The sequence below is a fragment of the Rhineura floridana genome, chromosome 7 (assembly GCF_030035675.1).
Source record: "Rhineura floridana isolate rRhiFlo1 chromosome 7, rRhiFlo1.hap2, whole genome shotgun sequence".
NCBI lineage: Eukaryota > Metazoa > Chordata > Lepidosauria > Squamata > Rhineuridae > Rhineura > Rhineura floridana.
The window spans coordinates 143153215-143224824 of NC_084486.1; the positions used below are offsets into that span (position 1 = coordinate 143153215).

At 43.8% G+C, this 71610-nt stretch overlaps 2 protein-coding genes and 1 long non-coding RNA gene across 3 annotated transcripts; 1 reads left to right on the forward strand and 2 right to left on the reverse strand.

Moving 5' to 3' along the window:
* Positions 1-384: 384 nt before the first annotated feature.
* Positions 385-15526, reverse strand: FETUB (fetuin B). Its single transcript, XM_061637420.1, has 7 exons — positions 15230-15526; positions 13746-13856; positions 12164-12251; positions 10264-10430; positions 8866-8979; positions 7117-7206; positions 385-2159 (listed from the first exon to the last, which is right to left on the reverse strand). The coding sequence occupies exons 1-7, from the start codon at positions 15458-15460 to the stop codon at positions 1545-1547; spliced, it is 1416 nt and encodes a 471-aa protein (XP_061493404.1). The 5' UTR covers positions 15461-15526; the 3' UTR covers positions 385-1544.
* Positions 13750-31443, forward strand: LOC133389545 (uncharacterized). The gene is made up of 3 exons (XR_009764128.1): positions 13750-13920; positions 14300-14395; positions 30692-31443. It is a non-coding gene; the product is annotated as an uncharacterized LOC133389545 (long non-coding RNA).
* AHSG (alpha 2-HS glycoprotein) lies at positions 29221-46262 on the reverse strand. Its single transcript, XM_061637421.1, has 7 exons — positions 45982-46262; positions 42526-42636; positions 39037-39121; positions 37095-37261; positions 34803-34913; positions 31017-31130; positions 29221-30223 (listed from the first exon to the last, which is right to left on the reverse strand). Exons 1-7 carry the CDS (start codon positions 46198-46200, stop codon positions 29969-29971), a joined length of 1062 nt encoding a protein of 353 aa, XP_061493405.1. The 5' UTR covers positions 46201-46262; the 3' UTR covers positions 29221-29968.
* Between the last annotated feature and the right edge of the window lie 25348 nt (positions 46263-71610).

Sequence of the window (71610 nt, forward strand, 5' to 3'; positions counted from 1 at the left end):
TAAACTGGTGGAACTTACACTGGCATAAGTCCTCAGAAAAGGGGAGTTGTGGAGAAAGGGTAGGGGCAGGACAGGGCAAGGAGAGACTTATACTCTGTTTAGTTTGGTCATGTGACCTGGGGTCTAATCCTCAAAACTCGGGCCCATGCTCAGCTGGCAGTAACCCCTCCCAGAGCCTCCTGAATGGAGTTTGGAATAGGGACAATTACACTGGTGTAAGTTACACTGGTCTAATTTACATTAGCTTTCTACAGTTAGGATTGCCCGATAAACTGCCCCAAACACACTTTTGCAGTTAACATTTTGAGGACTAGAAGCTTGCTTTGTTTCAGCAATAACTGAAAAGCTCCGGTTTCTGAAATAGCCACTAGAGAGACAATAACATCACATCACTTTTTTATTGAATGTTTGTAAAGTTCCTTCCAGTACAGAAAATAGTTGCTATTCTCACATTCACAAGGAGGAGGAGTTCTTGGGTGAACAAAGGAAGGAAGGAAGGAAGGAAGGAAGGAAGGAAGGAATTCTCCAACCACCGTGTTGTTTATATTCATGAAACAATTCTCTTCTACTGGTTGTAAATATGTACAGTCGAGCTCCAGCTCACCCTGAGAACAATCTGGGCTTTTCCAGTGTTCCAACTGGGACACTAAAAAGCTCCCAAGCCCAAGTATTTAGCCGGGCTCCCCCCTTCACTACCAGCCATTTCTCCTCTCCCTACCTTCCCCCAGCATAAAATGTCTTACGTTGAGGAAGTGGGAGAGGATAGCAAATGACGCACAGATTGACATTTCCTGTTGGGGATCATCACTGGACATGTACTCTGAAAACTTCGGGAGGGGGGGAAGCAGGACAGGGAGGACTGGGAATCAGCAGGAGCTGGGTGCAAATCTCATTTCAAGATGGGACGATCTTGAGCACGGAGAATTTTGAGCACCCTCTACTTAATGTTTTATGCCAGGCCAAGTTGGTAGTTCTAGGCTGATGAGCTTCCCCATTGCCCTTCAGTGTTTTGCTCCTGATAAAATCTGGCAAGGCTTGGAGCGCTCAAAGGGCCAGACTAGATGGGATGTGGGAAGCCACATTTGTCCGTCCTTATGTAGAGTGAAGGGTAGGGAGGTCATTTTGACAATCAAAGGTGCAGAAGGGTGAGGGGAGTTAAAACCTGACCTCTCTGCATCTTACTTCTCTGCACTCTGTTGCAACGGGCACTTTTCTCCCAATCCAGCTCACTTATGATGCTTTGGTTTATACACAAACAGGGCAGACACATGAATAACAATTGCCATGTCTACTTTGGTCCAAACAGCACATGAAGAGCGCTAGAGGGAACTCATTTGGTAAAGCATTCGTGGAAATCACTATTAACGTTTGTACTGCAGAGATACACCTGGTACCTTTTGTGTCAATTAGTATGCTGCATAACCCAATGGGAGATTGTTACCTTTTGTGGTGGGAGATTCCAAGAACTAGAATATCCTTCTTTCCTTCCTTCAAAAATCCTCTCTCATGCAGTGAGGGTACAGCACCACATGTTGACTAGCCTTTCAGTGCTCTACATTAACCAAAGTTTGGGACTTTTTGGGCAAATTCACTAGAGGCCTTCCAGGCAGCTCAAGGCCAAAAATGGTTACTGTGCTGTCTCCTGGGCATGTATCTGATCCTGAAAACCCAACGGGGAATGGAGGGATGCCTGGCCTAGCTGGCTTGGTCAAGCTTGGCTTCCCCGATTGTGTATCTCCCTCCTTGGGAGAACCATGTATATCAGGGAGGCTGGGTTTAGTGTTTGGTGGTGTCACCTGCACTACAGGAGGGACAGGTTTCCCATCTAATTGCTCAGATTCAATTTCTGGCAGGGAGTGGAGAGACACGTGTGTGTTTGAAGGAGGAAGTACAATCACTCGGCCCACTGTTTCTTTCATGTCTGGTGGAGCCGGGTGCTCTTGTGAGTGGTTCCCGTGATGTCTGTGATGGCCATAGTGTTTGCTGTGATGTCTGTGATGTCCACGATGGTGGGGGCGGTGACGGTGACGGTGATGGTGATGGCGGTGTCCATATCCTTTCTTGTGATGCTCATCTTCATGACTTTCATCATCACCGTGGTGTCCCTCATGCCCAGATGTAGGTGCAGGTTCTGGATTCTGTTCATCAGTGACAAGTGGCTAATGGGAGAATAATGTACGGATTGCTCACAATGGGGTGTATGAGTGAGGGCTCAGGGCACACAAATCTTTCAACTTCAGTTTCTCCCAGATCCTATTTTTTTTCTATTCTTAAGTTCACTTCTGCATATTGCTGCATCAGTTTGCGATAAACTGTCATGAAAATTCATCAACAAGTTACTGCACATTTTCCCTAATACATAGATCTTCATAAGCAAGTTCCCCTAATAGAAGACATTTTTGTATGTTATCTTCACTAATATGCATGTTTCCCCTCTAATATACACATTGATCAGTATATTACATTTATCAGTATATCAGTATAATTTAGAGGATTGCAAACTGTGAAAGACAGCTGAGTTTTAACGGGCATATTGTTTAGGAAAGTGCAAATTTGGTAGCTTTGCATTAAAATGCAGACTGAATTTCTTCCCATTCTGGAATGAGGACCTGAGCGCATGCAGCAGTGGCTATTGTGGGAATAGGTTTCAGCACCTCAGACTGCTCCTTGAAAGTTCGGACTAAAACTCGGAGTGGATTCCACTGACATGGAGCCACCAGCCACCACTGCATAGGAAGCTGCCTTATAGTGAGCTAGACAGCTGGTCCATCTAGCTTAGTATGTCATTGGGTCTCCAGGATTTCAGACAGGGGCCATACTCAGCCCTATTTGGAGATGCTGGGGATTGAACCTGGGCTCTTTGGCATGCAAAGCAGGTGTTCTATCACTGAACTACAGCCATCATTATTTATATTAAGCTGCTGGGAGAGGTTATGCAAGGATTTTGGCTGATATCTCACAGACATCCATCATTGTCAATGGAGCTCCAAGCAACCTCTCTGCCATGCAGCGACTGTCATTGGCTGAAGCAAATGTGTGGGCTGAGTAAGACACGCCTGGCCATGGTCATTCACACCCTGGTAACAGCCAGGATTAAGTCCTGAAATTTATTTATTTATTTATTTTGTTTCATTTATAAACCGCCCATAGCTAATAGCTCTCTGGGTGGTGTACAAAACAGGATAAAATACAGGAATATTACAATAAATAATAATCTAAATGCATTAGATAGGGGGCTACATTTGCAGAAACTGCAGCTAATGCACCATATTCTACTACTTCTTTAAGTTTTTCTGGTCAGTCACTCTTCTTTGGGTGCTTCCACCACCTGAAGTGAAGTGGGTGGCAACTAGGGAGAGGTCTTTTGTAGGGTCAGTGCTCTGTTTGTGGCATATCAGCACCAGAGAGCTTCCCCTGATGCCAGCATTGGTATCTTTTTAGCACCAGGTAAAGAAGTTCTCCTGGGACTTTTAGGATTATATTACCTGCCTTTCATGCAAAGGTCCCAGGGCAGGTTACAACAATTTCTAAACACATAATTAAAAATAGTTAAGAACAACCCAAACAATATCACAGAAAACACGGCTTTCAGTGGATATTCTTATTAGGTGTTTTTGTTGTTGCCTGATTTTGTATAGGTTTTATATGCTATTTATTTACAGTCACACCTGAAAACCAATTGGCTGAAGTCATTGAAATGCACTAAATATGGGTTGTTATTCACTAATAGGCAAAAAACCTTGCGGTTTAAGAACGTACCTATAGCCCACAGCTGTTCTATCAAACTTTAAAAAGCAGAGAAATTGGGCAGCTATCGTGAATGCACCAGGGGAGCAGGAGACCTGAACTCCTCTCTGAGATATTGTAGTGCCCTACAGATTTGTCACAATGCAAACACAATTTGGGTTGGTCTTTCACAGTCCAATCCTCTTCCTGTGTAGCTTGGAAGAATGTGGTAACATGTGCCTCTGAGCATATGGGGAGTGGTGGCAACACCTGCCATCTCCAAAGATAGAGAATTATATTTTTGTATGTTTGCTGGTGTTCTTCTTACTTTGCTTCTTTCCTGTGTTATTAATGTTTCTACAGACAATCTACACTAGAAAATTTTATTTCCCTCATTATTCATCCCAGAAATCTGTGTCAAATTTATTTATATTAATTTCAAAGCCTTTTTATTGGTCAGTGTCATATGACGGTGAAGACAGCCTTTTGTGTTTCAAATTGGAGGTTATGTTCTATTTCTATTTTGGGTGCATTAACAGTGGAATCTGGACCTGCAGTTTGATGAAAAATCAGACTGATTCCAATATGTTGCTACTTCAGCAAAGACTCTAGCTGTTGGAAAAAAGAGGATGCATGTATTCAGCCTGCTATGTTTAAACCACTTCATTTAAGGCAAGGTGGGCACAATCAATTAATAATGTAGAGCACACCTAGCATTTTGCTAGAATATATTTCACCTACCACTGTTTTATCTTGGGCAAATTGAGACACTCCTGAGGTCCACTAGAGACTATTCTGCAGAAGTCAGTGCCATTATTCCACAATTATGTTTGGAGTTTTTTTAGTATAAATTTTACAAAGAGTTGCTGTACTTCACATATTCACAGAAATAGAAACAAAAGAAAATGATTTCCTATAGGAAACTTCACTAAAATTGCAAAGGAAATCAGACATATTCAAAGTGACCATCTGAACTATATCAACTGTCTTAATAATGTTGCTTCCTCCCTGCTAAAACAAGATCAGCACAGCACATGTCTTCTTTCTACTATTTGGGCTGATTGCAGGTGTTGCCACCACTCACCATAAGCTCAGAGGCACATGTTACCAAATTCTTCCAAGCTACACAGGAAGTGGATTGGACTGTGAAAGACCAACCCAAGTGGTGTTTGCATTTTGACCAATTTGTAGGGCACTACAATATCTCAGAGAGGAGTTCAGGTCTCCTGCTCCCCTGGTGCATTCACTATAGCTGCCCAATTTCTCTGCTTTTTAAAGTTTGATAGAATAGCTGTGGGCTATAGGTACGTTCTTAAACCGCAAGGTTTTTTGCCTATTAGTGAATTTCCCTGCTTTTTAATCCAGGAGGTAAGAAATGGGATCCTGTGCAAGTTTGCTGAGAATGGATGGATCATTTGCATGCTTATTGAGTTCAATGGGATTTACTCCCCTACAATCATGCTTAGGATAGGTGAAACTGACCACAGAGGATGGGGAGGGGAGGAGGAGGGAGAGGGAGGGGAGGAAATGCAGAGGGGAGGACTGGGAGGGGAGTAGGCAGGAGGGGAGGGGAGGAGAAGGACAGGTTTGATCATTTGCATGTTTATTAAATTCAGTGCGATTTACTCCCATGCAATCATGCTTAGGATAGGTAAAACTGACCGGGGGGGAGGGCGGGCGGGCTGGAGTGGGCAGGGGAGGAGGAAGGGAGAGGAGAGAAGAGGGGAAAAGCAGGTCTGATCATTTGCATGCTCATTTTCAATGGGATTTACTCCTATGCAATCTTGGTTAGGATAGGAAAAACTGACCATGGGGCAGGAGGAATGGGAGTGGGAAGAAGTGTATTGGAGGGGGGCAAAGGAAGGGGGAGGGAGGGCAGGTTTGATCATTTGCATGCTTATAGAGTTCAATGGTATTTACTTCCATGCAACCATGTTTAAGATAGGTAAAACTGACCATGGGGAGGAAGAAGGGGAGGGGGAGGGGAGGAGTGGGAAGGGGAAAGAGGGGATTGAAAGGGGATGGGGAGGGAGGGGCAAAGGAAGGGGGAGGGAAGGGGCAAGAGGAGGGGACAGGAGGGAGGAGAAGGGAGGATGGGTTTGATCATTTGCATACTTTTTGAGTTCAATGGGATTTATTTCTATGCAATCATGTTTGAAAATGGAAATGGACTGCCTTCAAGTCAATCCCCACCTATGGCGACCCTTTGAATAGGGTTTTCATGGTAAACGGTATTCAGAGGTGATTTCACCATTGCCTTCCTCTGAGGCTGAGAGGCAGTGACTGGCCCAAGGTTGCCCAGTGAGCTTCATGGCTGTGTGGGGATTTGAACCCTGGTCTCCCAGGTCATAGTCCAACACTGATCCAGGGAAGGGGCAGGGAGTGGGAGGGAAGGAGATTGGGTGGGTGGGCACTGGGCAGAAGGTAAGCTCTTTTCCTTTCCAAAAGGAAAACATTGTAAACAGAATCATTCTTTTTCAGTCTTTCCCCCACCTTTTTATTCTACAGCAGGCACATGTTGCCTCCCACCCAAATTTAAACCAAAGCTTTCCCTGGCCACATCCACACCAGATCTTTATTTCACTTTGGACAGTCATGGCTTCTCTCAAAGAATCCTGGGAAGTGTAGTTACTGAAGGGTGCTGAGAGTTGCTAGGAGACGCCCTGTTCTTCTCACAGACCTTCAATCAGAGTGGCTGACTGTTAAACCATTCCCTCAGGGGAATAGGAGTCTCTTAGCACCTTTCACAAACTACACTTCCCAGGATTCTTTGAGGGAAGCCATGACTGTCTCACATGAAATCAAAGTCTGGTGTGGGTGGGGCCCCCTGATTAGCTAAGCTCAGCAGCTGTGAGGCTTTTAGACCTCTGACAGTTGGTTCTTACTGAGCATGCTCCGCGTTATCATTGGGTTCTAGCCAAAATTTATTAAATTAATTAAAAATCAGCCAGGCATTTTTTCAACTTTTCAACTGCAGAAGATGAAGGTCAGAGTATGAGGCAAGGTCAGTATTAGGATTACAGGTACTCTGTGAATATGGCTGATTTGTTATGGATTTCAACAGATTATGAGAACTCTCAGAGAAAAAAGTCCAAAAGGGCTCTGAGGTTTTCCGCCTCTCTTTTTATACTTTGAACTGTCTATTCTCTGTGACTGTTTTGTGTATTGCCATGAAAATTGACAGGGTTGTTAAGCAAGCATTTCTGAGTTCAGGACTATATGTTTTGTAAGGTTTTGTTTTGAAATGAGCTTATGAGAAGCCTCAGAATGGCATGGGGGGCATTTTCAATTTAACATTGCGGAATGTGAAAAATCCCTGCTGGCTATAGTATACAGCCACTCTCGTGGCTGTATAATTTCCTGCAAATAATGTCGGACTCAGCAACATACCTCTGGGGGGTAGAGGTCACATTGTACTGTGACAAACTTCTGATTTTCTATCTGGCTGTTTACCACAGAGCCTTTACACAGTCCTGTCTCCTACAGAAAAAAACACAGAACCCTCCATCAGCAAAGTATGAACAGTAAAACTCAGGTCATCCTAAACTTAAGGTTCTACAACCTAAACAGTGGTGGGGAACCTTTTCCTCCCAGACGGCTGCATTCCTTCGGGGATAACATGTTGGGGGTGGGGTGGGAGTAGGATGACCTCATGTCAGTGGTGGGCAGGGCTGGAGCTAAAAGTGGGCATGGCCAGAGCAAGAAGGGTGTATGGCCATCCACACTCTCACCCTTTCTCACCCACATACTGACCTGCACCATCCTCACGCATCCATTCACACTCATACATAAAGACACTATCCATTAATTTGCTTCTCATAGACACACCTCGTTGCAATTTGCATTGAAGAAAAAACCACCCACTCGCTCTTTCCTTGCACGCACGCACGCACACACACACAGAGAGAGAGGATACTGAGACTGGAAGAACATGCTGGGAAAAAGGTGTGTTCCAGCCTTTTCCAACCTTTGGGTTCCCAGATGTTGCTGTACAACAATTCCCATCACTCCTGACCATTGGCTGACTGGGGCTGATGGGAGTTGTAGTCCAACAACATCTGAGGACCAAGTTCGGGAAAGGCTGCTTTAACCTTTCTAATGGGAGAAAATAGATCTGGGGATGGGTATTTAGAAAATACTGATTGCAATGGGCAAGCGATCAATACATTTTTAATGTTCCATCTACTGCAACCCATAAAAAAAAAAATAACACAAATATTAAAATTTCAAACCCTGCCACTAAATAGGTGTAGGCTACAGGGACACAGAGCAAGCAAACTTTAGACCAAATTCAGTTGCATGCCCCTTGCTGCTATCCTCTCACCCCAAGATTTAATTTCTGCTAAGAAGCTAAAATCTTCCAACAGGGATAGTGAAACTCGTGTCCTCCAGTTGTTGTTGAACTCCAAGTCCCAGCAGCCTCTGCCAGTCTGGCCAATGGTCAGAGATAATGGGAGCTGGAGTCCAACAACTTTTGAAGGGCCACAGGTTCCCCATCCCTGCCTAAAACATCAGGGAAAAACTGTAAGGCTTAGCAACCCCATGTATAAGTCCAGCTGTGCCATATGAGTTCCGGCAGAAAGTCTGTGCTTAGGTGAAAATCCAGGGCATGAATAGGGACTTTGGATTTTTCAGGGGTGGTTCTGTCTGTGCTGCATAATCAGCCAGTGGAATACGTTTTTGGAGAATAAAAGGAATGGTGCAAAAAAAAAAAAAGGCAGGGCAAGTTCTGGAGAAGAGAAGACTGAAGGGAGATATGATAGCACTCTTCCAGTACTTGAAAGGTTGCCACACAGAGGAGGGCAGGGATCTCTTCTCGATCGTCCCAAAGTGCAGGACACAGAATAATGGGCTCAAGTTGCAGGAAGCCAGATTTCAACTGAACATCAAGACAAACTTCCTAACTGTTAGAGACGTACAACAAGGGAACCAATTACCTAGAGAGGTAGTGGGCTCTCCGACACTGGAGGTGTTCAAGAGGCTGCTGGACAGCCAGCTGTTGGGAATGCTTTGATTTGGATTCCTGCACTGAGCAGGGGGTTGGACTTGATGGCCTTATAGGCCCCTTCCAACTCTACTATTCTATGATTCTAAGTTTCTAGAAAGGTGAATTTCTGTGCAATACAAATTCATACTCACTGCAATTTCAGGTGGGAGGAGTGGGCACTTGGAGATGTCTGGCACAGGATTGGTTTTGGTACAGGATGTCTCCTGGATGGCATATTCCACAAAGTTTGAAGGACCAACCACCCACTGCAAACAAGGGAACCAGTGATAGTTTAGAGCAGTCTGTGTCATGTGGAAGAGGTACATGCCATGCTCCTCAAAAACTTGGTGTGGGGTAACCAATGTGGGGTGACCTTGAAGTTAGTAGACTTCAAGTCTCATCAGCTCCAACCACCTTGGCCAATGGTCAGGGGTGGCGGGAGTTGTAATCCCAACACCACATTGGAGGGCACCACATTGGCTACTCCTGTCCTAATGTCCAAAGCCCTTTTTAAAGTGTCCAAATGGACACCCAGTCCTAGTTTTTGGACACCCAGTGGACACAAATGGACACATAAAATGTAATCAATGAACCAAGAACACAAATTCAGATTGGAAGACACTAAAACACTGACCAGATGTATGAAATTTTAGTGAAACTGAATAGAAACAGTAGAATGCATTATAGAATAATTCTTAGGGTTATTACAAATCACCAGTCTTTCTGAAAAACGTCGTAACAAAATATCTCTCCCTGTACACTGTGATGTCTGGTTCTCTGTATCTTGATTCATTTTTTTCATAAGAATTCTGCTACAACAGGGTGTGAATCATAAACAACAGTTTTTAATTTTAATTTGGTTTTTAATTCATGTATTCACTGGTTGGTGGGCTGGCTAGTAAGAATTTTGCTAGGCTAGTAACTTGTGTAAATGCATTTGCAAGGCTGTATTCACTCCTTTTGTTTTTAGTTTGAACCACTCTCACCTCAATCCAAATGTCAGGGCTTGTTTATGGTAGAGAGAGGGAGCAAGCCATTTGAATGGAAAAATGGACACCCAATAACAATTGCTTAAAAAATGACCTGCTAATGTCCAAAAAAGCTTGAAATCCTGGTGCATGGACGTTGGGAAGTGGGTAAAAAGTGACCACAAAATTAACTGTGGCTAATAGACAACCACAAGGCCTTATCCCCATCAAGTAATCTGTTCTGTAAAGCATGGAGGTCCTGTATCACACCTTTCCTTTAAATCAGGTATGGGGATTCTGCAGTCCTCCACATGCTATTGGACTCCAACATCCATCACAGCTCCAGCTCCCAGCCATATTGGCCAATGGTCCGGGATGATGGGACTTGTAGTCCAGCAACATCTGGAAGGCCACAGGTTTCCCTCTCCTGCTTTAAAAGCAGAGCTTGGAAAAGTTCCTTTTTTGAACTACAGCCCCCATCAGTCCCAGCCAGCATGGCCACTGGATTGGGCTGATGGGAGTTGTAGTTCAAAAAAGGAACTTTTCCAAGCTCTGTTTAAAAGTGACCAACCCCAACCTTACCTGTGATCGTGCTTTGGTGACATTGAGGATGGCAAAATAATGAGCATGATTGCTTTCTGAGTTGAACTTGACAAGGCTCTCAGCAGCTGTCTCCAGAAACCTGGCTTCACTTGGGTCCCCGGGAACTGGGCAATCAGGACATACTTTTACAATAGCACTTGATGAAACTGTTTCGAAAACAAACAAACACATGCTAATATCAGCCAGAGTTTTCGGGATGTACAGTTAAAATTTACTGTTTGCATGCCCATACAGTTGAACTGATGGGCAAACTGAAGTGTAGATGCCTCCCCACATTTTAAAAACAAAACAAATACAAATATACTTCTTTGGTCACTTCTGGACATCCTGTTTATGAAGCATTCATCCTGATTTGTTTGCACAAGGTTTGTAGGGAGGTTAGAAATACTGGCTGTTTACTAAGCATTCATTCTGATTTGTTCATGGGGAGGGTTATATGATATCTTTAGGAATGGAAGGATCTGTCCATTTCAGTTCTCTCAGTTTCTCATTTTTCGAGTCTTAAATTAGGTTCCCCATATTTCTGCAAATTCCTTCTCATAAGCACATTTTGGTTTGTAGTTTTGACTAATGTACACCTTCTTGCAAGCAATTTCTCCCAATTACAGTGCATTTTGTTATGTTGTTTTCACGAATATTTTCATATTTATGCACACTTTCCCCTAGCATATGTTTTTTTTAAAAAAAATGCTTGGTTGGAGAACTGCATCACAAAATTCGGGTAAGAGTGAATTTCAAAAGACACCTGTGTTTCGGTTCTCATAATATTTTGGAAAGTGGAAATCTGACAAATTCTGCTTTAAATGCAAACTGAACTGAATTTCTCCCCCTAGATGTCATACCCCTAGATGTCATATCAAGCAGTTGTTATCCCATACTTTAGAGTGCATTTTTATATCACTTTCCTTACTGCAAAAAGTCTGGATTTTGTTTGGAAGCGGGCTTGTTGCACAATAGCACCAAATCCATTTTAACTGTGCAACCTAAGTTTCCTGGCATGCAATTAAATCCCACTCGCAAAATAGTGACAATCTGGAAGCACCCTTTCTGTCATAGGGATTCCAGAGATTCTCCGGTCCAAAGAATCAGTCAGGTTCACAGTTGCTTAGCTACAGTGGTGCTATAGGATCAAGCCCCTGTTCCATTTTTTTTTAATTAGCTTTGCTCATCCCCCAAGCCTCTATATTCAGAACTAAAAGAAAAGTTTCTTTTTTTCATTACCTAGGGATACAAAGGTTTATCAGGAGGACAATACTACATGTTAACAATAATGCATTTTACAAATCTGGTTTTTTTTAAATTGCAGCCACTGGGGGTGATGGGGAGCCAATGGCACCTTCCCCTCTGTGGCACTGTGGTATTGATCCTGATCCCCCACCCCCAACATGACTGCATCATCATGCATGATGTTAATGTATTAATAAGCTAATATAATGCAGCTTAGCATACAATAATGAAATGCTGCTTTAAAAAATCCAAATATATTGCTTCATTTTAAAATTCCAAGTAGAATTTCAGTCTGTGATTCTCCTTCAAAAATGGTTTTGCAGCTTTTAACAGAGTGGTTAATTGTAATACAGAAGGTGAATTGTATTTCTAGCTCTATCAGGCTAAGCTGGTCAACTGAAACTGTTCAAAATGTGTAGCTCATGACATCAGCTCAATAGCTGGAATTCAGGGATCAGATCAAGAGCGCTCTGCTTGTGAAAAGGAGTATATTTATTGGTATAGTTTAGGACCAGCAGTACCTAATACAGCTGCATTTTAACGTGCATGGCAAATCTTTAAAACTGTAATGGTAATGAGAGTATGTGCATTTGTCTGAATGTATGAATTTCCTTGCAAACCTTTATTTGAGCTAATGTATAGAAATACATACGTGGGCGTAAAACGCAATCATAGTTATGCAGATGAGAAATGTCCCCGTTCTTGCTGGCATAAACTGCTGTTTTGCACTGTCCGTACACCTGGAACAATAGAAATGCAGCTGATATTTATAGAACAAAAAGTTTGGCCAAAACTTGCATGTCACCTAAGCTAGGAGCCTTCATCTTTTGCAAGACCCCACCTGCGGTGCAGAATCTCCTCTCCCTCTCCCCAAACCTTGTTTTATTCTGCATTATTTCTCTCTAACTGATCTATCCTTCTCTCTCTCCTTCTTCTTGTCCATCTTTTTCTTCTTACTCTCTGGGTTCTTCCATATGGGTGATTATTGTGGGATGGGTGATCCTCATGCATGCAAGATTTATTTTTTTTTGCAGTGTTCTCCTACCCACTCCCTTTAATTTGGATTTTACCCTTTCTGGAGAAAATCTGGTACGCAAAACAAAACAAAAACAAACTGTTGCCGATGACCTGTTTGCTATATTTCAGTGACCTGTTTGCAGATTAAGCCCAAGTGGAAGCAACCTCTGGGCAGAATGAGATGTTACAAAAAACCATGCCGCTACTATGCACAGAGCTCCCCTTTATATGGTAAGTGCTGGTTATATAGAAGACATATGGTAAGTGAAGTGAAAGAGGAGGGGGAGTACATGAGCAGTAGAATGCTGAATGATTGGCTGAGCGTTTGAATGGCTGGGAGTATAAATGGAAGAATGACAGTTGAATCTGGGTGGTGAATTGTGAGGTGGATGTTGGAGGTTTGGTGGTGTTTGGAGGTCGGTGTTGTTGAGAGTGAGTCGGAGTTCTGAGGCAATTAGTAAGAAGTCAAGTACATGTCAGAACATATATGAAACCATAAGCTTGTCAACAAAGTAATTAAGTAATCTTGTTATTTCTAATTCTTAATAAATATTTATTGGTTAAATAAAAACCTGATTCCTTCAGCTGGGATACACATACCAGGGGGGATAGCAAGTAACCAAGGCTGAACAGTTGTATCGAATGGTGGCAGCGGCGGATCGGAGGAAAGTGTATCCAGTCGCACAGAGAAACCCAGGGCTATATGCTTCAGTGCAAGAGGCTGCAGGGGGGTTTGGGAATTACCTATACCAATAGACACAAGGTATTGAGATAGCCTGGCAGAGACTAAGGCACAGTCTAAAGGTTATAAGAGATACAGAGTGTTGGGTAGTAAGGCCTAGCAGGGGTATCTTCTGAGAACTGTGCTAGAGCTGTAAAGGGTAAGAAGAAAACCTGACATTCCTGTCTGCTGGTAGCCACAAGTGAGAGCTTCACAGGTGGTGCCGGGGAAGGACGTCACACTCCCCTTTAATCACTTGTTTATTCACACTTTTCAGTGCATTTCCTTGTCACTTTCCTAACCGCAAAAAGTCTGTTTCTTTTTAAATTGGATTTGTTGCACTAGGAGAGAGAGTGCTATCATCCACTTTAACTGCTGAGACCTAAATTTCCTGGTATATACTTGAATCCCTCCTGCAAAATAGTGACAATCTGGAGGCACCCTTACTTTTTAACATGCTCAGTCATTTTCTGAACTGGGCAGATCAAATGCTTACAGTCTCATGACGCGTTCTGAACTCGCAATCCTTCCACAGTTTTCTGCTTAGGACATGGCAGGTGGTTTCCAACACATCCAGGGTGAGATAGAAGACAGAGCCTGCAGCTCCCTACAGATGAGAAGAAGACAAAAACTTTTACAGCACAACATGGAACAGAATTTGAAAAGGCAAGGTGAGCTACCTTCCCACCCGTAACAAAACTTATGGAACGAAGTAAATTAACACCAATATCAACAAAGTTCTATGTAAATTTTGATCACAGCCTTAGAATTGCAGTCTTTTAGGATTTTAAGGAGCAGAGTGGATCCTATACTGAAAATGCCCCCAATGGATGCTTTGGCTTTGGCAACTGTTTATTCAAAACCTATAAAGAAAAAAATCCCACAGATGTCTTAGAAAGTTTATTCCAGAAAAGAATTGCTCTTACGAGTTAAGGTTCTCTTTAAACTTATTCAGCTGGGTTCTGCTCTCCTGGAACATTATGCCCATTGCTGCTTATATAATAACTTGCATGTTCATTTCATTTCCCTCCTCTCTTTAATGTTACTCAGGTTCTCCTCTTTGAAACTGGTGTAATCCTCAGGTGGAGTTCAGCAAATGCTATGCAGACCACAGTTTTCCCTCTGCACAACTGAAGTGATGGGCAGGTAAGTGCTGGAACATGTAGGCAGATCTTGGATGGACTGAAGCAGCAGCAGTCAATGTGGTGTGTACTACAACTCCCATCATTCCTAACTGTTGGCTGTGCTGGCTGGTGCTGATGAGAACTGTAGTCCAAAACATCTAGAGGGCACCACTAGTGCATAGGCAATCCCTGGGTTTGAGCTTCAACTCAGTGGATAAGACAAAAATCTCCCCCTTCCTTTATCTGACATTTGTGAAGATGGAAGTCCCCTACTGCAATGAAGATAACCAAGTCTTGGTGCAAAGTTCAAAGTTCTAGTCTTGGTGTACAAAGCCCTAGACAGCTTGAAAGACCGTCTTATCCCTTATATACCCAGTCAACCACTGCGCTCTGCAGGTGAAGGCCTTCTGCAGATGCCATCTTATCAGGAGGTCCATTCTGCACAACATAGGAAGCAGACCTTTAGTGTAGTGGCACCTTCCCTTTGCAATTCCCTCCCCTTAAATATTAGATAGGCACCATCTCTGTTATCTTTTTGGTGCCTATTAAAGACTTTCCTCTTTCAACAAGCCTTTTAAGTAGAGCCCTTATCCCAGTCTGCGTCTGTGTTGGAATTGCTTTTTAATATGTTTTCAAACTTTTTTTTTAAAAAAAATGTTTTTAACCTTTTTGAAAAAGATGTCTTGAAAGCTTTTTAAAAAATGTTTTAAAAGATGTTTTGTTTTAACGTATTTTAAAGTCTGTTTTTATGATGTTTTAAGTGCTTTTGTTTGCCGCCCTGGGATCCTGCTGGGAGGAAGGGTGGGATATAAATCAAATAATAAATAAATAAGTCAGAATGAGTGTGGCTACTTACCTGTGGAAGTTCACGGGCATCAAAGATTCGCTGGAGACCAAGCACGTAGCCCTCTCTTCGGTGGGAATTGATCCTGTCAAGAGCCTGATCTGCAGCTGTCTTTACTATGGAATTATTACATCCTGGGGACAGTAACTGAATGGGTGGTGGTGGCACTGGTGGCCGAAATGGATGACCGGCTAAGGAACACAATACCTGTATCCCAATCAGAAAGGAAATTAAAAGGTCCATTTTGGAAATGCCTGGGGATCAGGGAGGGAGAGTCTGTAGCTCGTCTGCAAGAGCAGGCTTTGAAAAGGAGTCAGGATTCTTTATATACTTTTGAAGTTAATCACTAATATTTGCTCTTCTGCCTCACACTGACCATCACCTTTAAACCTGGACCCATAAATCGCAAACAATGAGGCAATGATTAGAAGGTTATATGTTGACAGGTTAAAAGTGCTATGTTGAAACCAGCTCTGGGCCCTTGCCCTTGGTTTTAAACTGACCAAACGTCACTGAAAATATGTAGCAATATTAATAACTAACGAATCATTTGCTTATGTTAATGCTGGCTATGAGGCAGGAAACAAGATCTACAGTGCACTCTGATGCATGTTTATTTATGAGTAAGCCCTACTGTTTCCAGTGAGGCTTACTCAGAGGTAAGTGTGTATAGGATTGCAGCCTGAAAGATAAACATTATCATCTAACCAATGTACATTTTATATTTGAATTTCAATGTGTGGTGGTGATATTGAGGGTTGGGAGGGGACACAGTTTGTCACTTCTAAAAGTAGTGTATGTATTTTGTTGTGGACTACTTGGGTGGTAAATGATGTGCACCCAAATCTACGCATGTTTGTTTTGCTTACTCCCAGATAACATAAAGGTGTTAATCTGTACCTGATGTTCTCTGTGTGGTTATATGCAAAATCAAGCATGTGGGCTTGCACAGAGCAGGCTTTGGAACATTGCATTCTAGAGCTCTGGCCAAAGGACTGGCATTCATAGAATCATAATCATAGAATCATAGAGTTGGAAGGGGCCGATAAAGCCATCAAGTCCAACCCCCTGCTCAATGCAGGAATCCAAATCTAAGCATTCTGACAGATGACTGTCCAGCTGCCATTCATATCCCCTCCCCTTGAGAGAGGCCTTTAGCATGGGGTGGGTGCCTTCCAGTGTATTTTTGTTTGACCGCTATGATGAAGAGAGATTTCAGTTAAGACAGCAACCACAGGTTTCCATCAAGCCAGCAAAGGTGGGCTTGTTTCTAGAATTTGAAACGTGGTGAGGAAAGCCTTAAACAGGGATCAATGTATATTGAGAGTGTATGATGCCAGCAAGAGATGGCAATGTTGAAACAGTGAAATGCATAGGCTGATAGCCAGAGCTTGGACAAGTTACTTTTTTAAACTACAACTCCCATCAGCCCCAGCCAGCATGGCCACTGGACTCGGCTGATGGCACTTGTAGTTCAAAAAAGTAACTCTTCCAAGCTCTGCTGATAGCCAGGAAGAGTGAGGCTCCAGGTTCCTCTTTGAATTTTTAGCTTGTGTAGTAAAGAGAGTGGGAGTGTCCCTAATAGGTTTTGCAGGCAATAGATTGCAGTGCAGTTATACACTTTTGCTCAGAAGGAAGCCCCACTGATATCAATGGGGTGAACTCCCAGGTTTGTATGTTTCGTCCGAAACACAGTAAGGCTGCAAACCTACCCCCATTTGCCTGGGATTAAGCCCTATTGAATGCAATAAGATTTTATTCTAAGTAAATATGGGCTGTGTGCACACTACAGTTTCAAGCAATCAATGTGTTCTGTGTGCTGGCATTTTTTTTTTAGCATTGCACACATGACACCAACCCCAATCCAGGCATACCCCATTTCTTTCTATGAGTGAACGTGTTATTTCACAAACTGGTTTTGATGTGAAAACAGATATTTAAATTGAATAGACTTGCACTTCGCACCTCAAAAGTTCAGACTAAAACCTGGATTCCACTGCTCCATTGACATGGAGCCACCAGCCCCCACTGAAATGAAAGCACCTGCGAACAGTACCTGTCTTGATGGGGGTGGTTCTCCTCCATGATGACATCACAGTGGGCGTGCACCACAGCACCACACTTCCTTCCAGCCCTGCAGGACCATTGTTTAGCTTTGGTTTGTTCGTTCACCTACACATTAACTTCTGCTTTACCGATGGGCTACTGCTGGGGCTGGGCAGCGCACTCTTCTTTTTTTAAACCTGATGTTTTGTGAAAGTGTGGTATATCATAGAATCATAGAATTTTAGAGTCGGCAGGGGCCTATAAGGCCATCGAGTCCAACCCCCTGCTCAATGCAGGAATCCAAATCAAAGCATTCCTGACAGATGGCTGTCCAGCTGCCTCTTGAATGCCTCCAGTGTCGGAGAGCCCACTACCTCTCTAGGTAATTGGCTCCATTGTCGTATGGCTCTAACAGTTAGGAAGTTTTTCCTGATGTTCAGTTGAAATCTGGCTTCCTGCAACTTGAGCCCATTATTCTGTGTCCTGCACTCTGGGATGATCAAGAAGAGATCCCGGCCCTCCTCTATGTGGCAACCTTTCATGTACTTGAAGAGTGCTATCATATCTCCTCTCAGTCTTCTCTTCTCAAGGCGAAACACGCCCAGTTGTTTCAGTCTCTCTTCATAGGGCTTTGTTTCCACTCACCTGATTATCCTCATTGCCCTCCTCTGAACCCGTTCCAGTTTGTCTGCATCCTTCTTAAACTGTGGGGTCCAGAACTGGACGCAGTACTCAAGATGAGTATTAGCCATTGCCGAATAGAGGGCAACTAATACTTTATACAATTTGGAAACTAAATGTAAATGTACTGCCTTCAAGTCGATTCTGACTTATGACGACGCTATGAGTAGGGTTTTCATGAGGCTGAGAGGCAGTGACTGGCCCAAGGTCACCCAGTGAGCTTCATGGCTATGTGGGGATTCAAACCCTGGTCTCCCAGGTCGTAGTCCAACACCTATCACACTGTTGGCTCATAGTCAGCTTGTATCAACAACAATCCCAAAATCCTTCTTGCATGTAGTATTGCTGAGCCAAGTATTCCCCCATCTTATAACTGTGCATTTGCTTTCTTTGTCCTAGGTGTAGAACTTTGCACTTATCCCTGCTAAATTTTATTCTGTTGTTTCAGCCCAATGCTGAATGTTTCTATCTTCCAGGGTATTAGCTATTCCAATTTTGTATCATCTGCAAATCTGACAAGCATTCCGTGCACTTCCTCATCCAAGTAATTAATAAAAATGTTGAAGAGCACTGGGCCCAGGACCAAACCCTGCGGTACCCCACTCATTACCTCCCCCTAGTTTGAGAAGAAACCATTGATAAGCTCTCTTTGAGTACGATTCTGTATCTAACTGTGGATCCACCTGATAATTGTTCCATCCAGCCCACATTCAGCTAGTTTGCTAATCAGAATATCATGACAAAAAAGCTTTGTCAAAAGCTTTGCTGAAGTCGAGATATATTATGTCCACAGCATTCCCACAGTCTACCAGGGAGGTTACCCAATCAAAAAATGAGATAAGATTAGTCTGGCGGAATTTGTTCTTCATAAATCTATGTTGGCTTCTAATCACTGCATTGTTTTCAAGGTCCTTACAGATCGACTGCTTTATAATCTGCTCCAGAATTTTCCGAGGGATCTATGTCAGGCTGACTGGTCTGTAGGTCCCCAGTTCCTCCTTTTTGCCCTTTTTGAAGATAGGGACAACATTAGCCCTTCTCCAGTCATCCGGCATTTCAGCCATCCTCCACGATTTTGCAAAGATAATAGACAGTGGTTCTGAGAGTTCTTCAGCCAATTCCTTCAATAAACTAGGATGCAGTTTATTGGGCCCTGTGGATTTGAACTCATTCAAAGTGTTTAGGTATTCCTTGACCATTTGTCTATCAAGCTCAAGCTGCAATCCTAGCCCTTCAACTTTACATTACCCAGGAGGGTCATAGATCCTTTTTGGGGAGAAGACTGAGCCAAAGTAGGAATTGAGTACTTCTGCCTTTTCTTTGTTATATGTAAGCATTTTGCCATCCTCATTGAGTAGCTGTACCACCATTTATTTTCTGTCTTTTACTATGGATGTGCCTGAAGAAAGTTTTTTTGCTGCTTTTGACATATCTTGCTAACCTCAGCTCATTCTCAGCTTTAGCCTTCCTGACGCCATCCCTGCAATCCCGTGCTACCTGTCTGTACTCTTCTTTTGTGGCCTGGCCTTCCTTTCACTTCTGTATGTGTTCTTTTTTGTTTTCAGGTCATCTCTAAGCTTTTTGTGAAGCCACATTGGCTTCTTCTGCTGTCTTCCCCCTTTTTTCCTTGTTGGAATTGTTTGCCATTGCGCTTTTAGAATTTCCTTTTTTAGAAACTCCCACCCATCTTGGGCTCCTTTTCTCATTGGGGTCTGTTGCCACTAGGGTTGCCAGGTCTCCGGTTTTCTGCCGGAGTCTCCGGCAAAAGGGGGCCGTCTCCGGCCTCCGGCTATACTTTCATTAAAGAGGTGGATCTCCGGCTTTTGAGTGACTCCCTCAGGCACGCATGCGTGATTGACACACGCATGCGTGACTGCTGTGGCTGGCCGCCTTCCCGCACCCAGCCTGCACCTATCCGCTTCCAGGAGCCCGGCCCTGGACCGTCCCCTGCCCCACCAGCTCTCCTGAAATCATCTCAGTCTTGGGCAGGCTGGCTGGAGGCGCGGGTGAGGGGCACGCTGGCTGGAGCCGCCCCGGGATGGGGAAGAGGAGGCGCCGCAGGGCTAGTTGCCAGGAGACGCCATACACAAGGGGGCAGCAGGGGGAGGTCTGGCCCGCCTCAGTCCTGCGGGCCTCGCAGGCGCCCGGGTCTGCCTCGCCTGCCTGCAGGGCTGGCAGTCGCGCTCCTGCTGCCCGCCCAGCTGCTCCCTGCCAGATGGGCGATCCCCCCGCCTGTTCGTCCTGTCCCGGCTTCTCCCCCTCGTCGGGCCGATCACCCAAAGGCTCCCCCCCAGAGAATGGCTCTGCTGGCGGCCTCTCTCCGGGCTGGGAGTCTCGCCCGCCATGTCTGGCGGGGATCCGGGCGGGGGCGGACAGGGCGCTCTGCAGGAAGCGGCGGAGTGGTGGGAGGGGCCGGGCAGAGACCGCTGGGCCCTTGGCGTGGCTCCCCCGCGGCAGTCCCCGCGCAGGGTCTTCCTCCGGGTCCCTCACCCAGCACCGCCTCTTCCCAGGGCTTCGGCAAGCCTCGCTCGCCGGGCGGCCGCCGGGTTGGATCCGCCCACTCTTCTCCGCTTGCACCCAAAGATCAGCAAAACCGGTATTTCATAAGAACATTTATTGTGGCAACTTCTTTTTACCTCCAGAATTACAAGAGATATAGGTGTCCCTGGAGAACAATCATGTCTAGTCTTAAATATTGTCTTCTCCCCACCCAGCCACCCACCAGCTCACTCTGGTAGTGCCCCTGATACAAAGAGTGCTGGTTTTTAATGTATATCTATATTTCTACGTTCCTTACATACCCTCAACCATTAGTCCCCAAGGTGGGTTACAGTAGTATCATCATACATACAAATAAAACAATAAACTATTCCTACAAAAGCAGCACAGTGTAGGTTAAATAAAACAGAGATTAAACACAGGCCAGGGTAAAGTGATGTGTCTTTAGCATACGGCAGAAGCTATATAACAAAAATGCTAGACACACCTCTGTAGGGAAGGGAGGGAGTTCCACAATTTAGGGGCAACCAAAGAGAAAGCCCTCTCCTGGGCCACATCATGATATGTTTTCTTGTGGGCATCATTCAGTTCCTTTCCAGGAAAGTAGCTAAAACTAACCCTAAAATAACGAGAAACATGGGCCATTCAGTTCTAACATAGAAGCTGGGATTTCCTGAGCAGTGATTTGAAGTTCTGTGTTATTAGATAGTCAAGGTTTGACTGACTAGGCTACAATATGCACATACATCTATGTGTACAATATGTAAATAAAAGTTGGTATAGCTAGCTGATCTGTCCTTGTTCACCAGTCAAAGGCAAGGATGTTATGTCCCTTTTCCTTTTGTAGCCAAACCATTTCTTCTTAATGGTTGAGTACATGTATAACCAGTATTTAGTTCACTGATTAACTAAAGCAATAAACCTAGTTCAGTTTTTTGACTGTGACTAAAACTTCAGTTTGTCTAAACCAGACTTGCACATATCTGTGGTCTACTAAGCTAAACGCAGCTCACCAGCAAGGTATTATTGCCTGCCAGATGGTTGGCAGCTCTTGGTTTTTGCAGCCTCAGAGATTAGCAAGCAATGTGGTAGGATTTATTGACCTGTTGGGACACACCTTGTGTAGACTCTTGTTTTAAACAAATGCTGATTATCTGAATACTTGCAGATTTATTCATTTCAGTCAACATGACAATGCAATTACCACATTGTGCACATTATACAGCAACAATTTTAATTGTGTGTGTCCTTCAATATTTCCACAGAAGGAGGTTGATAATGGTTGCTTGTACTTTTTGTGTGCGTGGTGCATTGGGAATGATTTCTGGATGACTTTACTCCATACTCTTCATTTGATTCAGCTAGGATATGTTCTATAAATCTGTAAAATTAACTTGGAATAACCTTTCTGAAATAGTGTATATCAGCACGGCTTTTTGAAAGAACTGTTAGTGTTGGAAGGGATGAAAACGGCACCTAGCAGTATTATGTTCCCACCAGCCTCTCAGAAATCAGTGTATGCAATTTAGACCACAGTGATCTATAAATAGAGAACAGGTGCACACAGTAAGAGGCATTTGGAGTTATGCTCTCTGCAGGCCCCAAGCAAATGTTGAAAGGTCTTCTACCAATAAGAAACGCCAAACATTTCCTTTAATAATGCTATATCCTGAATAAATTGGTGCATTAATTCTAATTCAGAAGAGTCATTTGAATTGGCTCTTTATGTTTACTTGTTTTGTTTATTTGGCATAATTGTTCAAAATAAATGGGATAGATGCCATCATGGTTGCTGTCTTGTCTGTCTTGTCAGTCTGGATGCTCCAGACTGAAGGGGGATCCAACTGAAATGACAGAGAGAACCTTGCATTCCTCTTGGAATGTGCGCTCAACATTTTTTCTCATGTTTACCCCCTATTTCCTGGGGAGCTTTTTTTTAACACAAAGAGAGACTAATACAGAGATGATGAATCTTTAAATTGGTTTTTGAAGTTCTGATCCATTAAACAAGAAGCTCGCTATTCAATAACGAGCAATTTTGCTTGGCTTGGGAACAGCGGTTGCCCAGGTTGCAGTGACCTCCCTTAAGGTGTGGCCTGGAAGAGGAAAAGACAAGAGAATCAGCAGTGGACAACTGTGGCGAGAACAACAAGATCAGTGTATTCAGTGAAGGGGGACCACTGAGAGCATCTTGCCCAAGTAGCCCCTATGGATAATTCAGTACAGGTGTTATTGTTGTTTAATACTGCTAAACATGTCTGTAAAGAACAAATTGTCAGCTTCTTCAGGTCTATCAGATCTAAGCATATGGTCACCCTGTTGTGGGAAAGTTCCCATTAAACTGACTCGTGTTGTCTCATTAAGTCTCTAATGTGGCAATTTAAGCGAACAGACCTGATCTTGTTCTGGGTTTTGGACTTCCAGCAGGGGCTTAGACTAGAAGGACTAAAAGGCCCCTTCTAGCTCTGTGATTCTATGCTACATGTAAGTGTGTGTGTGTGTGTGTGTGTGTGTTACACACAAACGCACAGGCACACACACAAGCATACTTTTTTTCTTTGATCAATTTTGCTTAGAAAAAAAGTGTCTTGTTCTTATCAGTTGACTTCCTTTTTTATTCTTTGTATGTACTTAAACAAGCTGGTCTGTTTTAAAAGAAAAGCTTGGTGGTGTTTGTGAGAGCCCACGAAAGAGCAATTTCAGGTAACTGCCACAGCCAAATGGTTAAGAATTGGCCTTATGACATAATGTGTACTGGCTGGTCTCTACAGAATTCCAAACACCATTTCAGACTTAAGGCGGCCATCTATTATCCCAAAGGCAGCCAAAGTAGCATCCTCCAGATATTGTACTAAAACTCCCATGAGCCCTATCCTGCTTGGCCAGCAATCACAATAATGAGAACTGTAGTCCAAAAACTTGACTGCATCTGTTTAATTATATGCATGGAAATGGAAATGGACTGCCTTCAAGTCGATTCCGACTTATGGCTACCCTATGAATAGGGATTTCATGGTAAGCGATATTCAGAGGCGGTTTACCATCTAAGGCTAGTACTCCCCACCTGGCTAGGGCCTGCTCAGCTTGCCACAGCTGCACAAGCCAGTCCCTTCCTTGTCCACAACTGCCAGCTGGGGGAAACTGGGCTCCTTGCGACTATGCACCTTGCCCACAGGTGGCAGGGCACATAACCCCTGAGCCACTCACTGTGGGGGTGATTGTTAGCTGGCCCTTGACATCCAGGAGACACAAGCGGGGATTTGAACTCATAGACTCTGGACTCCCAGCCAGGCTCTCCTCCCACTGTGCTATACCATCTGTTGCATGAGCATACAGTTAACATACAACTGACTTCATAGCACCATGCAGATAACAACTGGCTCATTCTGCATTAGCATAGCTGCTGCAAGCACTCTTAGTTCATTTTTACAAGATAGTTCAACATGCTATCTTGTTCATTAAAAAAATGCATTCATTCCTGACTTTACCTCTTACCACTTCTCCAGGCTGTAAAAAATAAAATAAAACACCTTCCACTTTCCTGTTTTGTATCTTTAATTCAGTTGTTGTTGTTAATGTGCCTTCAAGTCAATTTCAACTTATGGTGACCCTATGAATCAGCGACCCCAATAGCATCTGTCATAAACCACCCTGTTCAGATCTTGTAAGTTCAGGTCTGTGGCTTCCTTTATGGAATCAATCCATCTCTTGTTTGGTCTTCCTCTTTTTCTACTCCCTTCTGTTTTTCCCAGTATTATTGTCTTTTCTAATGAATCTTGTCTTCTCATTATGTGTCCAAAGTGTATGTGTCCAAAGTCAGAGGAAGGCAATGGTAAACCACCTCTGAATACCTCTTACCATGAAAACCCTATTCATAGGGTCACCATAAGTCGGGATCGACTTGAAGGCATTCCATTTCCATTTTCCATCCATACTCCCTAAGATGGTGAGAAGGAATGACCTTGTCACTTCAGCTGGACCTCTTTTAGGTAAGATTTCTATTTTAATTTCCAATCAGAAAATTTTTTTTGGATGGTATGCTGCACGCAAGTGTGGTTGATACAATGTATCATGCTTCATGACATCACTAGGGCCCGCCCTGTGACGTCCCTAGCCCCCCCCCCATTTTCTCAGGTTTTTGAATGGTTCCGACCTGGCAACCCTAGTTGCCACAGAACTGTACTTATCATTGTTCTGAGTTTATTAAAATTGGCATTCCTGAAGTCAAGGGTATGCGTATGGCTACTCTCAGCTTTTGCTTCTGTTAAAATCAAGAATTCAAGTATAGTGTGGTCACATTCTCCCAGAGTTCCCGTAACTGCCACTTCATCCACCAAGCCATCTCTGTTGGTTAGAATCAAACCAAGGATAGCCAATCCTCTAGTTGCTTCCTCCACTTTCTTTAGGAGAAAGGTTATCTTCAACACAAGTTAGGAATTTCATGGAGAGGCCATGTTTGGCAGAATTTGTCTCCCATCAGATATCAGGTTAACTGAAGTCCCCCATTACTACTACATCATGCCTCCTCAAAACATTGGCAATTCACACTGAAGGGAGAGGTAGGTGGGGCATGCATGTGGGCTTCTTGAAGCCCATGCTGTCTGTATTGGGTGTGTGTGCCTGAGAGCTCCCTCTTCACAATCCGTGGCAGGGTGGGGTTGTAGGACACTGCCACAGATCCCGGAATGGGAACACCACGCTCTCACCCTGAGGGGCCCTTCAGAGGCCCCTCTGGGCAGAGCTTGGAAAAGTTACTTTTTTGAACTACAACTCCCATCAGCCCAATCTACTGGCCATGCTGGCTGGGGCTGATGGGAGTTGTCGTTCAAAAAAAGTAACTGTTTCAAGCTCTGCATCTGGGTCATGGGGCTCTCAGCCAGGGTTCAACCTGGCCACCCTCTGGCGCCAGCCCTGATTTTAGTGCTTTTAGTTCTGTTGTATTAATGTTCCTGTTGCTGCTGATTTAATTTATTTTAGTTTTAATACTGTGGTTGGTTTTAATCTGGTTTTGTGTGTGTATGTGTGTTTTATGATTTTATTATTAATTACAGTATTCAAAGAAGCTAAAATGATGAAACTGAGGTTATCATACTTTTGACACATAATGAGAAGACCTGATTCACTAGAAAAGACAATCATGGTGGGAAAAACAGAAGGGAGTAGAAAAAGAGTAAGGCCAAACAAGAGATGGATTGATTCCATAAAGGAAGCCACAGACCTGAACTTACAAGATCTGAACAGGGTGGTTCACGACAGATGCTACTGGAGGTCGCTGATTCATAGGGTCGCCATAAGTCGTAGTCGACTTGGAGGCACATAACAACAAAAACAGTATTCAAATATTGCATATATATTAATAACCATTCTTGTGATTAAGGCCAGAGTTGTTATGTGACTCAAAAGTCCTATTGATTTACAGTAAAATCCTAACCATGTCTTCTCAAAAGTATGTTCTATTGAATTCAATGTGGTTTCTTCCCAGACATGGGGCATTAGCATTGTAGCTTTACTCCCAGAAAAGTGAGCATAGGATTATAGCTTCATACTGGGAAGATTTTCAAAACAGGCTATAAATTAGACAAATAAACTGCCCTCTTCAACAGCCCAGGAAATTTAAACTTGTTTGACTGCTTACAATTAGAAAAATATAATACATTGTATTGGCATCAGAAGCTGCATGTATACTTAAAAAAAAAATTCTGTTCAAAACATTTTTTAAAATAAAATGTATAATATGCTATTTTTGCAATTAAATTAATTTGCTAATTAAAAGAATCTCTGCATATATACTTTTATTATAATCATAACTGAAATTATCTACTGGCATGCCTACTAAGATTCTGCCGTGATCTTCTGTTCTAGATCTCCTGCTAGATTACACACAGAGAAAGGTAGTCTTGCTGCTGCTGAAAGCTATAAACTTATTCAGCTCATGATGTGCAGACAGCAGGAAGATGCAGCTATTTTCAGGACTTGCAATAGGCTGTAGCTACTGCCTGGAGGTCAACAAATCCCTTGTCAATCACAACCGTGACTTCACTTATTGGCTAAAACCTGAAAGTATGGGGATTAAAGGAGCCAGCTACTAGCTCATTTAACAGAAGTTGGGGGTGGGTGGGCTGACATTTTGGTATATCTCTTGAACCAGACCACCCAGGAGCTTAATTTTTTTCAAATGAAAGCTAAGAGTCTAGAGATTGGGGTAACTCAGCCAGACATCCAGAGAGGACTCCAAAAAACTGGAATTTCCAGGTGAAAACCGGAGACCTGGCAATCCTACTCATGCTTGGCTAGATAAAGGATATAGAGGACTATGTGTGTGTAGAAACTACTGTAGAAAGGTAAAATTTACGTGTATTGCCCTGCCCACTTTCCTTCTTGCCTCACACCACTAACATGTGGCCCTTAGGACATTGCCCAGAAGAGAATGCGGCCCTCAAGCTGAAAAAGGTTCTTCTGCCCTGCTTAAGTTCCTTGTTACCAGATGAAGTGAGGTGGGTTGCTACTAGAGACAGAGCTTTCTTGGTAGTGGCACTCCAGTTATGGAATATCCTCCCTAGAGAAGCTTGTCTGGCACTGTCCTTATAGTATTTTGACACCAGAATAATACATTTTTATTCGTCCAAGCTTTTTAAACAAATTGTTTTTTCTAATCTTTCTCGATTTATGTTTTGTGTTTTATTGTATATCCCTGTTAATTGTTTTTCTATTTTATCTAGGAAGAAGGCCATTGTTTATGCTGTTTTTATGGTTTTGTTGTATTTTTCATATTATATTTTATTCTTTTAATTTTTGTAATATATGTTCATGGATGGACATGCAAATTTGGTTAATAAACTAAACTAAACAGGCAATACATGCTAGTCCTGATTATAGGGAGCCCCTTCTCTAGAAACAATCTAGGGAGAGTGCATAGCTCAGCATTAGAGCGTACAGTTTGCATGTTAAAGGTTCCAGCCTGCAGCACTCCAGATGTTTCTGGAGTTCAACTGCCATCATCCCAGATGATTGGTCACAGCAGCCCATCACCACCTGGAGGACCACAGGTTCCCCACTCTTGTCCTGGTGGCATCTGGTTGGCTGACTACTGTTAGAACCAGCATGTTTGGCTTCTGTTTCAATCCAGCAGGGCAATCTTTAGGTTCTTAAAAAGGTATTCAATTTTAGGTACTTGACAGTGAGATGGCTGTTGAGCCACACTCAGTATCAGGCGTAGCCAACGTGGTGACCTCCAGATCTTGTTGGACTATGTGATGTTCCTATATTAATGTATATATGGTAAGTGTTGGTTGTTTAGAAGATATATGGTAAGTGGAGTTAAAGAGGGGGAGTGAATGGGCAGTAGAATGCGAGATGATTGGCTGAGTGTTTAAAATGGCTGAATGTATAAAAGGAAGCGTGAGAGTGGAATCAGGGGGGGAGAAGAGAACTGAGTGGGTTGCTTGGTGGGGTTTGAGAGAGTGGTTTACCAGGAGAGAGTGGAGGAGGGGGGTGGAGTTCGGATTAGTATTGAGTAAAACCATATGCTTATGTGCCTTTAGAAGAAATCTTGTTAATCTTGTTAGCTTTGTTATCTGTAATAAATACTTAATTTGGTTTACCAAAGGCCTGATCCTTGGCTGGGGTTTCACAGACCAGAAGGGAGGGTAAGGTAATGACCAAGGCTGAAGGGGAACTGTAACAAATGGTGGCAGCGGTGAAGAGAATAACAATACCAGTATTCAGAGTCTCTGGGAATACTAGTATTGGGACGTTACTGGTGGTTGCCTAGCAGGGGGATCTGTTGAGATCTGTGCTAGAGCGGGGAGAGAAACCATAAGAGAGAGCGGTCCAGACTGGTGGAGTCCCTGGTGGTGCCTAGTGACAGGCAGTAGCCACGCGCAGGTAGGAACCTGACAGGGAGAGCCAGGGAAGGACGCATCACAGACTACAATCCTCATAATCCGTGACCACTGTCTGGGGCTGATGGGAGTTGGAGTCCAGCAACATTTGGAGGGCACCAAGTGGTGAGCCCTGCTCAATATGATAATGAGAATAGAACAATATTTAAAGAGAAAGAGGCTTCTTAGGGAACAGCCTGCAGAAAAGGCATGGACTTCTCTCTCACTTCCACCAATATGTGTGTTTATCTGGGCCAAGAAAATGAATGCCAACAGATTAAAGCAAATCTTTCAATTTTTGGTTATCTGTGTTGGGCAGTGGTTTTGTTGTTAAAAAATGAGATGATGGTACTCATACCTTGATGAAAGTGCTGTAGGTGCCAGCACAAAATGGTTGCCATAGGCAGCCAGAGAAGAGGTGTGGGTACTCTGTACCAGTGAGTACCATCACAACAAAAACACTGGTGTTGAGTATCCATTTGAGTAATCTCTCTCTCTCTCTCTCTCTCTGTGTATATATATATATATAAAATCCCTTAGGACCTTGTTCCTCTGTGAGTGGATCATGGTAGAACTGTGGATTGTTTTATATCTTATTAGTGTTGTTTCTGTTGATAGCCACCTTTAATTTCTTATAAGAAATAGGCAGCCACTGCCCATTGGAGTACATAGCTCTGGATGAGAGATTAACAGTGTCCCATCTGCATAATATCTTTAAGCTTTTATGGCAGGAGTGGGAAACCTGCAGCATTCCAGATGCTGTCCAGCTATATCTCCCATAATCCCTGACCATTGGACATGCTGACTCAGGGCTGGTGGGAGTTGGAGTCCAGCAACATCTGGAGGGCCCCACCCCTGTATGATGACATCAGAAGTGAAACAAAAAGACAAGGAGGCTTTTGAATTCCACATTTTATTTAGGAAGCACCATTGTTTGGGTTTCACATTACCAGAATAGGGATTTTCCAGCATTGTCCCTGTAGTATGACATCACAGTTTTGGACATCAGGAAAAGAAAAATAATTCCTAGAGAATACACCTGACATATATTACTGGTCACTTCTGTCCAGTGCTGTGTATATTCTTCCCTTTCAAAACAACAGCAGCAGCAACAACAACAAAAACATACCAGCCTAGCGTCTCCACTAAAAAGTGTCATGCATTTGTTACCTGAATAGTACAGCGTGCAAATTAGCGCATTGTTACTGAATTTGCTCAAATGATTCCACTTTCGCTGCCTACGAAGGGTGGGAGACAATGAATTATACACTGGACAGAATCTCCACCCAGGGACTCATGCAAGTCCTTTTCAGCTCTCTTCCTGCTCCTGCATTTTCACCAGCCACTTTCTCTTTGTTTTCCACTTTGCGTCCAGCCATAGGAGCTAAAAACTTGCTTTTAAACCAAAGACGACAGTGGAGCTGGAAGATGCTGAATCTGTAGCAAGCCCTAGAATCTGCACTTGTACAAAGCAAACGGGCACAATACACACAGCCGTTCTGGTAAGAGACAGGCTCTGGATATTTGCTGTAACATAGCGGGAAAGTTTTAACTGGCTTCCAGAATGCAAACTCAGGCTTAGGAGAATATAAAAAGACATTTCATTGACTGTGTGGCTCTGATGGTTTCTCATCCGTGGTCTATCCTACACTTTAAAGAAGCGTATCTTCCCTGGGCAAAATTGGTTCTTTAATTTTCCTGGAAGTGGCACAGCAGCCACGACTGCTCTCTTGACCACAGGGCTTGCTGCAACCACTGGAACTTCAGCAGAGTGAGATTCATGGGACGCATGTGTGCCATTGTGGGAATGGATTAGGTTAAGGACAGTGTGGCCAATTCCAGGCGAAGGAATATTTTTTCCTAAATGATGCTCAGTCAAGTGGACGAAGGCATCTCCAGCCTGGAAAAGAAAACCATTATGAATGAAAGAAAGACAGAAGCTGTCTTCCTGATGATGTTTGGTGGCATGGAAGAACCAAGCAACAGGCAAGGGAGCCAACTGAGAGCAAGAGGTACCAGCAGGAGCATTATTAGGGGGTGACCGGGGGGGGGGCTCTTGTGGTGGTCCCTTTTATCTCATGCCCTTCCCCCCTTTTAAAACTAATATTTTTCTTTGTTTATAGGGCAGCTGAGCACAGTGCTGCTGAGACCCCACTGAGTCACCCCCTTAATTCCTCAGAGACATCTGTACAATTAGCATATACTGATTTCATGCAGATTTGTGTCATGAGCCCATGCCCGGAGTCCTTTAAATACCTAGCCACACCCCTGGGTGCTGGGAGAGAAGTGCAGCAGGACTGGTTATGGGGGTGGACAGCAGCCTGTTTAGATCCAGGACTCAAGAAAGCTTATCTTAATTGCTCCATAGGGAAGCAGAGACGTTGACCTTGCGGTGAGCTGGCTGGGAGCGCTGCTCTGGAAATGCAGGTGGGAGGAAAGATAAAGGAAGCTAACTGGGAAAGCCAAATAATCACAGAGGAATTCCTGAAGTCCGGGCATTGCAGGATCGAGTGCAAGAGGACAAGAGATTCTGGCTCAAGCCTTAAAAGGGCTTCCAAGCTAGCCTCCAAACGTACCTTCAGGCCCTTCCCAATGGATATCAGAGCAAGCCACTTGTTATAAAAAAGATTTTTTAAAGCATGTGTATGCGTTTATGTGAATTGCTGAAATCTATGTTTAATGTTTATACCCACCTGGTGATCATAGATAGTACAGTCCACATGGATATCTTCAGAAGGGGCATTGGCTGCAGCATCGAGAGGACGAGGAAACTTCTGGAGAACGGATGCCTTACAGAATCCAAAATGCTTGAAGAAGATGAAGAAGAAGAAGAAAGCAGTAGAGACATCATGAACGGAAGGCTGGTATCACAGCCATGCAGCATGGTGCAGAAAGTCCCACACATTCCCATCTTCCTCAAATAAACAATCCCCAAAGTGTCAGAACTGGAAAATGACTGGGTAGAGCTGCATCTAAAAACCAGCTTGTTTATCTATCTACATTTTGTTGTTGTTATGTGCCTTCAAGTCGATTACGACTTATGGCGACCCTATGAATCAGTGACCTCCAAGAGCATCTGAATACAAGTGGTTCCTTGGAGATCAACCATCCAAGCACTGACCAGGCCCTAATCTGCTTAGCTTCAGGTTTCAGACCATACACTGGGACCGCATAGATTTCAGTGGGACTATGGAACAGAACTCAGGTCATCTTCTAAATCAGTGGTGAGCAGGAAGCAGGCAGCAGACATTCACTGTACCTTAACCATTAACAGTTGTGAAGAATGCACTCTAGTTTGGTAAATTTAGACCATATAAGTTGACTATAGGGATTGCAGTCCAGAAATTCTCATAGAACACACAAGACTGACATCAGGTCATCCCTGGGCCTACATTGGTGATGAGGAGTGCCTCCACACAGTCAGTATTTTGCGGAAAGGATTCAGGTCAATTCAACTGTTATTAGAGGGCTCATCCAAACCATATTAAAAGCCACATTTTCCTTACTGGAATGTAGTCCAAACCTGATTGCTCTGCACTTTTTTGTAATTGCATCACACTTTCCCCTCATCCATACTTGGAGGAGTGCCCTTTTTTGTTTACAAACTCCCCTACCCTCCTTCTCATTTTGTTGTGGGCTGATTGGCTCAGATCAGAAGGGAGAGGGGTGAGGGAGCTAATGGGAACCCAACAGAAGAAGGAGGCATGAAAGGAGTTAGAACCACCACCTTACGAAACTGTGAGTTAAAGCAACTGGCTTCCCTCCTCAGCAACTGTTTGTAATTGCTGTTTCTCTCCTTTTTGGTGTATCCCTGGTATTGGAAACTACGGATCAAGGGAGGGGAAAGTATGGGAAGGTAGTGAATGGAGAACATCATATGGACCACAGAGTATTAATGGACTTACAAAAAGCTTACTTTTCACAAGAAACGGCTGTATGGATCAGCCCTAAGTTGCACATTTAAAGTGCAGTAAAGTGCTCTTTTTCGCCTTGCGGCAACAAATCCTCTTTAAAAGTAAAACAGACTTTTTGTGATCAGGAAAGTGGTGGAGAAATGCACTAAAAAGTGTGGGGTGAGCACATGCTTAATGGGAAGGCAAATTTATTTATTTTATTTATTTCATTAAACTTATAGACCGCCCCATAGCCGAAGCTCTCTGGGCGGTTCACAAGAACAAGAACAACATTAGAAATACATAAGCATATACAATATAAAAACACAATTTAAAAGTACAAAATATTGAGAATTAAAACACTTCCAATATATACAACATGATTAAAATAATTAAAATGCCTGGGCATTTTATAAGTGCCCTGCGAACAAATATCGGAATGAATGCACATTGCTGTATAACCTTCCCGTTAAAAAACAAAAGCAAAACGCAGAATGAATGCTCAGTGAAGACCAGACATTTCCCAACCTCCTCACAAGGAAACCAGGGTGTATACGCAGGAAAACGGTTGCCTAGAGAAGCCCTAGGGAAAGGAAGTGGTGTGTTTTGCCTTTTGGGCTGCCAAGACATCTACTGGAAGCGGTCATCAAAAGCCTGCATCCCCCTAAGATCAGAGCTTGGAAAAGTAACTTTTTTGAACTACAACTCCCATCAGCCCCAGCCAGCGTGGCCACTGTATTGGGCTGGTGGGAGTTGTAGTTCAAAAAAGTAACTTTTCCAAGCTCTGCCTAAGATGGCCTGCTGCACACTTCTGAGAACCATTATGATGTAAGAAAGCATTGGGATACTTCAAGGGGGTGTTGCAGTCAGGTTTTTACATATTTTTTTTTAAAAGAGGAAATTATTTCCAAAAGGTATTTCCTGGGCCTCCAATACTGAAAAAGGACTCTCTCCCCAAAAGTCACCACCGTTCTTAACGCTGCACAGGTCACTTGGGAAAGGTGCCACCCATGGCTCCTACTAGGAGGAAGGGTGGGATATAAATAAATAAATAAGGGTAGCTCTTACAAAACAGATTTTTCTGGCCCTGAACTCCTTTGACCCTACAGTTTATATCTGCCTGAGTGAATTCTTCATTTGCATGTCTTGCCCCTTCTAAGTAAAGTGGGATTCTGACCTCCAGGAGGCATGCCCAAGAACGTGATGATCCAGATTGAGGAACGAACCTTTAGAAGTTTAATATCCTAGGCTGAGTTTTATTTAGTATACAATGTTTGTGCCTATGCAGGCCACTGGAGATAGTTCTGTAGCGTAAACAGCACTCTTAATTCTTTCACTCCCCACAGCCACTGTTACTCCATAACAGCCTCCCCCAATCTGGTGCCCTCCATTTTTTCGGACTGCAACTCCCATCATTCCTGACCATTGACTCTGCTGATCAGGGCTTTTGGGAGTGTCAGACTAGGACCTGGGAGGCCAGAGTTCAAATCCACACTCAGCCATGAAGCTCATTGGGTGACCTTGGGCCAGTCACAGTCTCTCGGCCTAATCTACTTCAGGACTGTTGTGAAGATAAAACGGAGAGTAGGAGAGCCATGTACAGCACTCTGAGCTCCTTAGAGGAAAGGGAGGACATACATGCCGCGATAAATAATTAAAAGAGCCAGAGTTTGGAGACGGTTGCTCAACATAGCGAGGTTGAAGTGGGGCAGCGAGATGTCCCTCAAAGGTACCTCTTAAAAGCCAGAGTGGTGTAGTGGTTAGAGTGTTGGACTAGGACCTTAGAGACCAGGGTTGGAATCCCCAGTCAGGTACGAAGCTCACTGGGTGACCTTGGGCCAGTCACTAACTCTCAGCCTAACCTACCTCACGGGGTTGTTGTGGGGATTAAATGAGAAGGGGGATGCCACCTTGAGCTCCTTGGAGAAAAGGTAGGGTATAAATAAATAAATAATTTTTTTTTCTGGGCCTGAGCTCCTTTGACCCTAGAGTTTATACGTGCATTTTTTCCTTTTCCTTTTTTTGCAGAGATTTGTAACCATGGATGACAGCAATTTGAGGGCTCTAGTGTCAAATACACTAAATAGTCCTATCTTATTAAAGGGCCAGTACTTCAGTGCTTCCGCACTTTCTTTCAGGATAATCTCATTTCACATGGGGGCATTATTCCCTTTATTTGTGGTGTTTATTTTAAATTATGTGAAAAATTTGTTTGTGTTCGAGACTGCCTGCAGCCTTTTTACAGGGTTGTACTGTTTCCTGTGGCAAGGCAAGAGACCTTTTGTTCCTGAGGCGAACGTTTGTATCTCTAGGAGAGGCCACCTATGCAGCCAAGCAAGGGAGAGCGCCAATCAGGACAGGCCTGCTGCCTTGATTCATCTGATTGGAAGCTGCTAGAAACTTCTACAAGTATCAATAAAGGGGGTGGGGTTCTAGTAGAGAAATATCAATACTACACTTTCCTAAAATACACCACCTTTGAAGTTACTGATAATAAAAGGCTGGCAAGCCTCATTTGTCCCCAAATATTACTAGTCCTGGATTCTGCTTTAAATTCATTGGGACCAGATCAGCGCGCCCACTTACTGCATGTTTGCCTGTCTTCACATGGCAGTTTTCTGCATGGTCGTGAGCTTCTTGAGCTGAGCAGTTAGTGACGGCAATGGCAAACTCCACATGGACACCGACAGGCAGATACTAGGAACAAAGCCATGTACATTTTAGCCATCTCTGTGGTGGAAATAGCAAAACTGAGCAGAAATAGTGATAAAGAATCTCAAGGACATAAACAGCCATTTACAAGAATAGGGCACTTTTGTTCAGTTTGCACCCCCCTATCACCCTATGAGGTTGCCTGTCAGACCAGACCCACTGCTTTCACTGGCGGTGAGGATCAGGGTGAGCAGATGCAAAGGAGGACAGGCTAGATTGCTGTAATGCACTCATTGTCACTGAAGACAGTTCAGCAGCTTCAATGGTTTCAGAAAATGGCTTCCAGTGTTTTTAGTGGAGCTGGTGGTAAATCACTTTACAAGAGTCTTGACCAATTGTTTTGTCTACTAGTTTGTTCTCAGCTCACTTGAAGGTGCTGGCTTTGACTTTTAATCATTGAACAGCTTGCGGCTGGAGTCTCTCAAGAATCACCTTTCCCCAGATGTTCCTCTTCTGAGGCCCTTCCGCAGGTCCCCCCATTATTGGAAGTATGGTGGGTGGGTATTGGAGACAGGGCCTTCTCTCTCGTGGCACTCCACATTTAGAGCCTTGTCCCAAGAAAGATATGCCTTGGCCAGCGGCGGCTGGTGGCTCCACTTCAGTAGAGGAGAGAAATCCGCTCTAGGTTTTAGTCTGAACTTTCAAGTAGCTGTCCACGGTGCTGAAACTTATTCCCAATATAGGTTCAATTCTGTGGACAGCTCCTTGAAAGTTTGGACTCAAACCTGGAGTGGATTTCACTGCCCCACTGACGTAGAGTCACCATCTGCCACTGGCCTCAACTCTTCACTGGTCCCCACTAGCAGCTAGCAAAAATAGTCTGCATATACAGCAAACATTTAAAACACATGACTTTCCCAAAGAATCATGGAAGCTGTAGTTTGTTAAGGGCACTGGGAATTATAGTTCTGTGAAGGGTGAACAACAGTTCTGAGGATTCTTTGGGGAAAGCCGCATGATTTTAATGTATGGCACATATGCAGCCATGGTTTTATTTTGACAAGCTTTTTAAGACTACTGGCTTTAGAAGAAATTGTTGCTGTTTGCTACTTTTTAATTAATTGATGGAAGTTGTTTTTGTTTTAGATTGTTGTCATCGTAATGTTTGCAAGCCACCATTGTTATGTTTTTAGAAACTCTGGCTGGAAATGGTAATAATAAATCTATTTTTTTAAAAAAAACTCTACAAAAAAGGGAATTTCAACAGGTGTGGCACTTCTCACCCTCGCCTTTAATAAACTTCTGCTGAAATTCCCCTCTATAAGTTACAGGAGCCCCTCACCTTCCTCTTTATCTAGGTCCCCTACTTGAGTTTTGCAGACTGTAGACCCTTAAGTGGCCCTGTACTAGAGATGGGCAGATCACACTATTTCTGATCCGTGCATGCATCCATTCATAAGTATGATCTGTCCCGATAAATATACATAATATTTTTTTCTGCACAAACATTTGTAATTTTTAATGTATTTCCCCCCCCCAAAAAGTTTTAGTTTGTATTTTATCCAAAAACACAAATTTTTGTATGTGTTTTCTTCTGAAATCTGTATTCTTATATGCATTTTGGTTTGTTATTGAGCCGAGAATTGCATTACAAAAATTTGGAAATGTGGGAAAATAGAAAGGGTAACTGCCTTCTGATCTGCATAAGTTCTAGAAGTACGTTTCAGATGGACTTGCTTAAAAATGCAGACTGAACAACCTTCTTGACAATAGTGTAGTGGCAAATTCAGAAGTGCAGGCTTCCTCCATGATAGCCATGCCATGCCTCCTCACAGCCATGCCCCTTTCCCACTTTCCCTCTTCTCCCTTGCTCTCCACGTCATCTCTGAGTCTGCACTCCACTACAACAGATATCCCTAGGAGCCATCAGCATGTAAGGGGAGGCTGTGTGCTAGCTACTAAGAAGAGTCTTCTCAGTGGCTGGCTCAACTCCTTTTACTCTGATTGACTCCAATCCGCACAAAAGGACAAGGACTGTTCTCAGTGGCTAATATCCTCCCCTTTCATGCTGATTGGTTCATGTATAGGGACCTGGCTGGGACTCTGCTCCCAAAAGAGTAAGGGGTCTATGACCCTCCTGCTACCCCAGATGACTATACCCCCGCTTTTCAAGCACCCCTACTCTGTGTTCTTTCTGTAATAGGGCAGCACAGCTTTCATACTTACTGTGTGATATCCTCGTGAAACCTCAATAAGTTGGTAGAAGGAGCCATTGGCATTTTCAGCGTTGAACGTGGAGAGTGCTGCATTAGCTGCCTTCACCACTCCCGGGTCATTCAGACGGGACAAAACTGGACAATCAGGACATATTCTCAAAATATCTTCAGCTGAATCTAAGGAAGAAAAAGAGAAAAGCATGCTTTTTTTAAAAAAACAAACACTGGGTAACATTTTATGGCCAGCTATTCCTGAAAGTTTAGGAGAGCCAATCATTTGTTTATACAGGTTGTTGGAGCCTTTTTGTAGTGACAGAAACGAAGGGAGAAGCATTTTATTTAGCTATTACGGTTTTCATCCTGCCCTTCCTCCAAGAACTCAGGGTGGCATGTTTAGTTCCCCACCAGTGTTACCCTCACTGCTGTGAGGTAGGTTGGGCTGAGAGAGTAAGGGAGGCTGGACTATAGGGATGGGGAGAACTCTCCGTTTGGGTTCTCTCAGTCTCTCATTTGTCCAATCTGACATTCAGTTCTCCCCCATTTCAGCAGCAATTTGCAATTTGCTATTTTAAAAATCCTCATGAAAATTCTTCAGCATTTTAGTGTGAATTTCTCCCAATAACCACATTTTTGTAGGTAGTTTTGACCAATGCACACATTTTTGCAAGCCATTTCTTGTCATATAATGCATTCTTGCATGTTGTGTTCACTCATATATTCCCCTAATATGCATTTTTGTAAACATTGGTTGGTGAACTGCATCGCAAAATTTGAATAAGTGTGAATTTTGGAGGATGGTATGTTTCTTTTCTCATATTGTTTCGGAAAGGGGAAACTTGATAGATTTGGCCTTAAATGTGAACTGAATCGAAATCTCACCCATTCCTATTGGGTTGAGAGAGAGTGACAAGCACAAGGTCATTGTTGGAGTCTAACAATATCTGGAGGGCAACATGTTCTTCATCCCTTGTTTGTGCACGTGATTTTGTCTCGATGGGCATTCACACACTTAGGGCCAAATTATGCGTTGTGTTAAATGCATGCTCACATTTAACATATCCCTGTGCTGTTGCCTTTTAAAAGCAAGTGTGGAGGTGCCCAGTCAGGGAGGGGATTTAACACTTGCGCTACCATCTCAAAGAAATCCCCAGCTTTCCTTAGGGACAAATAGCAGCTTCGGAAGCGTGATTTTAGTTGGGATCAGAGTGCCATGTTAATCCCCCTCCATCTGCACAGTGCTCCTGCTTCTAATTGCCCTGGGTGCAACTGCTATTTAAAAAAACTCAGAGCAGGGGTGGGGAACCTGTACAACCCTGGGGGGCATATTCCCTTCTGGGAAGACTTCTGGAGGCCACATGACAGTGGTGGACAGGGTCAGTGGCAAAAGTTAAGGAGTGTGCACCACAAGGCCAGCGAAGGGAGTGTCTTGTGGGAGAGTCCTGGTAAAGAAGGACAGTTGGAGTTTGGGATGAGGAGAAATTGGATTCCATTCACATCTACAGTCAAATGTATCAAACTTGCACTGTCCGAAACAGCATGAGAACCAAATCACAACCATCCTTTGAAATTTGCACTTGTCGAAATGTTGTGATGCAATTCTCCAACCAATGTTCACAAAAATGTACATTTTAGGGAGACGTGTACATAAATATAAACATATGGGGGGAAATACAAAAGGTGTTATATTAAGAGAAATTGATTGCAAAAAGGTGTATATTAGTCAAAAGTGCATTCAAATTTAGGAGAAATTTGCACTAAAATGATGAAGAATTTTCATGAGGATTAAAAAAAAATTGCAGATTTCTGCAGAAAGATGGAGAACTGAATATAAGATTGGAAAAATGAGAAACAGAGAGGACCAAAATTAATAGATCCTTCCATCCATTGCTGGAATATATCTCATTGGCCCCCTATCCATCAGCCCTGGTGACTGAGAACTGTAAAGGGATTACCTGGAGATGAGTGGCATTTGGTGGACACCACCTTTAAGATTCCCTCCACGTCAATCAGTTTGATATCACAGTCTCCTTCAACAGCCTAGAGGTTCAGAAGAAGAGAATTGTAGGTTGCAATACTGGTTAAGATTCTAGCCACGCCCTCTTGTGCAGCATTTAGTTAATAATGTACGTCAGCTGGCCCTTTGCAAATCTGTTGTCCTCCAGATGTTTTGGACTACAACTCCCATCAGTTGTGCTGGCTGGGGCTGATGGAAGCTGAAGTCCAAAACATCTGGAGGAGACCAGGTTTGGCCAAGGCTGATGTACAGCTACTTTTGGTTGTGACACACCATGCTCTGCTTCTCTCAGAAGCTGAATCAAGCAGGGACCAACACCCATGATCAGGCTAGTGAGCAGCCACTCACCTGGGCACCTATGGTGGGCAAGAAATGTTTCTAGGTGAGCAAGCTGTGAAGTTTTTGGTTTTTAAAAAATGTGTTTTTAAATTTGTATATTTGTTTTTAATGTTTCAATGGTTGTAAACTGCCCAGAGAGGTTTGGCTATGGGGCGGTATGCAAATGTAATGAATGAATGAATGAAGAGGCCTTTAGTATGAAAGCTTGCTGTGTAAATTAAAAACAAAAACATTGGTGGGTGTAACTTTAAAAAGTAGACCATGCAAGACTAAAATCAGCACCCTCTTGAAATAATGGTGAAGAGGCCAGTTAAATTCTGGGCAATCCACATGAACATGCATGTTTTATTATTGTTGTTATTAGCTTAAATAAGGATATGATGCACATATTTCAATGTAAAAAGTTAAATAAAAGAGTATTATTAAAGTCTACTAAATGCATATTAATTCATTCATTCACTGCTATAGTTTATCCTTTAACCACAATCTAAAGATTCCAAAGCATCATGTAATTGATTTCAAGTCCTGCATTCCCTAACATTCTCTTCATACACTTAACGAGGGTTCATTTATTTAAATCAGGAGTGGGGAACCTTTTTCAGACCAAGGGCTACATTCCCATCTCAATAATCTTCTGGGGCCACATGCTAGTCATGGGCAGGGCCCAGCAGTGTAGTGGCAAATTTAGAAGTGCAGGGTCCCTTCAAGATAGTCATGCCACACATACCCTCACAGCTGCACCTCCTCACTTGCTTGATTGCTTTCTGTCACCATCTCCACACTCCTCAATCCTTCCAGCACGTGACTTCTCCCACAACAACAATGTCCCTAGTAGCCACTCAGCATGAAAGGGGAGTCTGTTAGTTACTGAGAAAAGTCTTCTCAGTGGCTGACTTGCTTCCTTTCACTCTGATTGGCTCCGATCAGCAGAAAAGGACAAGGAAGCATGTTAGAAGATTCTTCTCAGTGGCTACTACACTCCCCTTTCATGCTAATTGGCTTGTAAGATGCTGGAGAAATAGGGACCCAGTTAGGACCCTTCTCCCAAAAAAGTAGGGGGTCTAAGACCCCCCCCCCCGAGACTCCAGACGACTATATTCCTAGCAGGGCCAGAGGCAAAAGTGGGCAAAGCAATGCGTGCAAATTTTCCTTTTGTATAGTTAACACCCCCCTCTCTAGCCTCCATCTAGGCAACCAAAAGGCATTATCAGAGTTCAAGGAAACATTGCATTCACAAGGAGGGTGTGAATCTGGGTGAGTAAAGAGCATGGCCTAGGGAGAGAAGGCTTGACTGGAAAGGATGTTGGTGGCCTGGGGAGAATCCCAGGGGCCAGACAGTCCTGTAGGGCCTCATTTGGCCCCCAGGCTCTAGCTTCCCATCTAGGGTTGCCAGGTCAGAAGCATCCCAAACCCTGAGATTTGGGGGGCGGGCCCTAGTGATGTCATGTGGTGTGCCTGAGTGATGTCATGGGCGGACCCAAGTGATATCACGGGGTGGGCCCAAGTTATGTCCTTGCCAGGTCCAGCCTCCAAGAGGACTTCTGTGTCTTTAAAAGTTTTGCAGGGGGAAGGGAGAATTCCACCTTGTGGTTTTTCCCATTACAGTGCTGCAAGAAAAGCTGCACTTGGCTGAATTTTCTCTTCTCTGAAAGATACAGGATCATTCTCAGGCCCTGTGCCTGGCAACCCTACTCTACAATAGTAAGTGCCCTGTCATATTATCCAAAGCTGGCTTTAACTTTACAAATAAATAACTATGTTCCATATAGGGTTGCCAGGTTCAGGGCCTGAGACTGAGCCTGGATCTTCAGGAGAAGAGAAAGTCAGCCAAGTGCAGGTGTTCTTGCAACTCTGTAATGGGAAAAACCACAAGGTGGAATTATCCCTTCCCCCTGCACAACTTTAAAAGATACAGAAGACCTCTCGGAGGCTGGGCCTGGCAATCAAGAGGTCATCTGTATCTTTAAGAGTTGTGCAGGGGAAAGGGAGAATTCCACCTTGTGGGTTTTCCCATTACAACGTTGCAAGAGCACCTGCACTTGGCTGACTTTCTCTTCTCCTAAAGATACAGGATCAGTCTCAGGCCAGGAACCTGGCAACCCTAACCCCATATAATAGTTTATTGTCAAAACCAGTTGGTCATTGCAGAACATAAAAAAAATCAGTATTAGTTTCCTACTTAATAAAAGCAGTGATATCTATGTAAGCCCTGCCTAATTGCTTTAAAAAATAGGAACGAAGTGGGAGAGAAAGATTTACAACACAAACACAATTCTTTGCTATGTTCACTCAAAAGTCCAATTAATTTAAAGTGCAATCCTAACCATGTCTACTCTAAAGTAAATCCTGTTGAATTCAGTAGGGTTTCCTCTGGGTATGTGGGATGAGCATTGTAGCTTTACTCCCAGAAAAGCAAGTATTGGATTAAAGCTTCATATTGGGAAGGTTTCAAAACACTGCCATCTTCAACAGTCCAGGAAAATTTAAATTTGTTTGACTCCTGAACATAAGAGAAAAAAAGACTTTTGGTACTATTGAGAGCTATATACTTACTCAATTTATGAGATTGTCAGATAAATAGGAAAAAAACACTAGTTTTCTATCTTTGCAATGGAGTCTAGGTACTGCCTGGAGGTCAACAAATCCCTTGTCAGTCACAACCCTGACTTCACTTATTGGCTACAAACCTGAAAAAGGGGTTAGAGCAGCCAGCTAAGAGATCATTTCACAGAAGTTGCAAGGGGGTGGCATCTGACGTTTTGGTGTATATCTCGTGAACCAGACAACCTAGAAATTTAATTTTCTTTTTAATGAAAGCTGAGAGTCCAGAGATTAAGCTGACTCACCCAGAGACCCAGAGAGGACCCCAAAAATCCAGAGTCTCTGGGTGAAAACTGGACACCTGGCAACCCTATTCCCAGCCCTGTTTTAAATCTTTGTGATTTTCCTTATCCTTATTTATCGTTATCACTAATTCTTTCCATATCTTCCTAACTTAGTTTACTAGTTTTTCAGCCCCCCCCGCATTTAGTGAATAGAATGCATGCTTAAATTCTCGCCAAGGTTAACAAAAAATCAAGACACTCACGTGCTGTGTCTGTGGCCTCACTGAACAATTTACGACAGGGACCGGGCTTATCACAGGGCATTCAGTCTCTAGTAAGTCCAGCTCAAGGAAGATAACCTTTCCAACTGGCCTCTGGGGGAAAAAAGAGATAATTAGCTCCAATTCTGCATTTGTTAATTTCTCTTGCATGATTAAATTTTGGATGTTTTAACGAAGATACATCTAAAACACTCCCATCATATAGGATGCTTCCCAGTGTCAGTTCTGTCCAAAAAGAGAAAACGAAACAGGAAATTCTTCAAAAAGGTACCTAGTATAGCCTCGAGTTTTGGTGTTTCCTTTTTGTCAGACCCAATTCCTTTGAAGGGGGCAAGGCAGGACAAAGGGCAAAGGGAAATCTATCACAGCCTCCTGACCTGCAAGATCACTGGGATCATCTGTAGGAGCAGCTTTGGTTGTCCCCTGAGTTGGTGAGGCTCATTTAGCATCGACACAAAATTGAGCCTTCAGTGTCATCGGCCTGTGTCATCCAGTTCTCTGGAATGCTCTGCCAACAGAAATCCAGCAGTCGCCTTCTGTCTTAACTTTTAAATGCCTGCTGAAAACCTTTCTGGTTAAGGTGTTGGATTACAACGGGAGACCAGGGTTTGAATCCCCACATAGCCATGAAGCTCATTGGGTGACCTTGGGCCAGTCACTGCCTCTCAGCCTCCTGAAAACCCTATTCATAGGGTCGCCATAAGTCGGAATCGACTTGAAGGCTGTACACTTACATTTACAGGCTTATGCAGGCAATTAAGATGTCTTTTTGCAATAGCTGACCTTTGTTTTTATTGTATTTTTAATGTTTTTATTGTGTGGTGGTTGTTTTTTAACTTGCAAACCGCTTTGATGTTTTTAACGAAACAGCGGTATACAAATTTATAAACAAACAAATAAATAAGAGATTAGAGACCTGCTCTGATGTCTTGGCATTATGCAACCTCCTTGTAGATCTGGCTTGCACCTTTCTTCCAAAGCTGGGTGCTAGCAAACAGGCTGAGATTCTGTTGGATTTTCCCCCACCCCACCAGTTGAGGATGTGCTGTGTGGGTTTAAATGGTGGCATGCATTAGGATTTGTGCAAAGATTGTTATGCTGCCCAGGCTAATCTTTCTGGTCTGTATGGTTCAAGTCTTTTGCCAGTGTGGATCAGGTGCATGGATTCAACATATGCTCATTATATGCAAAAGCACTATTTTTGCTAGGATAAGTGGGTGTTTGGAAATGCTTTTAGCATGCTTGCTGGTGAGGCTGGATTTGCCCTGTAGCAGATTATTTTATAGCTCAATGGCACACAGAAGCCTTTGTCCAACTCGCTGATGGGGATGGGGGAGAAATTTGATTCAGTTTGCATTTAAAGCTGAATTTATCAAATTCGCGTTTTCTAAAACAATATGAGAACCAAAACACAGACATCATTCGAAATTCATACTTATTATAATTTTGCGATGCAGTTTGCCAACCAAACAATGTTTAGAAAAATGCATATGTTAGGAGAAAGTGTGCCTAGAAATGGATATATGAGTGAAATTGCATATATTCATTGTATGATGAAAAATGGCTTGCACAGATGTGTACGTTTGTTAAAACTGCATACAAAAATGAGTTTATTAGGAAAAATCTGCAGTAAAATGCTGGTGAATTTTCATGAGGAAACCGCAGATTGCTACAGAAGTGTAGTCCTGAACTGAATTTAAGATTGAAAAAATGAGAGACAGAGAGAACAAAAATAAGCAAATCCCAGGTTGAAAGTGGCTGCTTGAAAATGCCTTTAGTGTTCTTGCTGATGAGGGTGGTTAAATAAATAAATATAGATAACTTTTAATCTTTTTTGTCTATTGCTGTTTTCATTGTTTTTAAAATGTCTTAATTACTTGTTTTTCACTTTTTTATTGATCACGTTAATGTTTTTCTTTTGTAAACCGCTTAGAGGTTTTCTACAAGCAAATGGTATATAAATTTTGTAAAAAAATAAACAATTTGCCTCATTTCAAATTATTTTATAACTCTTTGGCATACAGCACCAGCACCCTTGTCTGAGCTGCTAAACTTTTGTCATGATACCTAAGGATGGAGCCATTTGTGCCAAACATCCACAGTAATTTCCCCATTAATCTAAATTCTTATTTATTCACAATTCACCAACAGTCCAGATCAGTTCAAATACTTAAACCTTTTCAGATTTTTTTTTAAATTTTGAAAAAGATTATTCTTCTTAACACCCCCTCATATACAACATTTAGCGTTTCACTTCTCATTGTTCAAATGTCTGAAGTACTGAGATTTAGGAGCCCTGTTTTTATCAGCTTTCCCCCTCATTTTAAGCTAAATGGGACACAGAGAGGCGTATAGGGCACTCCTACACAAGTAGGCACCTCTGTTCAGGGTTGTCTAGTGAACAGCGTTTCCCAACCTGTGGGTTGCTTGCAACCCGCAAGTGAGTTGTGAAGCCTGTGAAAATGGGCTGCAGGCTTCAGCGTGGGTTTTATTTCCATGTCAGAACACTCCAGTAAGGTACAGGCACTTTTCTTCATGCCACTACTTTTAAAAAGAAAATGGAGTGGGAAGAAGGAGTGGCAGGGATGTCCATGTACTCTCAGGCTGATGCCGCCTGCCAGCAAGCAGTGAACAACACCTGAAGGAAAAAATGGGTGCTCCCTGCCCATGCATGCTCAGGCCACTGCTATTCACCAGCCAACAGGAGGCACCACTTTTGGCCTGTGCTGGGGCTTGCTTTTAAAAAAAATGTTGGGGAGGGAAGGAAGGAGCAGCAGAGGAATCCCTGCATGCTCAGACTGCTGTTGCAGCCAGCCAGGTGGAGCTGGTGGCAAGTGCTTCCTTTGCCCCAAGGGGGAGCTTTTCTGAAGGTGGGATGCTCAAGTAAAGTGTGTGTAACAGAGAGATTTATGTGTGTGTGATTTGTGTGAGACAGGGAGAAATGCAGAGCTTGGGAAAGTTACTTTTTTGAACTACAACTCCCATCAGCCCAATCCAGTGGCCATGATGGCTGGGGCTGATGGGAGTTGTAGTTTAAAAAAAGCAACTGTTCCAAGCTCTGGAGAAATGTATTTGTGGAAGGGGAGTGAGGGAGAGATCTATATGTTGTCTGTGTGCATGTGAAAGAAAGGGATGTGCATATATGTGGGGTTGGGGGGGAAGAGATGCACTTAGGCAGGGAGGGAGAGATCTCTGTGGTGTGTGTTTGTGTGTATGTGAGTGAGAAAGAGAGACAGAGAGGTGCATGTGTCCCTGTGGTCTATACAGATATGGCGAGCACATGCATGTGCTCTGTGTGTATGCGAGAGTGTGATGTGACCACCTTGTATATTTTCCTGATAAAAGGGAATACAACGAGTAAAATGAGACTGTGCAGGCCCTCACTTCCAATGTATTCTCTGGAAATGTGACATATTCCCCCCCCCACAAAGCACTTACCCGTGGATGCACCTTGACATCCTCAATTCTGTTAAGGACATACTTGTATCCGTGAAGATTGTGATTGTTGATATGGTCTACTGCTACGGCTGCTGCGTGTTCCGTCGCAGGGTCACCATCGCAAGGAGGAAACTGTGGGCTGAATGGATTAGGAAGTACAGGCACAGCTATGCATCCCAGGATCTGACCCAGGAGTGCTACAGCTACCAGGAATTTCATGGCTCTGTGTGCAGAAGGTCTAGGAGGTGGATTCTGCTGGAAGGGAGGGTAGAAAGAGCCAAAGCCAAACTCTCCTTTATACAAAGATGCAACAACCCTCCATTTGCATACAAGGAGACCTTCAATATTTGTTCTGAGTCCAAAAAAAGTGACTGCAAAGAAGGGAAAGGGGGAAAGTAAATATGTGGGGGACACAGAGTCAAAGTTTTATTAGATAAGGGGGAAAGTTGCAAAGTGTGCTAAAAAGAAGATGGCATGAGTGAAAAAACAGAAAACCATACCCTCCGTGGATGTGTATTGCTGCACTAAAGGGGAATCATGGGGAATTATGCACTAAACCTGCCCTAAATTATACCGTAGTTATATACAAATGCAATATAAGTGTCACTTGGAAGGCCCCAGTTTGGGACATTTGTCCTAAGAGGCAGGAGATAAATATTTTAACAAATAAAATGATCTTCAAAACTGTGACATAAGAACATAAGAAAAGCCTGCTGGATCAGGCCAGTGGCCCATCTGGTCCACCTCTATTCCTGTTCTTAGAGTGGACAATCAGATGCCCATTATAGGAAGCTCACAAGCAGGCCCTGAGTACAGTAGTGGTATCCTCTGTTGTGACTCCCAGCAACTCATATCCAGAGGCATACTTCTCCGACGGTGGAGGTAGAACATTGCCATCATGGCTAGAACACATTGGTAGCCTTATCCTCCATAAACTTGTCTAGCCCCTTTTTAAAGCCATCTAAGTTGGTGGCCATCAATACATCTTTTTGGAGCAAATTCCATAGTTCAACTATGCTTAAAAACGTAAGAGAAACCCTGCTGAATCAGGCCAGTGGCCCATCTAGTTTAGCATCCTGTTCTCACAGTGGCCAAACAGAATTCTGCAGGAATATCTCGGAGATATTGTTGCAGTCCCCTAGACTGTTGGTACTGGGGGACTTCAACGTTCATGCCGAGACTGCTTTATCTGGGGCGGCTCAGGACTTCATGGCGTCCATGACAACCATGGGGCTGTCTCAGTTTGTTACTGGCCCGACGCATGTGTCGGGACATACCCTTGATTTGATCTTCGCCACTGGGCAGGGAGATGGTGATCTGGAGGTTGGGGATTTTTCATCTACCCCATTGTCATGGACAGATCACCGCTTGCTGAGGTTTAGGCTTACGGCGACCCTTTCCCTCTGCAAGGGTGGGGGACCTATTAAATTGGTCCGCCCCCGGAGACTAATGGATCCTGAGGGTTTCCAAAGGGCTCTAGGGGATTTTCCGACTGAGAAGACTGGCGCTCCTGTTGAAGCCCTGGTTGAACTGTGGAATACGGAGATGACCCGGGCGGTTGACACGATCGCTCCCATGCGCCCCCTCCTATGTAGAGCTCATACAGCCCCATGGTATACCCCGGAGCTGAGAGCGATGAAGCAAGAGAGGAGGAGGCTTGAGTGCAGATGGAGGCGGACTCCTGACGAATGCAATTATGCCTTGGTAAGTGCCTGCTCTAAGCGATATACAGCAGCGGTGAGGGCAGCAAAAAAGAGTTATTTTGCTGTCAGTATTAAGGCATCACTCTCCCGCCCAGTGGAGCTTTTTAAAACTGTACGAGGGCTTTTACATCTTGGCCCTCGGGATACTATAGATTCATCTGTAGCCCGTTGTGATGAGTTCGCTGGACACTTCCAAACTAAGATCGCTTGCATTCGTCGGGACTTAGACTCCAATATTATAGCAGTTGGATTCAATGAAGCATCCAGACCACGGTCTTGTCCTCATTTATTGGATGAGTTTCAGTTGGTGCAGCTTGAGGATGTTGACAAGATCCTTGGACTGGTGCGGGCGACCACGTCTGTGCTGGATCCTTGCCCCTCTTGGCTGGTGAAAGCTGGCAGGACCGGAACCGCCGGCTGGGCCAAGGAGGTAATCAATGCCTCTTTGCAAGAGGGTGTGGTCCCTGACTGCCTAAAAGCGGCGGTAGTGAGACCGCTCCTGAAGAAACCCTCCTTGGACCCAGATAACTTGAACAACTATAGACCTGTGGCGAATGTTCCGTTCCTGGGCAAGGTTCTGGAACGGGTGGTGGCCGGCCAGCTCCAGGGACTCTTGGATGACACTGATTATCTTGATCCATTTCAATCTGGTTTTAGGCCTGGGTTTGGTACCGAAACAGCCTTGGTCGCCCTGTATGATGACCTTTGTCGGGAGAGGGACAGGGGGAGTGTGACCCTGTTGATTCTCCTTGATCTCTCAGCTGCTTTTGATACCATTGACCATGGTATCCTTCTGGGAAGGCTCACGGAGTTGGGAGTTGGGGGTATTGCTTGGCAGTGGCTCCGCTCCTACTTGGTGGGTCGTCAACAGAAGGTAGTGCTTGGGGAACACTGCTCGACACCCTGGACTCTCCATTGTGGAGTCCCACAGGGATCGGTACTGTCCCCCATGCTTTTCAACATCTATATGAAGCCGCTGGGTGCGGTCATCAGGAGTTTTGGAGTGCGTTGTCACCAGTACGCTGATGACATGCAACTCTATTTCTCCTTTGCATCTTCCTCAGGTGAGGCTGTTAACGTACTAAACCGTTGCCTGGCCGCGATAATGGATTGGATGGGAGCTAACAGACTGAAGCTTAATCCAGACAAGACCGAGACGCTGTTAGTGAGTGCCTTCTCTGCCCAGATGGTGGATGTTCACCCTGTTCTGGATGGGGTTACACTCCCCTTGAAAGAACAGGTTCGTAGCTTGGGAGTTCTTTTCGACCCTTCCCTGTCTCTTGAGGCTCAGGTAGCCTCAGTGGCAAGGAATGCTTTCTACCATCTCCGATTGGTAGCCCAGCTACGTCCCTATCTGGACAGTGACGACCTCGCCTCAGTCGTTCATGCTCTGGTAACTTCTAGATTGGACTACTGCAATGCGCTCTACGTTGGGCTGCCCTTGAAGATAGTTCGGAAACTACAGTTAGTCCAGAATGCAGCGGCCAGATTGTTGACGCGGACCAGAAGGTCCGCTCATATAACACCTGTTTTGGCCCGTCTGCACTGGCTTCCGGGCTAAATTCAAAGTGCTGGTTTTGACCTATAAAGCCTTACACGGCATGGGACCGCAATACCTGGTGGAGCACCTCTCCCAATATGAAACTACCCGTACACTGCGCTCAACATCTAAGGCCCTCCTCCGAGTACCATCCCATCAAGAAGCTCGGAGGATGGTGACTAGAAATAGGGCCTTTTCGGTTGTGGCTCCCGAACTGTGGAATGGTTTCCCTGATGAGGTGTGCCTGGCGCCGACACTGCTATCTTTTCGGCGCCAGGTGAAAACCTTTTTATACTCCCAGGCATTTTAAAGTGTATTTTTACAGTATTTTATTACTATGTTGTATTCTGGATGTTGTTTGGTTTTCGTATTGTTTGTGTGTTTTTGTTTCTTGAGTTATTGTATTTATTGTATTTATATATTGTGCTTGCTTTTACCTTTTATGTACACCGCCCAGAGAGCCTTCGGGCTTAGGGCGGTATATAAATTAAATAAAATAAATAAATAAATAAATAAATAAGCGCAACAGCACTCTCCCCTACAGCAGTTTCCAGCAACTGCTATTCAGAAGCATGCTGCCTCTGACAATGGAAGTAGAACATTGCCATTGTGGCTAGTAGCCATTGATAGTCTCATCCTCCATGAATTTATCTAATCCTCTTTTAAAATCATCCACATTTGTGGCCATCACTGCTTCTTGTGGTAGTGAATTCCACAGTTTAACTATGTACGGTGTGAAGAGAAAACTTTTCTGCCCACTTTCTCCATGCCATGCATAATTTTGTACACCTTTACAATGTCACCTCTTACCCACCTTTTCTTTAAACTAAAAAAACCAAACCCAAATGTTGCAACTTTTCCTCATAGAGGAGTTGCCCCTTGGTCATTTTGATTGCTCTTTTCTGAGCCTTTTCCAGCTCTGCCATATCTTTTTTTGAGGTGAGGCAACCAGAACTGTAAACTCAGTTCCAAATGTGGCCACACCATAGATTTTTACAATGGCATTATGATATTGGTAGCTTTAGTTTCAATCACTTTCCAAATGATCCCTAGCATGACATTCATAAGAACATAAGAAGAGCCTACTGGATAAGGCTGATTGCTCATCTAGTCCAGCATCCTGTTCTCACAGTGGCCAGCCAGGTGCCCATGGCAAGCCCACAAGCAGGACCTGAGTGCAAGGGCATTCTCTCCTCCTGTGGTTTCCAACAACTGGTATTCAGAAGCATACTACCTCTGACGGTGGAGTCAGAGAATAGCCATCATGGCCATAGCCTTATCTTCCATGAATTTGTCTAATTCTCCAAGTTGGTGACAATCATATCCTTTTCACAGCTAGTGTTAGGAATGTGCTAGAATTCCATCCAATTCAGATTTGGTACAGAATTTTCCATTAATTCGCTTATTCTCTATAATTTCAGATGGGATTTTTATGTAGTAATTCTCTGCAGCTATTTTCAAAAATGGATTTAAAAAAAATGCCTCTAAAGTATCAATATTTTGAACCATAATCTTATTGATATTTCCTTTCATGTATTGATATTTCCTTTCAAAATATCAACATTTCCTTTCAAAATATTGACATTTCCTTTAAAATTATGAATATTAATATTTTTGGGAAAGAAAAAAAATATTGATAAAAGCAGAGGACAGCAGGCAAAGAATGAACTTGAATTGATACTGCCCTGTCAGGTCAATGGAATACTTTTGGAGCAGCACCGGCCAATTGATCTCATCTCTAGCTGGACTGACATCTTAATCAACCTATCCAAGGCCTCAGTGCTGGTCAGTCACCAGCTGGCAGCCTCCTCCTCAGACCCGATGAGCATATGTGTGAAATTAAGATTTGTTTGCCCGGATGTGCTTCACTTTACTCTTGCTTACATTATATAACTAGATGGCCTCAGAATGGCCAGCAATATATGGAGAAATGTCCTTCACAAACTTTGATGACTACATGGAATATTAAAGAATATAGGATATTAGGAGGAACATAGGAAGATACTAGGAAGAATATCGATATAAATTACCATGGAGAGCATAGGAACATAGAAAGTCAGACCATTGGTCGATTTAGCTCAGTATTGTCTGCCCCTACTGGGAGCAGTTCTGCAGGGTTTCAGGCAAGAGTTTCTTCCAGCCCTACCTGGAGACATCAAGGATTGAACCTGGGACCTTTTTCCTGCCAAGCAGATGCTCTCTGAGTGAGCTATGGCTCTTCCCCAACAGATCCTTCCATGAATTGCTATTGGAACCCTTCAAAGGAGACCTGATTGTCTTTCAAGCATGAGTGAGAAGAAAGCAGCTGGAGGAAATGGGGTGAGAGCTGGTTCTAGTCCCCCCAGTTCTGGGAGGAAGGGCAGGATATAAATTTAATAAATTCAATCAATCAGTCAGTCAGTCAGTCAGTCAGTCAGTCAGTCAGTCAATCAATCAAACATCATCATCATTTGTGTTGTCTTCCTTTGGAACTGGTAGGGCAGAAAACAAAGAGATAACAGTAGATGGAGCCAGAGCCAATGAGGGGTAGAGTCTCCCCCTATCTGGTTGCAAGTAAGAAGTCAGACCAGGTGGGGATTGCTGAGGCCAAACTGGGATTGGTGGGGCAGTGTCCCGTTCGACCTAATGGACCAGCCTCCACCAGGCAATTCTCACAATGGAAAGAAGTACAAGATAGGAACTGAAAGGTCACCCAAGAATCTGTATGGGGAGGCTCGTTCTGTTTAACATTAATTAAAGATCCAGAATTTTGGGTGAGCAGTGAAGTGGCCATATTTTCAGAGGATATGTAGCGAGGGCCACCAACCTGGATGGAGTCAAAAGAGGATTAGGCACATTCAAGGCAATAAGTGGCTACTGGCTACTAGCCAATATGGGTATATTCTACCTTCAATGTTGGAGGCAGTTGCTGGGAATCACAAGTTGGGAGAGGGCTGTTGTGCTCAGGTCGTGCTTGGGGGCTTCCCATGGGCATCTGGTTGGCCACTGTGAGAACAGGAGTGTGGACTAGGCGGGCCTTTTGCCTGATCCAAAAGGGTTCTACTTTCGTTCTTAGTATACCAAATAATTCAGTATAACAAAATCCCAAACTGACTGTACAGAGCTCCAAATGGATCAAACTGGATGCATGGACAACAAAATAGCAAACAAGGTTCAATATACGAAAATGTAAAATGATACATATTCGGAACATATCATGCAGATAGCCTGATGAAGTCTGAACTTGCAGTGACTAACCAGGATCTTGGGGTCATGGTGGACAGTGCACAGAAAACATCAGCCTGGAGTGTGCAAACTCTGAAAGAGGCAATTATTAAGAAAGAGACAGAAAATTAATGTAATGCCTTTTAACAAAGCATTTTACGAAGGATTTTTTAAAAAAATACTGTGGATGGTTCTGGTTACCCCATCTCAAAAGCAATCATAAGAATATAAAAAGAGCCTGCTGGATCAGGCCATTGGCCCATCTAGACCAGAATCCTATTCTTACTGTTGGTCTGATCCAGTTGAGCTATAACTCGCCTTAGCCTTAGCCAGCATGGGCAATGGCCAGGGATGATGGGAACTGTAGTCCAACAACTTCTGCAGGGCACCATACTGGCTACCCCCTGCTGTAGGGTCTTGTTTGGCTATCGTTGCTAACATTAGTAAAATATGGAGTTATTGACAGAGCTTGGAAAAGTTACTTTTTTGAACTGCAACTCCCAGCAGCCCCAGCCAGCATGGCCAGTGGATTGGGCTGACGGGAGTTGTAGTTCAAAAAAGTAACTTTTCCAAGCTCTGGTTATTGACAATGGCTACATCCACACCATACCCTTAAAGCACTCTTATACCACGTTAACAGTCATGGGTTCCCCCAAAGAATCCTGGAAACTGTAGTTTGTTATGGGTGCTGGGAATTGTAGCTCTGTGAGGGGTTTCCAAACAACTCTCAGCACCCTTAACAAGCCAGAGTTCCCAAGATTCTTTGGGAGAAGCCATGACTGCTAAAAGTGACAGAAGACCAATATGTTACTTAACGCAAGGAGGGGAAAGGGGTTCCTCTGATGAACAAGGGCATCCAACATTCTCAAAGCCAAACGCTGAGCTTTAAATTAGGGTTAATGAACAAGGCTTAAATCAACACAGCAGGCTTATTCCTTTGAAAAATAGCCAAAACCAACAGTGTGCTTGATGTAAAACATTTCAAGTTCATGGCCAGGTAGTTGCAATAGAAATCTGAAAAGTATATATTTTTCCTCCCATTTTGCAGATTTGCATTTTTCCACCAAGGCTCTTCTCATGTTGTTTTTAAGGGTGTTTGCTTTTGCGGAGAACATTGTGCCCACTCTGTGTGCTGAAGGCAGTCAGAGTGGTGCCTCCTTGCAGGGCTGCAGCATCATCCTCCCCTTTCCATTTGTGCAGTAGCTGGGCCACTCCTGTGCTCAACAATGCTCCAGGCTACTGATTCTGTATCAAGGCCCTTAGGGAATGAGTGGCAGAGCATCTGCTCTGAAGGTCCCAGCTGCAGTCCCTGTCATCTCCACGTAGGATTGGAAATGTTTCCTGTGTGAGACTCTGGAGAGCAGCTGCCAGTCGGCAGAGACCAGCACCACGTTCACACCACACATTTAAAAAATGTAAATGGACTGCCTTCAAGTCGATTCCGACTTATGGTGACCCTATGAATAGGGTTTTCAGGAGGCTGAGAGGCAGTGACTGGGCCAAGGTCACCCAGTGAGTGTCATGGCTATGTGGGGATTCGAACCCTGGTCCCCCAGGTCATAGTTCACCACCTTAATCACCACACCACACTGGCTCATTTATGCCACTATTATTTATCCCACTATTATTCCACTTTAATATAATATAATTATTATTTATCCCACTATTATTCCACTGTTAGGAGACTCCTATCTCCCCCACAGAACTACATTTCTGAGAGTGGTTTAACAGTCAGCTCCTCTTCCCAGAGAACTGTCAGTTGTAGCTCTGTGAGGGGTCTCCTAACAACTCTCAGCACTCTTCAAAAACTACCCTTCCCAGGATTCTTTGGGGGAAGCCACGACTGTTTAAAATGGAATATTAGTGGAATAAATGTATCATGTGAATGTGGCCCAGGGCTGAGGAACCTCAGGCCTAGAGGCTGAATGTGGCCCTCCAAGCCTTTCTATCCGGCTGGCAGGGATCTCTAGCCACTCCCTCTGTTGCCCCTGCTTTGCACTCGCCTTGTGTTTTTGCCTGGATGGAACGTATCATGGACTCCTGGAACACTGATAATACCTCTTGTTTGTTGGACGGAAGAATGGTAATGGTGTGTGTGTGTGTGTGTGTGTGTGTGTGTGTGAGAGAGAGAGAGAGAGAGAGAGAGAGACTATATAAAGGTAACATCCACACTCATTGCTCCATCCATTTTTGCTTCTGGCCTCACATACCACTGGCATGTGGCCCCTGGAATGTTGCCCAGAAGGAAAAGCAGCCCTTGGACTGAGAAGGTTTCCCCACTCCTGGTGCAGCCAATACTGAGCTAGCTAGATCAATGGCTTGACTCAGTACAAGGCAGCTTCTTGGCTGGTGCACAAGCTGCTTACAGGAGTGGTGCTCCACACACGTGCCTGTGCAGGGATGGACCACTGGATGGTTCAAGGCGAGGTACAGTGGAAGTTCTCAGGTGGGTGCAATGGCTTGGCACACTGCAATGTACTTGGCACAGCGGCAGCAGCATGCCCAGTGTGGGGCAGCATGGAAAAGTTAGACTGTGCTGCAGTTTCATGAAAAGGCTTTCTGCACCCTGGTCAGCATGTATGCACGGAAGTGGATAACTCTTTTCTCCCTCCAGATAAACACAATCGTAATGCGCGTATCAGTGCATGTCCTGCAACTGGCTTATTTAATTTAGATGAAGGGCTATAACTCAGTGGTGAAACATCTGCTTTGCATGCAGACAGTTCATGGTTCAATTCATCCCCAGGTAGGGCGGAGAATGCCCCTTATCAGTCAGGGTGAACTACAGATGTACAAGTAATTTGCAGTTTGGTGCCAGTTCAGTTGTCATTTCGATGGACTGGCCCCTGGTTACAGCCCTTTATAGTTAGCACTTCATTATCTTCTGCATTTACTGTTCTTTTCCATTGTCAAAAAATAACATTATTTTCATTTTTTCTAATTATGGCCTGTAATTTTTTTTAAAATTCAAAAATAAATGTGCCAGGTAATTGCCCTTCGTGTAGGTATCTTGCATTGGGGTTATTGCCTGTCCAAGGAGAGGAGACAATTCCCCACCCTATTCCCCAAAATGAAATGAAGCTTGTGCAGTTGAATTTTTCTTCTTCAGCTCAGCTATGTGATTTAATTTTGAAAGTTGAAAACTGAACCCAGGTTATCATCAAGCCTTGAGTGCTGCAGTCTGCTGAGCTCTTGATTTTACAATTGGCCTGTCTGAAGTTAACTGACTTATTTTACTTCTTCTCCCTCTCCCCACACCTTGGCCAGTGCTGGACGTAAGACACTTTTTGCCTGCCTGAGGCTACAGACTAGTAAAGGATGGTGAGTTTGGCTAAAGTCACAGAGATTTTTAAAAATTCAGATACAAGGGGGAGACAGGTTAAGAATCAAACCATGAATGTTAATCACTACCATTATCACCCCAGTGACACAGAAGATTAAGGGAAAAACGTTTTAGCAGTTCAGATCAGATGTCATCTACAACAATGTCATTATATCTGCTGCTTTTTTAAAAAAAAAAAGTTAGGTATCAGGAGAAGCTGCAGAAGCTCATAGCAAACAAGACCTCTGCAAAGACAGCAAGCCTGCAAGCTGCCGGGTAGTGCGATGTACAGTTCACCTTTATCAAATGTTTCACCCACCTTGGGAGCCAATGGTCTGGTTCAGTATAAAGCAACTTCCTATGTTCCTAATTTGGCACATGTATATCAAGCCAGGAGTGTAGAACAAGAACAAAGTGGGTACTTTGTTTAGATTCGGTGCAGTTCCTCCCCAGGGCTAGTAAAATCCAAGTAAAATATGCAAAGAGAAACTAGTAAATGTGCTTTGTTTGGATAATAGATAAGAACATAGGAAGCTGCCGTATACCGAGTCTGAATACTGGTTCATCTAGTTCAGTATTGTCTACACTGACTGGCAGCAGCTCTCCAGGATTTCAGGCAGAGTTCTCTCCCAGCCCTACTTGGAGAGGCTGAGGATTGAACCTGGGATCTTCTCCTCTACCACTAGGCTATGGTCTTTTCCCTTGTTGTAGAATTCTGCTTTCCTTAGTGCAGAATGATTTTTTTTTTTAAGCATGCACACACCACTAGCTGTTGGCTCTGGTTTAGAATGTTTGCTCTCGGTATGTATTACCTCCTTTAAATGAGCAATGACTTCCTTGGAAGCGTCTTTGAATTCTTCTGAACCTGCACTGATTGGATAAGTTCAAAAGCAAGATTGCTATGTTAACAATTTAGGTTGCAGGGCTTCTTATCTCAGTGTTTGTTCAGACAATTCTCTATGAACTTTACTGAATAAACAAAATATGCTCCTCACACCGCTTCTTATCTTATCTTATTACATCGGTGATACTTTAACTCAGAGTGTTGGTGGACTTCTGTACAACATTTAAAGTGGGTTGAATTTTTTCCACTATGGTTTGATTTCTGTTGATTGGCGTATATCACCCAGAGATGTGGTTTATCCAATATATAATTAGGAAGCCACAAAGGGGCTAGTCACCCCAAACCCTCTTCAGCTCTTGTCCACATGAACAGCTGCACCAGTTTAACAAACACTTTTGTGTTTTGTTGAATTCTCCTTCTTTCTGGGCGGAATTAAAGTGAGGAAGAAGCAGGCATGCATACCCTTTAAAGATGTGAACATCTCCCCAAATTGGAACTGTTTGTGTGTTTCACCAGAGTACACTTCCTAGAATATCTACCTTAAAATGAGTGACTATTGCAACCTTTATCAACCTGGTGCCTTACAGATGTTTAGGCTACAACTCCCAGCAGCACCAGCCTGCTGCTGCTGCTGGGAGTTGTAGTCCCAAACATCTGGAGTGTAGCAGGTTGATGAAGGGCAGACTAAACAATAAACAGATGTTATCTTATAAACCACCAATCAGTGATGTAGTCGTTCAGGGTCTTGGGGTCTTAGACCCCTTAATTTTTTGGGAGCAGGGCCTCAGCAGGGTCCCTATGTCTCCAGCATGCTACAAGCCAATCAGCATGAAAAGGGAGTTAGCCACTGAGAAGAGTCTTCTAGCATGCTTCCTTGTCCTTTCCTGCTGATTGGAGCCAATCAGAGTGAAAGGAGGTGAGTTAGCCACTGAGAAGATTCTTTTCAGTAGCTAACATTCTCCTCTTTTATGCTTATTGGCTCCTAGGGATGTCGTTGTGGGAGAAGGCATTAATAAGGATCTCATTCTCAAGCAGCGGCAAAACATGGAGGGGCATGGCAGTGGTTATAATGAAAGGACCCTGCACTTCTGAATTTGCCACTACACTACTGCCAATAATCCACCATAATATATTAATAAAAACTAACTGTAATTCCTGAGGCTATAGTACAATTGAAAAAGTCTTTGTTTCTAAGCCCGGTTCAGTGTGTTCAGTTGTGAATGAGCTTAGAATCGTCACAAGGGATTGTTCAGTTGTGAATGCGCTTAGAATCCTCACAGGGATTGGGAACCTTGACTTATCAAGGTTCTCGACTGCAAGGAGAATTCTAAGCATGTTCACCTGAACGTGCTTGGAGCCCCCTTTCAGACTTTCCTGAATGTTTTTGCAATTCCCTTGCAACCCTGAATTCCCCTTGAAGACCTTTCCTACAGCGATTTACAATTCCAGAATGAACGCATGTAGCTAATTTAACTTGTAATATTAATTTCTCACCAGGAGATGGTGCCAGTGCTACTCTGCATAATTCATTTCTGGCAAGGTCTGAAGGGGCCAAGTCCAAATGCTTCCCCCAACCACAGATTTCAGATTCTACAACTGTGTGTGCGCAACATGCTTGCACAGCAGCACATCTTTTGATTTGCAGGATGTTGAGAAACACAGTCACAGCCCTGTGACGGGACAGTCCACTGAGAATTGTCATATTTTTTTCTCCCTTCACCAACTATGGAAGGATTGCACAGGATAGCCATGAAGGCAGAAACTTTTTATAAATTTTAGATCTGTTTATTTATACACCGTTATACATATATATATCTAAAATATCTCTGGCTTGTGCCGCAAAGAAGATCTCGACTTGAACTCCCCCTTGCTGAGATATAAAAGACTATTTCTGGAATGATGTTATTTCTCCCCTTCAGAACACATTTTTAATTTCTTTGTGCTCTTTGCTGTGCATCATTCACCCACCATCCACCCTAGCTTCTTTTCTTTCTTCCTAGGTTAGGCTTCTTTGCTGCAAGTACAAGCTTGGGTTGTACAGAATTTTTTCCTTTGCAGTGCACTTGCAACCTCTTGGTAGCACGCAGCGAACTGGGGGTGGAAACAAAGAAGACATGTTGTGCCACAGAGCGGTCTGGAAGTGTTTTTGGTGACCTGAACATTCATGCGCTTTTTTTCCTATCCTGGGGGCAGTCTCAAAGGGAGTCCTTTTCATGCATTACTCACAGGAAGGAGCAGCCCGGATTCAAAAGCACAGCAGGGCCGAACATTTAGACCCATCGCTGAGGTCACATGACTCCTCCCATTTTGATAGTTAAATTCAGAAGAAGGAAACCTTTTCTATCTGTGTAGAGGCTCTTGGTGTGCGGCGCTGCCACTGAGGTTGGCCCAGAAGCTGCAGCTTATGCAAGAAGCAACAGCTCGGCTGCTTGCTGGGGCAAAATATTGGCATCAAAATATTGGGGTATTTATGCTACTTGCAACTGTTTTTATAAATATAAATTCATAGATGGCATCAAGGCTACAACCCTAAACCCATTTTCCCAGGAGTAAGTTCTACTGGGGCTTAATTATGAGTGAACATGCATAGAGTTTGCTGGAAGAAATTATTTTAAGCATATATGAGTAAGGCAAGTTGCAAATCTGAGGATCCCCACTGTGAATGAAGAAGCCGCAGTGATGACTGTTAATAATGCAGTGTTCACCCTTTCAAGATCCTCCGCAAGCTGGCAGTCATGTGCTACATGTTCTTCAACAGAGATGACTTGTTGTGGTTCAAGCCAGGGAAGCTCTGGACCAAGTAGGGGCAGCGGGGACACATCTAGGAGCCTCTGGGTACCCATGGCCACATGAAATGCCAGTTTGATAATAATAATAATAATAAATTTAATTTCTTCGTCGCCTATCTGGCCAATGGCCACTCTAGGCGACTTACAAAATTGTTAAAATACAATCAATAAAATACAGTAATACAATATAAAAAACAACACATCTGCAGCAACAATATTAAAACTGGGCAGGAGGCATTTCAGTTATAACAATTAACCCTCCCCGGATACCCCGAAGGCCTGCTGAAAGAGCCAGGTCTTTAAGGCTTTCCGAAACACATTTAGGGAAGAGGCGTGCCGGAGGTCTTGTGGGAGGGAGTTCCAGAGAGTGGGGGCCGCCACTGAGAATGCCCTCTCTCTTGTACCCGCCAATCTGGCTATTTTTGTTGGCGGGATTGAGAGAAGGCCCTGTGTGGCCGATCTTGTCGGGCGGCATAATTGGTGGCATTGAAGGCGCTCCATGAGATAAACTGGGCCGGAACCGTGTAGGGATTTAAAGGTCAATACCAACACCTTGAATTGGGCTCGGAAAACAACTGGTAGCCAGTGTAGGTCGAACAACACTGGTGTGATGTGATCTCGGCGGCGACTATTCGTAAGTAGTCGAGCCGCCGCATTTTGTATCAGTTGTAATTTCTGGACCATTTTCAAGGGTAACCCCACGTAGAGCGCATTACAGTAGTCCAAACGAGAGGTGACCAGGGCGTGTACCACTAGTGGGAGCTGGTGAACAGGGAGGTAGGGTTGCAGCCTTCGTATGAGGTGTAGTTGGTACCAGGCTGCCTGGCTGACTGCCGAAATCTGAGCCTCCATGGACAGCCTGGAATCAAGCACAACCCCAAGGCTGCGGACCTGGTCCTTTAGGGGTAGACTCACCCCGCTGAACTTCAGGTCGATGTCGCCCAACCTTCTCCTGTCCCCCACAAGTAGTACCTCGGTCTTATCAGGGTTCAACTTCAGCTTGTTCCTTCCCATCCATCCACTCACAGATTCCAGGCACTTGGACAAGGTCTCCACAGCCAACTCTGGTGAAGATTTAAACGAGAGATAGAGCTGAGTGTCATCCGCATATTGATGACACTGCAGCCCAAATCTCCTGATGATTGCCCCCAGCGGCTTCATATAGATGTTAAATAGCATGGGGGAGAGGATAGAGCCCTGTGGCACACCACAATTGAGAGGCCAAGGGTCTGATACCTCCTCCCCCAACGCTACCTGTTGGTACCTATCGGAGAGAAAGGAATGGAACCACTGTAATACAGTGCCTCCAATTCCCAGTCCCTCCAGGCGAAGCAGAAGGATACTGTGGTCGACAGTATCAAAAGCTGCTGAGAGATCGAGGAGGACAAGAAAGGTGGATTCTCCCCTATCTAATGCCCTCCTCAAATCATCTACCAGAGCGACCAAGGCTGTTTCAGTTCCGTGACCAGTCCTGAAACCCGATTGGTATGGATCTAAATAATCCGTTTCATCCAAGTGTGCTGACAACTGGTTGGCCACCACTCGCTCAATGACCTTGCCCAGAAATGGCAGATTCGAAATTGGGCGGAAGTTATCGAATACTTGGGGATCCAAGGAGGGCTTCTTTAAGACGGGCTTTACAATTGCCTCCTTGAAGGCTGATGGCATCACACCCTCTCTCAAGGATGCATTTACCACCGCTTTGATCCCCTCGCCCAATTTCTCTCTGCAGCTCACAAGGAGCCACGAAGGGCAAGGATCAGTAAGACAAGTGGTTGGCTTCACAGATGAAAGCACCTTGTCCACTTCCTCAGAAGAGAGAAGCCGAAACCGATCCCAGTCTACCGGCTTGCAACGGGCCAACTCTGGTTCATCGACTGTGTCCACGGCGCGCGGGATCGAGCTCCGTAAGTGTTCGATTTTATCAGCGAAGTGTTTTGCTAATAGGTCACAGGAGGCCTTTGACTGTTCCAAGGGTTCCTGAGCAACTGGACCGACCAGGTTTCGGACCACCTGGAACAGCCTCCTGGGACAACACTCCACAGACGCAATAGAGGCAGCAAAGAAAGCCTTCTTTCCTACCTTTATTGCCACTTGGTAGGCAGCTACTGCTGCTCTAACCTGTGTCCGGACATCTTCGGAGTGGGATTTCCGCCACCAGCGCTCTAGTCGTCTCACCTCCTGTCTCAGACTACGCAACCGTGGTGTATACCACGGTGCTAGCTGAGTTCTATTCAGGGGGAGAGGACGTTTCGGAGCCACCCGGTCTAATGCCCTGGTGATCCCCACGTTCCACTCCTTCACCAGGGTTTCGACCGGGCGACCTTCAGCAGGTTCCAATTCCCCAAGCGCAGTCAGGAATCCATCCGGATCCATCAGGCGTCTGGGGCGGACCATTTTAATAGGTCCTTCACCCCTGCGGAGGGGGCATGGCAACGAGAAGTCCATATTTACCAGGTAGTGGTCTGACCATGACACAGGAGTGGCAAGAATCACTCCCAACTTCAGACCACTTCTCTCCTCTCCCAGGACAAATACTAGGTCGAGAGCATGACCGGCTACATGGGTGGGCCCAGTATTACTTAGGTACAGTTCCCAGGAAGCCATGGTTTCCAGGAAATCCCGAGGGGCTCCTATGAGAGCGGCCTCGGCATGCACGTTAAAGTCACCCAGAACCAACAGCTCTGGGGACAATGCCCGTACAGCCGAGACCACCTCCAGCACCTCGGCCAGGGAATCTGCCGTGCAGCGGGGTGGGCGGTACACCAGCAAGATCCCTAAACTGCCCTTCGGGCCCAACCTCCAGTACATACAATCAACAAATTGAGTCCTGTGGAGGGGAGGTCTGGCAAAAACCAAGGACTCTCGATAGATGACTGCCACACCCCCTCCCCGCCTTCCCACCCTCGGCTGCTGTGCATAACGGAAACCTGGTGGACACATGGCCTCAAGAATTGGAGCAGAGGCTTCGTCCAGCCAAGTTTCCGTAATACATGCCAGGTCTGCGCGCCCATCCAAGATCATATCATGGATGAGCGGGGTTTTCTGAGCCACAGACCTGGCATTACATAACAGCAGTCGAAGGTCGGTAGGAACCTTGCGTCCCCCAGTTTTCGTCTGGTTCTGAGCAGACCCGGAACATGGGATGGATATAATGCATCTGTCCCGTGTTCCCCTATTCCGGCGTGGTCTGCCAGCAGCACCCTTCCAGCGCCTGCCGCCCAAACTTCCTATAACTGATGGGCCGCTGAAGTCCCAGGACACGGTGCTGATGGCCCTCTACACTTTCTGACGTGGACATACGATCCCCACATACCAGAGCCACTTGGGAGGAGCAGTGAGAGCCCCTTGTCTTGCCAGGAGGAGAAGAGGAAATGGACAAGCAGCTCCTGCTTGGGACCCAGCATTGTCTGACTTTGCACTTGGCCTGCGTTCATTTCGATCTGTTTATTTTAGGGGGCAAATAATGGTACTCTGGTCTTCACCTTGCACTCACATTTTGATCAAGGAGTCATGAGTCCAGTGGTCTTTGTCTCATAGCAGCAGGCTGAACTCCATGATCTTTGAGTTGCTTCCAAATCTCGGGTTCTGTAACACAGGACTATTATTAATTCTGTAGATGCCATCAAGCATAGCAGCTGGCTTATTGTTGCAAATAGATGCAGTCCATTCGCAGTTAGATACTGCTTAATATAAACTAGGATATTCTAATATTTGTATGTACGTTTCTAACATTTACTTGTGGGAAGGGCCATAGCTCAGTGGTAGAGCATCTGCATTGCATGCAAAAGGTCCCAGGTTCAATTCCTGGTGTCTCCAGGCAGTGCTGGGAAAGATTCTAGTCTGAAACCCTGGAGAGATGTGGGATGTATTTTATTTTTTTACTAGAACCCACAGATCTACCAATCAGAGCCAGTTGCAAAAGAACATATGTTGTTATATGCCTTCAAGTCAATTATGACTTATGGTGACACTATAAATCAGCGACCTCCAATAGCATCTGTTATAAACCACCCTGTTCAGATCTTGTAAGTTCAGGTCTATGGCTTCCTTTATGGAGTCAATCCATCTCTTCTTTGGCCCTCTTCCTTTTCTACTCCCTTCTGTTTTTCCCAGAATTATTGTCTTTTCTAGTGAATCATATCTTATTATGTGTCCAAAGTATAACTTCAGTTTCATCATTTTAGTTTCTAATGATAGCTCTGGTCTAATTTATTCTAACACCCAATTTTTTGTCTTTTTCATGGTCCATGGTATCCGCAAAGCTCTTCTCCAACACCACATTTCAAATGAGTTGATTTTTCTCTTATCTGCTTTTTTTCACTGTTCAGCTTTCACATCCATACATAGAGATTGGGAATACCTTGATGGACTGCCTTCAAGTTGATCCCGACTTATGGCTACCGTATGAATAGGGTGTTCATGGGAAGCAGTATTCAGAGGAGGTTTACCAGTGCCTCCCTCTGAGGCTAGTTCTCCCCAGCTGGCTAGGGCCTGCTCAGCTTGCCACAGCTGCACAAGCCAGCCCCTTCCTTGTCCGCAACTGCCAGCTGGGGGGCAACTGGGCTCCTTGGGACTATGCAGCTTGCCCACGGCTGCACAGGGGCATGTAACCCCTGAGCCACTCACTGTGGGGGTGATCTTTAGTTGGCCCTTGACGCCCAGGAGACATGAGTGGGATTTGAACTCACAGACTCTGGACTCCCAGCCAGGCTCTCCTCCCCACTGTGCTATACCAGCTGTTGAGATTTCAAATGAGTTGATTCTACTCTTATCCACTTTTTTCACTGTCCAACTTTCACATCCATACATAGACATCAGGTATACCATGGTGTGAATGATCCTGACTTTAGTGTTCAATGATACATCTTTGCATTTGAGGACCTTTTCTAGTTCTCTCATAGTTGCCCTCCCCAGTCCTATCCTTCTTCTAATTTCTTGACTATTGTCTCCATTTTGGTTAATGACTATGCCAATGTATTGATAGTCCTTGACAAGTTCAATGTCCTCTTTGTCAGCTTTAAAGTTACATAAATCTTCTGTTGTCATTACTTTAGTCTTCTTGACATTCAACTGTAGCCCTGCTTTTGTGCTTTCCTCTTTAACTTTCATGAGCATTAGTTTCAAATCATTACTGGTTTCTGCTAGTAAAAAGAACATATAGTTAGAATTGAAGAACATGGAGCCTTGGAGCATATTTGGAGCCTAGGAATTTCAATACTGAACCTGAGCTGACAGTCCTTTCTTACAAAAGTCCACAGCTTATCTTTCTTTATCAGCCTAACTTAATTGGGAAAGTCAATTTGTTGTTGCTATTTTTAAACAGTCGTGAGTAAGAAACACTTGCCCATCTACTGCAAATCACCCAGAGATCTACCAGTAGATCCCAATCTATCATTTGCCCACCCTTGTTATATACAGTGCTGTGCTAGATGGACCAATGGTCTGACTTGGTATGTGGCAGATTCCTAAGTTCCTACTAGGGATGCTGGAGAATTCCAACAAAAACGGAAAGGGGAGCAGAAATTGCCAAAGGTTGCTGATTGTCCCATGTGTGAAATGGGAATCAATCCAGCAGATACAATCTGTATACACTATTGTTGTTTTAGTCTGCTGATGATATGTAATTGATTTTGTCCCCCCTGCATTTGCACTGAAACAAATGGGTTGGAATAATGTAACGACAACATAACTTATGCATTTTATGTACGTAATTAATGTACGTAATTAATTATATAAGTTACATAAGTTATAAAATTTTGCCACAGCAGATAACACAATGAATAATATAGTTTGGGGCAGAAGACAAACTACATCAGAATGTAAACAGTGCTGCATGCAACGCATCCATGGCAGAATGAAAACAATGCCACCTTATATCTCTAGTTCCGACTTGTTTGCTTATTTGTTTTTCAGATTTATGTGTTGCCAGTCTGGTCCAAACAGGGCAGATTCTTAAGCTAGTTTCTTTTTTTGAAAAAAACTAACTACTTTTGAAAAAGCACTTTAAAAAACATGAAGGCAGACTTGTCTTTGAAGTCAGTCAACAAAACACCAACCCAAAATACAACCTGGAATTTGTTTTGAATATTGCAATTCCTTTCAGAATTTCCAGATCCTCCTTTGAAAAAAATCCAGCTGCCATAATGAAATCTGCTGTGCTTTCTGTTATTTATTTAACAAAAATTGTATGCCTGTTGATTGTAAAAAAGCTCTAAGCAATTTTGAAAAAAACATTAAAAATTATCAATAAAACAATTAAAAACAAGTAATTAAGAAAATTTTAAAACAACTAAAACAGCAACTAACTAAAAATATTAAAACACATCAACATCTATGTATCTGGATAGGCTTGCGTCAACAATAAAGTTTTAAGCAGGTGCCGACAGAAATGTACTAAAGGCATCTGCCTGATGTGAATAGGCAGGGAGAACCAAAGAATAGGTGCTGCCACAGTAAAAGAACGATTTCTTACAAGAGCGGAATGAGTATTATATATCACCTGTAACAGTGCCTGTTCCGCACATTGAAGTGCTCGAGTGGGCACATATGGGGTAAAGCGGTCCTGCAAGTAAAGTAATTATTCACTGCATGTTCACCCTAAACACAGATGTATTTATACATCGGTGAGCATCATGTCTTGTTTGTATTCGCAAAATATTTTAATTAATGCTTTTACACAAAATTTGAATTTTAACCCCTTTGTTTCAAAATCTCAAGTTTCTGGATACTGCGTGAGCCAGAGTATCCTAGGCATCCTAGAGAATGGCAAAGCATAGACCCAGCTTTCAAACTACAAAACCCATGATGCATTTTGCTTGTGAGTTTTTTAAAAAAAGGAATCCATGTTTGATAACAATCAGATTGGAGGTCAAATGGAAATGGCTGGAATTCAAATTGGCACAGAGCAACCAATTTATTTATGTATAGCATTTGAGAGGTGAGAGGTGAAGGAGCGATTCCAGTCACAGCACTTAAGAAAACTGGGAGGAAGGGTGGGATATAAATCAAATAATAAATAAATAAATAAAACTAGCTGTCTGAATGCAACTATACAGCGACTAGTACGTAGAGACAAAGAAAACTATTACAATAGTTATTGTATAGAAATAGAAAAGAACAACAAAATGGGAAGAACAAGAGGCCTATTCCAAAAGATTAGAGAAATGAAAGGGAAATTTAAACCACGAGTAGGGATGTTGAATAATCAACAGGGGAACACACTGACTGACCAAGATGAAATAAAAGGAAGATGGAAGCAATACACTGAACAACTCTATAAAAGAGATGCAAGGATGACAGATTCATTCACGGAGGACCCATATGATGAAGAACCAGAAATTTTAGAATGTGAGGTGAAAGCTGCTCTTAAAATTCTTGGAAGAAACAAATCACCAGGAACAAACTGGCATACCAATAGAGTTGCTACTAGCTCTTGAGACTGAATCTGTCCAAATTTTGACAAAAATTTGTCAAGAAATATGGAAACTAAACAATGGCCCACAGACTGGAAGAGTTCAATGTATATCCCAATTCCAAAGAAAGGGGATCCCAGAGAATGCAGTAATTACCGAACTATTGCCAATATCCCATGCGCAGTAAAGTAATGCTCAAGATTCTGCAACAGAGGCTCTTACCATATATGGAGCAAGAAATGCCAGTCATCCAAGCTGGATTTAGAAAGGGAAGAGGCACCAGAGATCATATCGCAAACATACGTTGGATAATGGAACGGAGCAAGGAATTTCAGAAGAAAATCACCCTGTGCTTTATAGACTACAGCAAAGCCTTTGACTGTGTAGATCATGAAAAACTATGGAATGCTTTAAAAGAAATGGGGGTGCCACAGCATCTGATTGTCCTGAAGCGCAACCTATACTCTGGACAAGAGGCTACTGTAAGGACAGAATATGGAGAAACTGATTGGTTCCCAATCGGAAAGGGTGTGAGACAGGGTTGTATTTTATCACCCTATTTATTTAATCTGTATGGAGAACATATCATACGGAAAGCGTGATTGGACCAAGATGAAGGAGGTGTGAAAATTGGAGGGAGAAACATCAATAATTTAAGATATGCAGATGATACCATACTCTTAGCAGAAACCAGTAATGATTTGAAACAAATGCTGATGAAAGTTAAAGAGGAAAGCACAAAAGCAGGACTACAGCTGAACATCAAGAAGACTAGAGTAATGACAACAGAAGATTTGTGTAACTTTACAGTTAACAATGAGGACATTGAACTTGTCAAGGATTATCAATACCTCGGCAAAATCATTAACCAAAATGGAGACAATAGTCAAGAAATCAGAAGAAGGCTAGGACTGGGGACAGCAGCTGTGAGAGCACTAGAAAAGGTCCTCAAATGCAAAGATGTATCACTGAACACCAAAGTCAGGATCATTCAGGCCATGGTATTCCCAATCTCTATGTATGGATGTGAAAGTTGGACAGTGAAAAAGGCGGATAAGAGAAAAATCAACTCATTTGAAATGTGGTGCTGGAGGAGAGCTTTGCGCATACCATGGACTGTGAAAAAGAAAAATGATTGGGTGTTGGAACGAATTGAACCAGAACTGTCACTAGAAGCTAAAATGATGAAACATAGGTTATCATACTTTGGACACATCATGAGAAGACATGATTCACTAGAAAAGACAATAATGCTTGGAAAAACAGCAGGGAGTAGAAAAGGAGGAAGGCCAAACAAGAGATGGATTGATTCCATAAAGGAAGCCACAGACCTGAACTTACAAGATCTGAGCAGGGTGGTTCATGACAGATGCTCTTGGAGGTCAATGATTCATGGGGTTGCCATAAGTCGTGATCGACTTGAAGGCACATAACAACAACAACAACAACAACAAAGCTGTCTGAGGGGGTTGAACTCGATGGCCTCATAGGCCCCTTCCAACTCTACTATTCTATGATTCTATGAAAATGGGAGAGTCTGTGGCTGACAGAGAAAAGTACTGCACAGGAAGGGGGGCATCCTAAATTCCTCTAGATGAATGTTATAGAGGTTCAGCAGCACCATAGCTGAAAAGATCTTGTTTCCTAGTTGCTACACACATGAAACCTTACCTGGGTAAAAGGCAAATACAAACCAGAGCCTCCTTGGATGACTTTCCAGGGGACAGGGAGATACAAATGGGAAAAGATGTTCCCTCAAGTATTATATAACTAAGGGTTGCAGGACCTTGGCTTTTCTCCATTTTCTGGGTACCTGTCCTTGGTAAATGTCATGATTCTGCCTGACCTTCTGAGAGGAAGAGGCATGGGAGAACCTCAGCACAGCTGGGCACTGGAAGAACCCACTATGATCTAAAGGTACCCCTCAGTGAAATTATGGCTCGTCACCCATCCAGCCTCTCCAACCACATCTTGAACACTGGCTCAACCCTAATTCTCCCCCTTTGCCTCCTGGACATCAAGAGTAAATGAGACAGCAGACTCAGTGGGAAGCCAACAGAAGGACCCTCGTTTTAGCTGGTAGGATGGCTTTTTTCACCAAGTATCTCCTTGGATAGGTCTATTTCGGAGGCTGGAACAGTCAGCTGCAAACAATGTCCAGCAGATGATCAAGAAGGACAGAGACTGGCTGTCCTTTGCGTAGCTCCCTCTAGAATAGCTCAGATCCAGCAATAAGTGCTGGACATAGAGATGGACAAATCTGTCTATTTTAGTTTCTCTATGTTTCTCCTTTCTCCAGTCTTAAATTCAGGTCTCCAAATTTCTGCAGTTTTTTAAATGCTCGTGAAAATTCATCACATTTTTGTGTGAATTTCTCGTGCACATTTTTGTTTGCAGTTTTGAATAATATACCCATTTTCTGCAAGCTGTTTCCCCAAACATGGTGCATCTTTTGTATGTTATTTTCACTCTCCCCTAATATTTGCATTGTGTATATCTTCTTTGATTGGAGAACTGCACCGCAAAATTCAGAGAAGTACAAATTTTGAAGGATGGCAGTGTTTCAGTTGACGTATTGGTTTGAAAAGTGAGAATTAGGTAGTTTCTCATTAAAATGCAAACAGAATCTAATTTCTTCCTCATCCATAGCTGTTCATAAATGGACAGTAAACGACGGTCTTTCTTTGGCCCTATGCCTTTTAAGGATGGCCTTTTTAAAAAATCCTCTTTCTTTGTTTTTTGTCTTAGTATGTGGACATGTGAAGTAGAGCACTGGTAAGCAGAAGACAGATTAGGATCTACTCGACAGTGGTGGAGTTGTCCATGGTCTCAGGGGGTCGTAGACCCCTTATTTTTTTGGAGCAGGTCCCCAGTAGGGTCCCTATGTCTCCAGCATCCTGTGAGCCAATCAGCATGAAAGGAGTGTGTTAGCCACTTTGAAGAGTCTTCTAACATGCTTCCTTGTCCTTTTCTGCTGTTTGGAGCCAATCGGAGTGAAAGGAGGTGAGTCAGCCACTGAGAAGACTCTTTTCAGTAGCTAACACTCTCCTTTTTCATGCTTATTGGCTCCTTGGGACGTCTGTTGTTGTGGGAGAGGGCATTAACAAGGATCTCATTCTCAACCCAGCAGCAAAAAAAGAGGGAGGGTGTGACTGTGACTATAATGAAGAGACCATGCATTTCTGAATTTGCCACTAACTATTGCTACTAGAAGATGTCTAGGTGATCTTCACTACACTGGCAGGAGTTTGTAACTCCCAAGCGTTTAACAATAACAAGCCAAGTTGTGTATAAAAAGAAAGAAATTACTTTACATAGGAACATAGGAAGCTGCCTTATACCAAGTCAGACCCTTAGTCCATTTAGCTAAGTACTGCCTACTCTGACTGGCAGTGGCTCTCCAGGGTTTCAGACAGAGGTCTCTCCTAGTTGTACGTGGATATGCCACTTGAACTGAGCCTGGGACTTTCTGCATGCAAAACAGATGCTCTACAACTGACCTATGGCTCTTTCCCTGGCCTTGTGCTCATTGCTAATCTCTCTGACTGAACTGTAAAATATTAGTATTGATTTGTTCCCTTTGATCAGGTCTTTGTGCATCTCAACTGGCCAGCTTTAAAGTTTGTAGATCTCTGATCTCAAGTAACTCAGATGCACATTTGAACTTGCACATGAAGTCATCCCAGTGTGTGTGTGGCTCATGTAGAACGTTTTGTTTTACAGAACATTGGCTCCATCCCCTAAGCCACCAACATTTTGCATTTGGCCCTAATTTGTGTACCTCGGGATACAGGTAAAAAGCAAAGCAGATCACAAAAGCCTGATGTTTGCCCATCTCTGATCTGCGTCTATTCCCCTCCACCACTACACTGCTGTCTACTTAAACAGCAAATATTGCTCAATTTGTGTTGAGTAAACTGCAGCTACTCAGAGTAACCAGACCCATTATGACAGGGCTGCGCAGACTTAGGGCCCTTCCAGACTGGTGTTTAATTGTGGGTGTATTCTGTAACATGTTCTTGACATAATAACAGTGCATTAATGATCCATTTATTCTGCTTTATTCATTGTTGTGATGCTTCCCAATGCTACCCCATTACAGGCATACCCCGCTTAAAGTAGCTTCACTTAAAGTAGCCTCGCTATAAAGTACATGCTCCATACATCCGCATACCCCGCTTAAAGTACGTGCGCTTCGCAATAAAGGACACTTTATTGGCATGGTGCCACTGCCATCTAGTGGTGATTGCGTGCAGTACAAGTGAAGATAATTGCTTCACTTTAAGTACATTTTCACTTAAAGTACACTCTCCGGTCCCATTGCGTATGTTAAAGCGGGGTATGCCTGTATTACTGTCCAGAGTGGCTATAGCACAAAAAGTGGGACAAAGATAAACTGGAACATTTGTGGTATAAAAAGTAGGGCTGTGCTCCGTATTTGGCTGAGGCCTGAACCAAATCAGACATTTTTGGAGGCATTCAGGCCTTAGCTGAGTTGGCTTGAGATAGCCCTGGATCTCTATGGGTTGGGTACGGTGACCCAGAGTAATCTGGGGCTATCAGGGGACAGGGTGTTGGGCAGAAAGAAGAGGCAGGCATGCACAGGAAGAGAAACTTGGAAAAGGAGGTACCTCTTTGTGGGAGAAGGTAGGTGCCTTTCCCACCCGACCTCTCCTCCGTTCCTCCAGGCCTCCCCAAGCCCATGCACCAAATCCTCTTACCAAATGGCTGTCCTAAATGCAGGGAATCTGCTCACACAGGAGCAGCTGATTAGTGCAAAGATGAATTCTGTGCGGTGCCAGTCACTGCTTG

What these genes read in the sequence shown, in the direction of transcription:
- FETUB (XM_061637420.1), bottom strand. Translation starts at nt 15,460, where the DNA reads ATGGACCTTTTAATTTCCTTTCTGATTGGGATACAGGTATTGTGTTCC. An exon ending in TCACCAAAGCACGATCACAG is followed by an intron (nt 8,980 to 10,263) that starts GTAAGGTTGGGG and finishes CCTTGTTTGCAG; the next exon opens with TGGGTGGTTGGTCCTTCAAA. An exon ending in TCCTCCCACCTGAAATTGCA is followed by an intron (nt 7,207 to 8,865) that starts GTGAGTATGAAT and finishes TTTTTTCTGTAG; the next exon opens with GAGACAGGACTGTGTAAAGG.
- AHSG (XM_061637421.1), bottom strand. Translation starts at nt 46,200, where the DNA reads ATGAAATTCCTGGTAGCTGTAGCACTCCTGGGTCAGATCCTGGGATGC. An exon ending in TTTCACGAGGATATCACACA is followed by an intron (nt 34,914 to 37,094) that starts GTAAGTATGAAA and finishes CTTTGTTCCTAG; the next exon opens with TATCTGCCTGTCGGTGTCCA. An exon ending in TGAAGACAGGCAAACATGCA is followed by an intron (nt 31,131 to 34,802) that starts GTAAGTGGGCGC and finishes ATCTTCTTCAAG; the next exon opens with CATTTTGGATTCTGTAAGGC.